This window comes from Salmo salar, chromosome ssa18, assembly GCF_905237065.1.
Source record: "Salmo salar chromosome ssa18, Ssal_v3.1, whole genome shotgun sequence".
Lineage (NCBI taxonomy): Eukaryota > Metazoa > Chordata > Actinopteri > Salmoniformes > Salmonidae > Salmo > Salmo salar.
The window spans coordinates 44426775-44498863 of NC_059459.1; the positions used below are offsets into that span (position 1 = coordinate 44426775).

Genomic DNA, 72089 nt, shown 5'->3' on the forward strand with positions numbered 1-72089 from the left:
ATTGATTAAGACTAGGTGTAATGGTATGATTGATTAAGGTTAGGTGTAATGGTATGATTGATTAAGGTTAGGTGTAATGGTATGATTGATTAAGGTTAGGTGTAATGGTATGATTAAGGTCAGGTGTAATGGTATGATTGATTAAGGTTAGGTGTAATGGTATGATTAAGGTCAGGTGTAATGGTATGATTGATTAAGGTTAGGTGTAATGGTATGATTGATTAAGGCTAGGTGTAATGGTATGATTGATTAAGACTAGGTGTAATGGTATGATTGATTAAGGTTAGGTGTAATGGTATGATTGATTAAGGCTAGGTGTAATGGTATGATTGAGTAAGGTTAGGTGTAATGGTATGATTGATTAAGGCTAGGTGTAATGGTATGATTGATTAAGTTTAGGTGTAATGGTATGATTGATTAAGGTTAGGTGTAATGGTATGATTGATTAAGGCTAGGTGTAATGGTATGATTGATTAAGGCTAGGTGTAATGGTATGATTTATTAAGGCTAGGTGTAATGGTATGATTGATTAAGACTAGGTGTAATGGTATGATTGATTAAGGTTAGGTGTAATGGTATGATTGATTAAGACTAGGTGTAATGGTATGATTGATTAAGGTTAGGTGTAATTGTATGATTGATTAAGTTCAGGTGTAATGGTATGATTGATTAAGGCTAGGTGTAATGGTATGATTGATTAAGGCTAGGTGTAATGGTTTGATTTATTAAGACTAGGTGTAATGGTATGATTAAGGCTAGGTGTAATGGTATGATTGATTAAGGCTAGGTGTAATGGTATGATTGATTAAGGCTAGGTGTAATGGTTTGATTGATTAAGACTAGGTGTAATGGTATGATTAAGGCTAGGTGTAATGGTATGATTGATTAAGGCTAGGTGTAATGGTATGATTGATTAAGGCTAGGTGTAATGGTATGATTGATTAAGGTTAGGTGTAATGGTATTATTGATTAAGGCTAGGTGTAACGGTATGATTGATTAAGGTTAGGTGTAACGGTATGATTGATTAACGTTAGGTGTAATGGTATGATTGATTAAGGTGTAATGGTATGAATGATTAAGGTTAGGTGTAATGGTATGATTGATTAAGGCTAGGTGTAATGGTATGATTGATTATGGCTAGGTGTAATGGTATGATTGATTAAGGCTAGGTGTAACGGTATGATTGATTAAGGTTAGGTGTAACGGTATGATTGATTAACGTTAGGTGTAATGGTATGATTGATTAAGGTGTAATGGTATGAATGATTAAGGTTAGGTGTAATGGTATGATTGATTAAGGCTAGGTGTAATGGTATGATTGATTATGGCTAGGTGTAATGGTATGATTGATTAAGGCTAGGTGTAATGGTATGATTGATTAAGGTTAGGTGTACTGGTATGATTGATTAAGGTTAGGTGTAACGGTATGATTGATTAAGACTAGGTGTAATGGTATGATTGATTAAGGTGTAATGGTATGATTGATTAAGGTTAGGTGTAATGGTATGATTGATTAAGTTCAGGTGTAATGATATGATTGATTAAGGCTAGGTGTAATGGTAAGATTGATTATGGCTAGGTGTAATGGTATGATTGATTAAGGCTAGGTGTAATGGTATGATTGATTAAGGCTAGGTGTAATGGTATGATTGATTAAGACTAGGTGTAATGGTATGATTGATTAAGGTTAGGTGTAATGGTATGATTGATTAAGGTTAGGTGTAATGGTATGATTGATTAAGGTTAGGTGTAATGGTATGATTGATTAAGTTCAGGTGTAATGGTATGATTGATTAAGGCTAGGTGTAATGGTATGATTGATTAAGGCTAGGTGTAATGGTTTGATTGATTAAGACTAGGTGTAATGGTATGATTAAGGCTAGGTGTAATGGTATGACTGATTAAGGCTAGGTGTAATGGTATGATTGATTAATGTTAGGTGTAATGGTATGATTGATTAAGGTTAGGTGTAATGGTATAATTAAGGTTAGGAGTAATGGTATGATTGATTAAGGCTAGGTGTAATGGTATGATTGATTAAGGTTAGGTGTAATGGTATTGATCATCTCTAGGTTTGCAGTAAAGAGAGGTGAAGTTTCAGTGGGACCCAGGACTACAACAGCCTTCACCTACAAAGCAGCTTCTTCATATCCTCAAGACAGATTTGGAATCTACCCGTAACCGATTCTAATGAAGCACGAGGAACCACATTGGAAAGACTTGAAAGACGGTCACACGTGATTCAGATTCCAACTGAAAAGAAGGCAGAAGAAGCGTATTAACAAAAAATAAATAAAAAATGAACGCGGCTCTTCAAAACGCCAAGTCATTTCATTTGCAAGTTCTAATACAAAGAGGACTGATAAGCGTCGACCAAGAGATGACGGATATGATCGGATACGTATTATGAGGTGATTGGAGACCATATTAAACGACACAAAGAAAGCTTTTGTTGGAAAATTCCTGTTGCAGTTCAGCCAATATTGCCTCTTGCTTTAATTTGATTTTTTATTTATTTTTACCTCCCATTGTTGGGATTTTTATTGAGGTTGTGCCTGGCTGCGTTAGTTATCGGGCCCATCTCTACTCCAAGTGAAGGTCATGAGAGACTACGACAGGCAGAGTGCCTCGGTTTATTGGCTTTCATTGAGTCCCCTTATATGAAGCTTATTTGACTATCTGCCTTTAAGATACTGAGCTCTTTCATGGCGTTTGGTGGCGTTGCTATCCGGATATTGTTTATCACTGTTTTGAGATATTCCTAGTGTATTTACACTTGTGGTTGAATTAAATATTCTTCATCACTTTTGTAATATCCTCTTTTTTATGCCTATGTGGTCTCTCTCGCTGTGTGTGTGTGTGTGTGTGTGTGTGTGTGTGTGTGTGTGTGTGTGTGTGTGTGTGTGTGTGTGTGTGTGTGTGTCAGGGTGTATCAGTGTGTGTGTCTGTGTGTGTGTCTGTGTGCGTATGTGGTGTGTGTATCAGTGCGTGTGTCAGTGTGCCTGTGTGTGTGTGTGTGTGTGTGTATCAGTGTGTGTGCGTGTGTGTGTGTGTGTGTGTGTGTGTGTGTGTGTGTGTGTGTGTGTCAGTGTGCCAGTGTGTGTGTGTGTGTGGTTGGGTGTGTTGGTGTGTGTATGTTGTGTGTGTGTGTGTGTGTGTGTGTGTGTGTGTGTGTGTGTGTGTGGTGTGTGTGTGTGTGTGTGTGTGTGTGTGTGTGTGTGTGTGTGTGTGTGTGTGTGTCGGTGTGGTTGTGTGTGTCAGTGTATCAGTGTGTATCAGTATGCAGCTGTAGCTCTTTGTGTATCTTATGTCCCCCCCAAAAAAGCATTGCCCCCCCTGAAAAAGCATTGCCCCTCCCAAAAAGCATTGCCCCCCCAAAAAAGCATTGCCCCCCAAAAAGCATTGCCCCCAGAAAAAGCATTGCCCCCCTGAAAAAGCATTGCCCCCCCGAAAAAGCATTGCCCCCCTGAAAAACATTGCCCCCCCTGAAAAAGCATTGCCCCCCAAAAAGCATTGCCCCCCAAAAAGCATTGCCCCCCAAAAGCATTGCCCCCTGAAAAAGCATTGCCCCGCTGAAAAAGCATTGCCCCCCCAAAAAATATTGCCCCCCTGTAAAAGCATTGCCCCCCTTGAAAAAGCATTGCCCCCCTGAAAAAGCATTGCCCCCCCAAAAAAATATTGCCCCCCACAAAAAAAAGCATTGAATAGTCTTGCATCTGATGGCTTGCAGATCATTTAGTGATCTACGGTACTTTAAGAACACTAGAAATGCCCATAGCATTATGCAATAACACCTCAGTATGATACGTTAAATAACACACAGGGGGGGAAAAAAAAAGGTTTCTCCACTTGAAACTGGGCAGCTCATTAAACCACACAATGCTGAGCTATTGGTACAAAAGGCCCTCTTCCCTTACCTTCTCTGTACTTTAGGTGAAATTACCCTCGGCTATCCTTCCTCCTGCTCCATGAGGACACTTGACACATTCTGCCTCGCTGACAAAGGCAGAGGCTGAACATTCTAATTAACGTTTATAGAGAAAATCCAGGCTTTCTGATCTTCATTTCACATTTGTGCTTCTGTACAACAGTCTTCTTTTTATAAGACAGTCTTCCATATGACAGTCTTCCATATGACAGTCTTCTATATGAAAGTCTTCTATATGACAGTCTTCTGTATGACAGTCTTCTTTTTCTATGACAGTCTTCCGTATGACAGTCTTCTGTATGACAGTCTTCTTGCTGTATGACAGTCTTCTATATGAGTCTTCTATATGACAGTCATCCGTACGACAGTCTTCTGTATGACAGTCGTCTATATGACAGTCTTCTATATGACAGTCTTCTGTATGACAGTCTTCCGTACGACAGTCTTCTGTATGACAGTCTTCTTGCTGTATGACAGTCTTCTATATGACAGTCATCCGTACGACAGTCTTCTATATGACAGTCTTCTATATGACAGTCTTCTGTATGACAGTCTTCGGTACGACAGTCTTCCGTACGACAGTCTTCTGTATGACAGTCTTCCAAATGACAGTCTTCTGTATGACAGTCTTCTGTATGACAGTCTTCCGTATGACAGTCTTCCGTATGACAGTCTTCTATATGACAGTCTTCTATATGACAGACTTCTATACGACAGTCTTCCGTATGACAGTCTTCTATATGACAGTCTTCTATATGACAGACTTCTATACGACAGTCTTCTGTATGACAGTCTTCCGTATGACAATCTTCCGTATGACAGTCTTCTGTATGACATTCTTCTGTATGACAGTCTTCCGTATGACAGTCTTCTATATGACAGTCTTCTATATGACAGTCTTCTGTATGCCAGTCTTCCGTATGACAGTCTTCCGTATGACAGTCTTCCGTATGACAGTCTTCCGTATGACAGTCTTCTATATGACAGTCTTCTATATGACAGTCTTCTGTATGCCAGTCTTCCGTATGACAGTCTTCCGTATGACAGTCTTCCGTATGACAGTCTTCTATATGACAGTCTTCTGTATGACAGTCTTCTGTATGACAGTCTTCCGTATGACAGTCTTCCGTATGACAGTCTTTTATCTGAGAGTCTTCTGTATGACAGTCTTCTGTATGACGGTCTTCTGTATGACAGTCTTTTATCTGACAGTCTTATGTGTGACAGTCTTCTATATGACAGTCTTCCGTATGACAGTCTTCTGTATGACAGTCTTCCGTATGACAGTCTTTTATCTGACAGTCTTCTATATGACAGTCTTCCGTATGACAGTCTTTTATCTGACAGTCTTCTATATGACAGTCTTCTATATGACAGTCTTCTGTATGACGGTCTTCTGTATGACAGTCTTTTATCTGACAGTCTTCTGTGTGACAGTCTTCCGTATGACAGTCTTCTGTATGACAGTCTTCCGTATGACAGTCTTCCGTATGACAGTCTTCTGTATGACAGTCTTTTATCTGACAGTCTTCTATATGACAGTCTTCTGTATGACAGTCTTCTGTATGACAGTCTTTTATCTGACAGTCTTCTATATGACAGTCTTCTGTATGACAGTCTTCTGTATGACAGTCTTCTGTATGACAGTCTTTTATCTGACAGTCTTCTGTATGACAGTCTTCTGTATGACAGTCTTCTGTATGACAGTCTTCCATATGCCAGTCTTCCGTATGACAGTCTTCCGTATGACAGTCTTCTGTATGACAGTCTTCTACATGACAGTCTTCTGTATGACAGTCTTCTGTATGACAGTATTCCGTATGACAGTCTTTTATCTGACAGTCTTCTGTATGACAGTCTTCTGTATGACGGTCTTCTGTATGACAGTCTTTTATCTGACAGTCTTCTGTGTGACAGTCTTCCAAATGACAGTCTTCTGTATGACAGTCTTCCGTATGACAGTCTTCCGTATGACAGTCTTCCGTATGACAGTCTTCTATATGACAGTCTTCTATATGACAGTCTTCTATATGACAGACTTCTATACGACAGTCTTCTGTATGACAGTCTTCCGTATGACAGTCTTCCGTATGACAGTCTTCCGTATGACAGTCTTCTGTATGACAGTCTTCTGTATGACAGTCTTCCGTATGACAGTCTTCCGTATGACAGTCTTTTATCTGAGAGTCTTCTGTATGACAGTCTTCTGTATGACGGTCTTCTGTATGACAGTCTTCTGTGTGACAGTCTTCTGTATGACAGTCTTCTGTATGACAGTCTTCCGTATGACAGTCTTCCGTATGAAAGTCTTCTATATGACAGTCTTCTATATGACAGTCTTCTGTATGACAGTCTTCTTTTTCTATGACAGTCTTCCGTATGACAGTCTTCTGTATGACAGTCTTCTTGCTGTATGACAGTCTTCTATATGAGTCTTCTATATGACAGTCATCCGTACGACAGTCTTCTGTATGACAGTCTTCTATATGACAGTCTTCTATATGACAGTCTTCTGTATGACAGTCTTCCGTACGACAGTCTTCTGTATGACAGTCTTCTTGCTGTATGACAGTCTTCTATATGAGTCTTCTATATGACAGTCATCCGTACGACAGTCTTCTGTATGACAGTCTTCTATATGACAGTCTTCTATATGACAGTCTTCTGTATGACAGTCTTCCGTATGACAGTCTTCCGTATGACAGTCTTTTATCTGACAGTCTTCTATATGACAGTCTTCTGTACAACAGTCTTCTTTTTATAAGACAGTCTTCCATATGACAGTCTTCCATATGACAGTCTTCTATATGAAAGTCTTCTATATGACAGTCTTCTGTATGACAGTCTTCTTTTTCTATGACAGTCTTCCGTATGACAGTCTTCTGTATGACAGTCTTCTTGCTGTATGACAGTCTTCTATATGAGTCTTCTATATGACAGTCATCCGTACGACAGTCTTCTGTATGACAGTCGTCTATATGACAGTCTTCTATATGACAGTCTTCTGTATGACAGTCTTCCGTACGACAGTCTTCTGTATGACAGTCTTCTTGCTGTATGACAGTCTTCTATATGACAGTCATCCGTACGACAGTCTTCTATATGACAGTCTTCTATATGACAGTCTTCTGTATGACAGTCTTCGGTACGACAGTCTTCCGTACGACAGTCTTCCGTATGACAGTCTTCCGTATGACAGTCTTCTATATGACAGTCTTCTATATGACAGACTTCTACACGACAGTCTTCTGTATGACAGTCTTCCGTATGACAATCTTCCGTATGACAGTCTTCTGTATGACATTCTTCTGTATGACAGTCTTCCGTATGACAGTCTTCTATATGACAGTCTTCTATATGACAGTCTTCTGTATGCCAGTCTTCCGTATGACAGTCTTCCGTATGACAGTCTTCCGTATGACAGTCTTCCGTATGACAGTCTTCCGTATGACAGTCTTCTATATGACAGTCTTCTATATGACAGTCTTCTGTATGCCAGTCTTCCGTATGACAGTCTTCCGTATGACAGTCTTCCGTATGACAGTCTTCTATATGACAGTCTTCCGTATGACAGTCTTCTGTATGACAGTCTTCCGTATGACAGTCTTCCGTATGACAGTCTTTTATCTGAGAGTCTTCTGTATGACAGTCTTCTGTATGACGGTCTTCTGTATGACAGTCTTTTATCTGACAGTCTTATGTGTGACAGTCTTCTGTGTGACAGTCTTCCGTATGACAGTCTTCTGTATGACAGTCTTCTGTATGACAGTCTTTTATCTGACAGTCTTCTATATGACAGTCTTCCGTATGACAGTCTTTTATCTGACAGTCTTCTATATGACAGTCTTCTATATGACAGTCTTCTATATGACAGTCTTCTGTATGACGGTCTTCTGTATGACAGTCTTTTATCTGACAGTCTTCTGTGTGACAGTCTTCCGTATGACAGTCTTCCGTATGACAGTCTTCCGTATGACAGTCTTCCGTATGACAGTCTTCTGTATGACAGTCTTCTGTATGACAGTCTTTTATCTGACAGTCTTCTATATGACAGTCTTCTGTATGACAGTCTTCTGTATGACAGTCTTTTATCTGACAGTCATCTATATGACAGTCTTCTGTATGACAGTCTTCTGTATGACAGTCTTCTGTATGACAGTCTTTTATCTGACAGTCTTCTGTATGACAGTCTTCTGTATGACAGTCTTCTGTATGACAGTCTTCCATATGCCAGTCTTCCGTATGACAGTCTTCCGTATGACAGTCTTCTGTATGACAGTCTTCTACATGACAGTCTTCTGTATGACAGTCTTCTGTATGACAGTATTCCGTATGACAGTCTTTTATCTGACAGTCTTCTGTATGACAGTCTTCTGTATGACGGTCTTCTGTATGACAGTCTTCTGTGTGACAGTCTTCTGTGCGACAGTCTTCCATATGACAGTCTTCTGTATGACAGTCTTCCGTACGACAGTCTTCTGTATGACAGTCTTCCAAATGACAGTCTTCTGTATGACAGTCTTCCGTATGACAGTCTTCCGTATGACAGTCTTCCGTATGACAGTCTTCTATATGACAGTCTTCTATATGACAGTCTTCTATATGACAGACTTCTATACGACAGTCTTCTGTATGACAGTCTTCCGTATGACAGTCTTCCGTATGACAGTCTTCCGTATGACAGTCTTCTGTATGACAGTCTTCTGTATGACAGTCTTCCGTATGACAGTCTTCCGTATGACAGTCTTTTATCTGAGAGTCTTATGTATGACAGTCTTCTGTATGACGGTCTTCTGTATGACAGTCTTCTATGTGACAGTCTTCTGTATGACAGTCTTCTGTATGACAGTCTTCCGTATGACAGTCTTCCGTATGAAAGTCTTCTATATGACAGTCTTCTATATGACAGTCTTCTGTATGACAGTCTTCCGTACGACAGTCTTCCGTACGACAGTCTTCTGTATGACAGTCTTCCAAATGACAGTCTTCCAAATGACAGTCTTCCGTATGACAGTCTTCCGTATGACAGTCTTCCGTATGAAAGTCTTCCGTATGACAGTCTTCTATATGACAGTCTTCTATATGACAGACTTCTATACGACAGTCTTCTGTATGACAGTCTTCCATATGACGATCTTCCGTATGACAGTCTTCTGTATGACATTCTTCTATATGACAGTCTTCCGTATGACAGTCTTCTATATGACAGTCTTCTATATGACAGTCTTCTGTATGACAGTCTTCCGTATGACAGTCTTCCGTATGACAGTCTTCCGTATGACAGACTTCCGTATGACAGTCTTCTATATGACAGTCTTCTATATGACAGTCTTCTGTATGCCAGTCTTCCGTATGACAGTCTTCCGTATGACAGTCTTCCGTATGACAGTCTTCTGTATGACAGTCTTCTGTATGACAGTCTTCCGTATGACAGTCTTCCGTATGACAGTCTTTTATCTGAGAGTCTTATGTATGACAGTCTTCTGTATGACAGTCTTCTGTATGACAGTCTTTTATCTGACAGTCTTCTATATGACAGTCTTCTGTATGACAGTCTTCTGTATGACAGTCTTTTATCTGACAGTCTTCTGTATGACAGTCTTCTGTATGACAGTCTTCCGTATGCCAGTCTTCCGTATGACAGTCTTCCGTATGACAGTCTTCTGTATGACAGTCTTCTACATGACAGTCTTCTGTATGACAGTCTTCTGTATGACAGTATTCCGTATGACAGTCTTTTATCTGACAGTCTTCTGTATGACAGTCTTCTGTATGACAGTCTTCTGTATGACAGTCTTCCATATGCCAGTCTTCCGTATGACAGTCTTCCGTATGACAGTCTTCTGTATGACAGTCTTCTACATGACAGTCTTCTGTATGACAGTCTTCTGTATGACAGTATTCCGTATGACAGTCTTTTATCTGACAGTCTTCTGTATGACAGTCTTCTGTATGACGGTCTTCTGTATGACAGTCTTTTATCTGACAGTCTTCTGTGTGACAGTCTTCCATATGACAGTCTTCTGTATGACAGTCTTCCGTACGACAGTCTTCTGTATGACAGTCTTCTTGCTGTATGACAGTCTTCTATATGACAGTCATCCGTACGACAGTCTTCTATATGACAGTCTTCTATATGACAGTCTTCTGTACGACAGTCTTCCGTACGACAGTCTTCCGTACGACAGTCTTCTGTATGACAGTCTTCCAAATGACAGTCTTCCAAATGACAGTCTTCCGTATGACAGTCTTCCGTATGACAGTCTTCCGTATGACAGTCTTCTATATGACAGTCTTCTATATGACAGACTTCTATACGACAGTCTTCTGTATGACAGTCTTCCATATGACGATCTTCCGTATGACAGTCTTCTGTATGACATTCTTCTATATGACAGTCTTCCGTATGACAGTCTTCTATATGACAGTCTTCTATATGACAGTCTTCTGTATGACAGTCTTCCGTATGACAGTCTTCCGTATGACAGTCTTCCGTATGACAGTCTTCCATATGACAGTCTTCTATATGACAGTCTTCTGTATGCCAGTCTTCCGTATGACAGTCTTCCGTATGACAGTCTTCCGTATGACAGTCTTCCGTATGACAGTCTTCTATATGACAGTCTTCTGTATGACAGTCTTCTGTATGACAGTCTTCCGTATGACAGTCTTCCGTATGACAGTCTTTTATCTGACAGTCTTCTATATGACAGTCTTCTGTATGACAGACTTCTGTATGACAGTCTTTTATCTGACAGTCTTCTATATGACAGTCTTCTGTATGACAGTCTTCTGTATGACAGTCTTTTATCTGACAGTCTTCTGTATGACAGTCTTCTGTATGACAGTCTTCCGTATGCCAGTCTTCCGTATGACAGTCTTCCGTATGACAGTCTTCTGTATGACAGTCTTCTACATGACAGTCTTCTGTATGACAGTCTTCTGTATGACAGTATTCCGTATGACAGTCTTTTATCTGACAGTCTTCTGTATGACAGTCTTCTGTATGACGGTCTTCTGTATGACAGTCTTTTATCTGACAGTCTTCTGTGTGACAGTCTTCCGTATGACAGTCTTCTGTATGACAGTCTTCCGTACGACAGTCTTCTGTATGACAGTCTTCTGTATGACAGTCTTCTGTATGACAGTCTTCCGTATGACAGTCTTCCGTATGACAGTCTTCCGTATGACAGTCTTCTATATGACAGTCTTCTATATGACAGTCTTCTATATGACAGACTTCTATACGACAGTCTTCTGTATGACAGTCTTCCGTATGACGGTCTTCCGTATGACAGTCTTCTGTATGACATTCTTCTGTATGACAGTCTTCCGTATGACAGTCTTCTATATGACAGTCTTCTATATGACAGTCTTCTGTATGCCAGTCTTCCGTATGACAGTCTTCCGTATGAAAGTCTTCCGTATGACAGTCTTCCATATGACAGTCTTCTATATGACAGTCTTCTGTATGCCAGTCTTCCGTATGACAGTCTTCTGTATGACAGTCTTTTGTATGACAGTCTTCCGTATGACAGTCTTCCGTATGACAGTCTTTTATCTGAGAGTCTTCTGTATGACAGTCTTCTGTATGACGGTCTTCTGTATGACAGTCTTTTATCTGACAGTCTTCTGTATGACAGTCTTCTGTATGACAGTCTTCCGTATGACAGTCTTCTGTATGACAGTCTTCTATATGACAGTCTTCCGTATGACAGTCTTTTATCTGACAGTCTTCTATATGACAGTCTTCTATATGACAGTCTTCTGTATGACGGTCTTCTGTATGACAGTCTTTTATCTGACAGTCTTCTATATGACAGTCTTCCGTATGACAGTCTTCTGTATGACAGTCTTTCGTATGACAGTCTTCCGTATGACAGTCTTCCGTATGACAGTCTTTTATCTGACTGTCTTCTATATGACAGTCTTCTGTATGACAGTCTTCCGTATGACAGTCTTCCGTATGACAGTCTTCCGTATGACAGTCTTCTGTATGACAGTCTTTTATCTGACAGTCTTCTATATGACAGTCTTCCGTATGACAGTCTTTTATCTGACAGTCTTTTATCTGACAGTCTTCTATATGACAGTCTTCTGTATGACAGTCTTCTGTATGACAGTCTTTTATCTGACTGTCTTCTATATGACAGTCTTCTGTATGACAGTCTTCCTTATGACAGTCTTCCGTATGACAGTCTTTTATCTGACAGTCTTCTGTATGACAGTCTTCTGTATGACAGTCTTCCATATGCCAGTCTTCCGTATGACAGTCTTCCGTATGACAGTCTTCTGTATGACAGTCTTCTGTATGACAGTCTTCCCTATGACAGTCTTTTATCTGACAGTCTTCTGTATGACAGTCTTCCGTATGACAGTCTTTTATCTGACAGTCTTCTGTATGACAGTCTTCTGTATGACGGTCTTCTGTATGACAGTCTTTTATCTGACAGTCTTCTGTGTGACAGTCTTCCGTATGACAGTCTTCTGTATGACAGTCTTCTGTATGACAGTCTTTTATCTGACAGTCTTCTATATGACAGTCTTCTGTATGACAGTCTTCTGTATGACAGTCTTCCGTATGACAGTCTTCCGTATGACAGTCTTCCGTATGACAGTCTTTTATCTGACAGTCTTCTGTATGACAGTCTTCTGTATGACAGTCTTCTGTATGACGGTCTTCTGTATGACAGTCTTTTATCTGACAGTCTTCTGTATGACAGTCTTCTGTATGACAGTCTTTTATCTGACAGTCTTCTGTATGACAGTCTTCTGTATGATGGTCTTCTGTATGACAGTCTTTTATCTGACAGTCTTCTGTGTGACAGTCTTCCGTATGACAGTCTTCTGTATGACAGTCTTTTATCTGACAGTCTTCTATATGACAGTCTTCTGTATGACAGTCTTCTGTAAGACAGTCTTTTATCTGACAGTTTTCTATATGACAGTCTTCTGTATGACAGTCTTCTGTATGACAGTTTTCTGCATGACAGTCTTCTGTATGACGGTCTTCTGTATTACAGTCTTTTATATGACAGTCTTCTGTATGACAGTCTTCCGTATGACAGTCTTCCGTATGACAGTCTTCTGTATGACAGTCTTCTGTATGACAGTCTTCCGTATGACAGTCTTCTGTATGACAGTCTTCTGTATGACAGTCTTCCGTATGACAGTCTTCCGTATGACAGTCTTTTATCTGAGAGTCTTCTGTATGACAGTCTTCTGTATGACGGTCTTCTGTATGACAGTCTTTTATCTGACAGTCTTCTGTGTGACAGTCTTCTGTGTGACAGTCTTCTGTATGACAGTCTTCTGTATGACAGTCTTCCGTATGACAGTCTTCCGTATGACAGTCTTCTGTATGACAGTCTTCTATATGACAGTCTTCCGTATGACAGTCTTTTATCTGACAGTCTTCTGTATGACGGTCTTCTGTATGACAGTCTTTTATCTGACAGTCTTCTGTGTGACAGTCTTCCGTATGACAGTCTTCTGTATGACAGTCTTTCGTATGACAGTCTTCCGTATGACAGTCTTTTATCTGACTGTCTTCTATATGACAGTCTTCTGTATGACAGTCTTCCGTATGACAGTCTTCCGTATGACAGTCTTCTGTATGACAGTCTTTTATCTGACAGTCTTCTATATGACAGTCTTCCGTATGACAGTCTTTTATCTGACAGTCTTTTATCTGACATTCTTCTATATGACAGTCTTCTGTATGACAGTCTTCTGTATGACAGTCTATTATCTGACTGTCTTCTATATGACAGTCTTCTGTATGACAGTCTTCCTTATGACAGTCTTCCGTATGACAGTCTTTTATCTGACAGTCTTCTGTATGACAGTCTTCTGTATGCCAGTCTTCCGTATGACAGTCTTCCGTATGACAGTCTTCTGTATGACAGTCTTCTATATGACAGTCTTCTGTATGACAGTCTTCTGTATGACAGTCTTCTGTATGACAGTCTTTTATCTGAAAGTCTTCTATATGACAGTCTTCTGTTTGACAGTCTTCTGTAAGACAGTCTTTTATCTGACAGTTTTCTGTATGACAGTCTTCTATATGACAGTCTTCTGTATGACAGTCTTCTGTATGACGGTCTTCTGTATTACAGTCTTTTATATGACAGTCTTCTGTATGACAGTCTTCCGTATGACAGTCTTCCGTATGACAGTCTTCTGTATGACAGTCTTCTGTATGACAGTCTTCCGTATGACAGTCTTCCGTATGACAGTCTTTTATCTGACAGTCTTCTGTATGACAGTCTTCCGTATGACAGTCTTTTATCTGACAGTCTTCTGTATGACAGTCTTCTGTATGACGGTCTTCTGTATGACAGTCTTTTATCTGACAGTGTTCTGTGTGACAGTCTTCCGTATGACAGTCTTCTGTATGACAGTCTTCTGTATGACAGTCTTTTATCTGACAGTCTTCTATATGACAGTGTTCTGTATGACAGTCTTCTGTAAGACAGTCTTTTATCTGATAGTTTTCTGTATGACAGTCTTCTATATGACAGTCTTCTGTATGACAGTCTTCTATATGACAGTCTTCTGTATGACAGTCTTCTGTATGAGAGTCTTCTGTATGACAGACTTCTGTATGACGATCTTCTGTATTACAGTCTTTTATATGACAGTCTTCTGTATGACAGTCTTCCGTATGACAGTCTTCCGTATGACAGTCTTCTGTATGACAGTCTTCTATATGACAGTCTTCTGTATGACAGTCTTCTGTATGACAGTCTTCTGTATGACAGTCTTCTGTATAACAGTCTTTTATCTGACAGTCTTCTATATGACAGTCTTCTGTTTGACAGTCTTCTGTAAGACAGTCTTTTATCTGACAGTTTTCTGTATGACAGTCTTCTATATGACAGTCTTCTGTATGACAGTCTTCTGTATGACGGTCTTCTGTATTACAGTCTTTTATATGACAGTCTTCTGTATGACAGTCTTCCGTATGACAGTCTTCCGTATGACAGTCTTCTGTATGACAGTCTTCTGTATGACAGTCTTCTGTATGACAGTCTTCCGTATGACAGTCTTCTGTATGACAGTCTTCTGTATGACAGTCTTCCGTATGACAGTCTTCCGTATGACAGTCTTTTATCTGAGAGTCTTCTGTATGACAGTCTTCTGTATGACAGTCTTTTATCTGACAGTCTTCTGTGTGACAGTCTTCTGTGTGACAGTCTTCTGTATGACAGTCTTCTGTATGACAGTCTTCCGTATGACAGTCTTCCGTATGACAGTCTTCTGTATGACAGTCTTCTATATGACAGTCTTCCGTATGACAGTCTTTTATCTGACAGTCTTCTGTATGACGGTCTTCTGTATGACAGTCTTTTATCTGACAGTCTTCTGTGTGACAGTCTTCCGTATGACAGTCTTCTGTATGACAGTCTTTCGTATGACAGTCTTCCGTATGACAGTCTTTTATCTGACTGTCTTCTATATGACAGTCTTCTGTATGACAGTCTTCCGTATGACAGTCTTCCGTATGACAGTCTTCTGTATGACAGTCTTTTATCTGACAGTCTTCTATATGACAGTCTTCCGTATGACAGTCTTTTATCTGACAGTCTTTTATCTGACAGTCTTCTATATGACAGTCTTCTGTATGACAGTCTTCTGTATGACAGTCTTTTATCTGACTGTCTTCTATATGACAGTCTTCTGTATGACAGTCTTCCTTATGACAGTCTTCCGTATGACAGTCTTTTATCTGACAGTCTTCTGTATGACAGTCTTCTGTATGCCAGTCTTCCGTATGACAGTCTTCCGTATGACAGTCTTCTGTATGACAGTCTTCTATATGACAGTCTTCTGTATGACAGTCTTCTGTATGACAGTCTTCTGTATAACAGTCTTTTATCTGACAGTCTTCTATATGACAGTCTTCTGTTTGACAGTCTTCTGTAAGACAGTCTTTTATCTGACAGTTTTCTGTATGACAGTCTTCTATATGACAGTCTTCTGTATGACAGTCTTCTGTATGACGGTCTTCTGTATTACAGTCTTTTATATGACAGTCTTCTGTATGACAGTCTTCCGTATGACAGTCTTCCGTATGACAGTCTTCTGTATGACAGTCTTCTGTATGACAGTCTTCCGTATGACAGTCTTTTATCTGACAGTCTTCTGTATGACAGTCTTCCGTATGACAGTCTTTTATCTGACAGTCTTCTGTATGACAGTCTTCTGTATGACGGTCTTCTGTATGACAGTCTTTTATCTGACAGTCTTCTGTGTGACAGTCTTCCGTATGACAGTCTTCTGTATGACAGTCTTCTGTATGACAGTCTTTTATCTGACAGTCTTCTATATGACAGTGTTCTGTATGACAGTCTTCTGTAAGACAGTCTTTTATCTGATAGTTTTCTGTATGACAGTCTTCTATATGACAGTCTTCTGTATGACAGTCTTCTATATGACAGTCTTCTGTATGACAGTCTTCTGTATGAGAGTCTTCTGTATGACAGACTTCTGTATGACGATCTTCTGTATTACAGTCTTTTATATGACAGTCTTCTGTATGACAGTCTTCCGTATGACAGTCTTCCGTATGACAGTCTTCTGTATGACAGTCTTCTGTATGACAGTCTTCCGTATGACAGTCTTTTATCTGACAGTCTTCTGTATGACAGTCTTCTGTATGACAGTCTTCTGTATGACGGTCTTCTGTATGACAGTCTTTTATCTGACAGTCTTCCGTATGACAGTCTTTTATCTGACAGTCTTCTGTATGACAGTCTTCTGTATGACAGTCTTTTATCTGACAGTCTTCTGTATGACAGTCTTCTGTATGACGGTCTTCTGTATGACAGTCTTTTATCTGACAGTCTTCTGTGTGACAGTCTTCCGTATGACAGTCTTCTGTATGACAGTCTTTTATCTGACAGTCTTCTATATGACAGTCTTCTGTATGACAGTCTTCTGTAAGACAGTCTTTTATCTGACAGTTTTCTATATGACAGTCTTCTGTATGACAGTCTTCTGTATGACAGTTTTCTGCATGACAGTCTTCTGTATGACGGTCTTCTGTATTACAGTCTTTTATATGACCGTCTTCTGTATGACAGTCTTCCGTATGACAGTCTTCCGTATGACAGTCTTCTGTATGACAGTCTTCTGTATGACAGTCATGTCCACTACTTTTCAATAACAAGAAATAAAAAAATACCAAGCATTTGCAACAATGCTCAGTTGCACAGTCTTGTCCTGTGTCCCCTGGTTAGAGACGTAACTACATAATTAGAGAGGTCTTGTCCTGTGCCCCCTGGTTAGAGAGGTAACTACATAATTAGAGAGGTCTTGTCCTGTGTCCCCTGGTTAGAGACATAGCTACATAATTAGAGAGGTCTTGTCCTGTGCCCCCTGGTTAGAGACATAGCTACATAATTAGAGAGGTCTTGTCCTGTGCCCCCTGGTTAGAGAGGTAACTACATAATTAGAGAGGTCTTGTCCCGTGTCCCCTGGTTAGAGACATAGCTACATAATTAGAGAGGTCTTGTCCTGTGTCCCCTGGTTAGAGACATAGCTACATAATTAGAGAGGTCTTGTCCTGTGTCCCCTGGTTAGAGAGGTAACTACATAATTAGAGAGGTCTTGTCCTGTGTCCCCTGGTTAGAGACATAACTACATAATTAGAGAGGTCTTGTCCTGTGTCCCCTGGTTAGAGACGTAACTACATAATTAGAGAGGTCTTGTCCTGTGTCCCCTGGTTAGAGAGGTAACTACATAATTAGAGAGGTCTTGTCCTGTGTCCCCTGGTTAGAGACATAGCTACATAATTAGAGGGGAAGGATGTGGAGGGGGAGACAACATGTTCTTCCTGTAATTTAATTAAAGCACACACATACATACCATAAGATCATATGACCTGTTTGTGCTCGCCATATGTCTATGTTCCACTGGTACAGACCGCTGTGCATCTCCCCACAGTCAATGACCACGGCAATGTGAACTGGATCCACTCTGTGAGAGATTGATTTCCATAACCTACTGCGCTCTCGTAACCCGGTGACCAATACTTTTATTTTTTTTAATTGAATGACTGGTTAGTTTGTGTTTCTCCAGTTGAATGTGAAGACGAAAATGTCCAAAATATATTAATTTTTCTGCTCCCAAATAACGTCTATACCGCCGTGAGGTTTTCCTGGTGGAAATCCGAGCCTCCCGGTGGTTTGTTGTTTACGTCTTCCAGGAACGGGACGCCGGAGCCAAGAGAAGAGCGCGGGTTGGGAAACATCACTCCGGGATACAATTTCACTGCAGCGAGTTGGACGGCAGGAAAGTATATCGGCTGCCTCATCTCACAAAGAGGTGCTAGAAAGAGAAAAACGGACTCCAGTTTGCAACTTTCTCTGGTTTTATTAAAGTAAGAGCTCAACGTTTGTCTCCGTCTTTTGTTTCTAACGTTAGTATCTGTCTTGTCTTTGTTTTTCCGCAGGATGTCACCGCTAAGTCAAGTTCATTTTCCGAGTGTTGTTGTTGTTGTTGTTGTCGTGAACAAACAACGTTTGTTGACATTGGCAATATAGAAGTTGTAGCTAAATACAGCGAGATAATGTAACGTAAATGATGTGTTGTCCCAAAAAAATATATATATTTAATTAGTTAGGACACGCTGTGCTTGCTCCCTCCAAATAGCACAGTTAAAAACGGATGGGAATAATGTGGAACAGGAATCTCTTCCAAAAGACTTAGTAAATAACAAGGTTGCCAACAAACAACAGAATAATATTACCAGGTAGGGAGGGAGTGGGTTACGTGGTGAGTTGATGCCTATTCGGCACCTAGTTATCTATGGGAATTGATCATGCTACTTTGTATACGTTGTTTGTTGACATCCTTTTTGTTATTTACCAAGTTTTTTGGAACAGATTCCTGTTGGAACGTAACACAAATTATACCCACCCGTCAAAAACACGTTTTTTAATGTTGTTACTAGCTATATATTCTTGTTGTTTAAAGACGTTGCTGTCTAAATGAGCTTTTACTTTCCTGTAGTGTGATGCTGTTTTATGTCAACATATAGCTACACCCCTCCACTTCTATAGCTACATACACAAAACATTAGGAACACCTTCCTAATATTGAGTTGCTGCACCCCCTTTTGTCCTCAGAACAGCCTCAATTCGTCGGGGCATGGACTCTACAAGGTGTCGAAAGCGTCCCATAGAGATGCTGGCCCATATTGACTCTAATGCTTCCCACAGTTGTGTCAAGTTGGCTGGATGTCGGACCATTCTTGATACACACAGGAAACTGTTGAGCGTGAAAAACCCTGCAGCGTTGCAGTTCTTGACTCAAACCGGTGTACCCGGCACCCACTACCATACCCCCGTTGAAAGGCACTTAAATCTTTTGTCTTTCCCCATTCACCCTCTGAATGAGACACAATACACGTCTCGAGGCTTAAAAATCCTTAATTAATTTGACTCCTCCCCTTCATCTACACTGATTGAAGTGGATTTAACAGGTGACATCAATAAGAGATCATATCTTTCACCTGGTCAGTCTACGTTCCTAATGTTTTATACACTCGGTGTGTGTTGTTCCACTTATTATCAAGTTTGGTTTTGTTGTTTCAGATCCACAAGAAGAATGTTTCAGCTTGGAAGCCAGCTTGCCCAGTTTCACTTCTCCACAAGACCCAGTACTGCTACTGCAGGTGCCCAAGGAGAGACTACACAGCCTGCCCTAACAGTACAGGACTTTATCCAACATGTCAGGTAGGTCTGAATGAATGATTCAACATGTCAGGTAGGTCTAAATGAATGATTCAACATGTCAGGTAGGTCTGAATGGATTGATTGATTCAACATGTCAGGTAGGTCTGAATGGATTGATTCAACATGTCAGGTAGGTCTGAATGGATTGATTCAACATGTCAGGTAGGTCTGAATGGATTGATTCAACATGTCAGGTAGGTCTGAATGGATTGATTCAACATGTCAGGTAGGTCTGAATGGATTGATTCAACATGTCAGGTAGGTCTGAATGGATTGATTCAACATATGGTGAGGTTGTTAGCTAGATGTTCTTGTTTCTCCTCAACAGTGGTAGCTAGCTAGACGACGGTTGTGTGTGTGTGGGGGGGTCAGGTTGTACGTAGTAAAAAAAAGCATAAGGACCTTGGATTTATAGCCCTCTTTCCAATATTGTCTTTAGGAAACTTGGCGGACTGAAAAAAGAATACATTTTCTGCGACCTACGAGTCCCGACCCAGTTTCAAACCACCAAGGCAGACGACATCAACCTTGTCATCCTCACAGGTGCGCAATCAAGTATTTTTAACTAACTAGGTCTATGAACTGTGTAGTTGACTTGACTCCTAACCAATGTTCCCTCATTTTTTGGGGGGGGGGCACTGAGTAAATTTCAGTTGTGCAAACTTAGAAATTTGTGAAAATTCCTGTTGAACTTCCAGCGCGTGTTTACTGTGAACACTGAGGCTGTACTCGCTTTAAGTTACAGTTTTAACAGTGGCCAAGTAGGCTACTGTGGGTATTTGATTATAATGTAGGTCTACCAGAGTGGCCTACCATCAAAAACAATGGAGAAAAATGCATCCCATAACATTTTAACATGGAAATAACTGTTCTATCATTCAGCCTACAGTAGCAGCCAATGTGTGGTGTTCAATGCCTACATTCCATGAGACTTTGGAAGAGAAAAACATGTAGGGATTGACATTAACCTGTTGATCCACTTGTCCTTCAGACAAATGGTGTGGTGTTTCATGCAAGAAACCAAAATACAACACAGCCCCTTCAAGACAGAAAAGTACTTTACCTGACTGGCTTTTCTAGAAATGTACTTTTTTTTTGTGCTCTTGTAGGAAGCAATCACTCCCCCATTGCTGACTACAAATTATTTATATCTGGGCTAATAACTCACTAACTAGCAAAGGATATGAACAGAATGTGCACACATGGCTACATGCAGCTCTCGCTTTCATCGCGACACAAGCTCATCCATTCACGACCGCTCATGCTGTAAACACAGTCCAGTTCAAAGTGAATGGCACAGATCCATATATGGCAATGGTCTATTTGCATATAGGCCTACTGCAGCTCTGATTGTTCCGCACCGATCTGTGTAGAGTATTGGGCTGAGTTGTAGAATCCTACTCTTGTGTCCTGCCTCCAACTAAATCTCTTGCATAGTTCGTTTTTGTTTTGGTATGTTGCTTTGAAAGTGGCTAATATTGCATTGATTTGATCATAATTAAAACAGTAAAGGGAAGTGTTGATAGTGTTAACTTACAGGGAAAACTCTGAGCTTCACTCAGCTTTCTAATCTCCTGCTTCTCTGTGGGCTGATATTTGTTCTGCGTGGCAGTCCCGGGAGCGGTGAGGAAGTCTTGGTGCTACTGCGTAAACGTGCGCAGCTTAGAGTGAACATTGACAGGGATGCTGGCCCATGTTGACTCCAATGCTTCCCACCTGTGTGTCAAGTTCGCTGGATGTCCTTTTGGGTGGTGGACCGTTCTTGATACACATGGGGGGGGGGGGACTGTTAAGTGTGGAAAAACCCAGCAGCATTGCAGTTCTTGACACACACAAACCGGTGCCCCTGGCACCTACTACCATACCCCGTTCAAAGGCACTTAAATCTTTTGTCTTGCCCATTCACTGTCTGAAGGGCAACCATACACAATCCATGTCTCAATTGTCTCCAGGCTTAAAAATCCTTCTATAACCTGTCTCTTCCCCTTCATCTACACTGATTTTTAAGTGGATTTAACAAGTAACATCAATAAGGGATCACAGCTTTCACCTGGTCAGTCTGTCATGGAAAGAGCAGGTGTTCCTAATGTTTTGTACACTGTCTATATGATTGGGTGTATAGATTGAAAGCAGCCATTAAGCTCTATCAGAGGTGCTAATGGACATACTGAGCATAAACTCAATCAAGGCTGTCCAACCCTGTTCCTGTAGGTGTTCACTCCAACCTCTGTTCCTGGAGAGGTACCCTCCTGTAGGTGTTCACTCCAACCCTGTTCCTGGAGAGCCCTCCTGTAGGTGTTCACTCCAACCTCTGTTCCTGGAGAGGTACCCTCCTGTAGGTGTTCACTCCAACCTCTGTTCCTGGAGAGGTACCCTCCTGTAGGTGTTCACTCCAACCCTGTTCCTGGAGAGGTTCACTCCAACCCTGTTCCTGGAGAGAGATACCCCCCTGTAGGTGTTCACTCCAACCCTGTTCCTGGAGAGAGATACCCTCCTGTAGGTGTTCACTCCAACACTAATTAGCTGGTAGATGAGCTGAATCAAGTTAGTTATAACTCAACCTCTTCTATCTGTCTTCTAAGGTCACGGGGTGTTCTGCATCGATGTGAAGCCCTGGAGAGGAACGGTGTCTTCCCAGCAGCAGAACTGGCATGTTCAGCTCAAAGAACAGGACCACGACTTTACCAACACCTCTATAGAACAGGTGGCAGACCCTCTTGAGGCCATCATGGTAAATATGTCAGCATCTTTTCGTTACAAAAAAATATACATCTTGCTAAGTCATTCACATAGACTAGTGGTCCAAAAGCTTACAGTATGAAGACTAGATCAGGGGTTATCAAACCTTTTTTTGGGGGGGGGGGAACAAATTCATCAGCCCCCCCCCCACCCCAATAACTTGACTGAGATTTTTTTTTAAAAAGGGCCCATAGTTTTACTGTGGCAGGGCGTAGTCGGACAAGTCTCAGGCCCTGGGAAGGAATGTTTTTAAAGGCCTACCTCTTTTGCATAACAAAGCAAATTTCCTGCAATTCTACAAATGTATGTTATTTTATGGGGGGCAAAGCAATGTCGTTACAGCTTTAAGTAACTCCACATTTTGCCATGAGAGAACTTTGCAGTTTTAAATCTTAAATTACAGTGCATTTTATGTAAAAAGGGAGAAAAATAAAATTATAATTGTTATATATATATATATATAGCCTACGGTCTTCACCGAGGTCCGGAGGGCCGCACTTAAAATGGATTCTATTTACTCTATCCGTCGCTTTTGGAATTTGCTCCCTGACTGTCTCGCTTGCGTATAGATGACTGTTAGTAAGCCGGACAGGGGAAGACTATAAATGTAGGTCATTATTTCTACAGAGATTCAGTTTGATTTTGGTCATTTTAATGTTGATTGAGATTGTTTCCCCCTCACAGGCCAGATCTGGCCCCCGTATGTTTGACACCCCTGAGGCTCTGATCTACAGTGAATGGAAATGAGTGACTCCTATCCTGCCCTGGTGGACAGGGTGACAGCTGTGTTGAGACACCTGTTTTTCCCCCTCTATAAACATAATTACAGCCGTTAAAATCAAGAGGGCCTACTTTGGGAGGGAATTTACCGAAACCCTGCTTCGCTGTAGTGTTAATCAACTCATTTCCATATAAATGTGCTACTCTGACTCAGTCAAGATCCAGGACAAAGCAGACATTTAGATTAGAATACAAAACAAGTCAGTCAGACTTTTTTTAAAACATTTTTTTAAACTACAGCTTGGTTTAGAAGGATATTTTTATCATCAAATCCTTCCAATGGTGATTTTATTTTTATTTTTTTGGGGGGGGGTAACATTTTCCTAAACTGTGCTTTCCATTTCCATAGTGTGTCAGAAGAACATTACCCACCAAAAACATGCATTATGAGTTATTTGTGGTTGTTAAAATGCTGCTTGATGAAGAATAATATACTATACTTGCTAATGATTAGGTCTCTGATTTATTGACTAATGATTTATCTATACACTTAGATTTTACATTCACTTTTTAGTCATTTAGGGGGTGTAGTTGAGTGTCATCCGCATAGCAGTGATAGGAGAGACCATGTGAGGATATGACAGAGCTGAGTGACTTGGTGTAGAGAGAGAAGAGGGCCTAGAACTGAGCCCTGGGGACCTGAGCCCTGGGGAACGGAGCCCTGGGGAACGGAGCCCTGGGGAACGGAGCCCTGGGGAACGGAGCCCTGGGGAACGGAGCCCTGGGGAACTGAGCCCTGGGGAACTGAGCCCTGGGGAACACCAGTAGTGAGAGTACGTGGTGCAGATACAGATCCTCTCCACGTCACCTGGTAAGAGCGGCCAGCCGGGTAGGATGCAATCAAGAGTGTGTAGAGTCTGAGACGCCCAGCCCTGAGAGGAGGATCTGATGGAGCCTGAGACACCCAGCCCTGAGAGGATGGAGAGGAGGATCTGATGGTTCACGGTGTCAAAGGCAGCAGATAGATCTAGGAGGATGAGAACAGAAGAGAGTCAGCTTTGGCAGTGTGAAGAGCCTCTGACAATAAGAGGAGCAGTCTCAGTTGAGAAACCCGTCTTGAAGCCTGACTGGTTAGGGTCCAGAAAATAATTCTTAGAGTTGGTCAGAGACTCAAGTTTTTTTTTTGAAAGAAAAGAAAGCAGGGATACAGGTCTGTAGTTTCTGAAGTCAGAGGGTTTGAAGACGAGGGGAGCAACTCTGGGCATTTTGAGGTTAGAGGGTCAGCCAAGGGTCAGAGATGAGTTGATGAGGGAAGTGAAGGTCTCCAGTGATGGTCTGGGGATGGGGTTGAGCAGGCAGGTTGTCGGGCAGCCGGACCTCACTAGTTGCTGGATGTCATCTGGAGAGAGAGAGGGGAGAAAGGTCAAGGCGTCTGTTAGTTCTGTGTGAGTGAGACCAGTGGACTCAATAGGTTGAGTGGATGTCGGCAAACTTGGAGGAGGGAGGGGTAGATGGAAAAGTGTTTCCTAGGTTTAGAGGCAGAGCCTTAACATTTACATTGATAGAAAGTGTACCCATACTAGCACACTGTGTACTCATCGTCGCATACTAAACGAGACGTGTTAAATGGTAAAAATGTTGCAGTATGTCACGGCCGCAACGCAAGAGCAGCTCCTGAATAGGTGGGGTTGAGTGCGGGTGCGTTTTATTTCCAAATTCAACAGACGTGCATCGCATTAACCAGTCTGATAATAGATAATTTCCAATACGATCAATTTGTCTAAACTCTGAATATAATATGAATGGGGTTATAGGCCTACTCAGGCTGGTTATATGCGGACTATCACATTCGACTTATACCATAGCCTATTTTTAAGGACTAAAGACAGTTATTTGGTTCCATTTCAACATATTTATTAGTGAAACAAAAGTGTGTACACTTTTTCAAATGTTGAAATCAAAAGACTATTTCACAGAAAAACGTGGCCAGCCGTGGTGCATCGCAAATTCAGAACCGTTGCATAGCAACATAATAAACTATACCACTGATCATTGGAATGAGATCAGAATGACCTACGAAGGCTTGATCCATCAATTCAGTTATTAAATAGGGAGGCCAGCCTACAAAAACGATTTAGCATGACATCAATAACAGCTAAGTCCCCAGTGCTGACACATTCAGAAATCAAAAGATGGTTTGGCATTTAGTTTTTAAACTCTGACGAGAACAAGAAACACTTTTCAATGAGAAAGCAAATCCTCTTTGGTTAAAAAAAAACCAAAAACAAAGTTTTGATAATTTTAAGGAGAACAAAAATTACTTCGCCTACATTTGAGAACCACAGCAGAAAACGTCGCTGTTCGGCATCTTCCCAATTAAGTAGCTTAGTTTTGTTGTTGGGCCCTAGTTGGCTTCAAGTAGCCAATCACTCTCCAATGCATTGTGGAAAAGTGCATCGAATTCTACTAGATGACGAGTCCAAATGAGTAGAACATAATGGCATTTAAAGTATGATTTTTTTCTAAATGTTGTATACTATTTAAATGTGCATACTCAAACGGCCTACTATTTAGGACACAAGGGTATTTGGTCATGGCCATTGGGTTTAGCAGAGGATGCAGATGAAGAGAAGGTATAGAGGAGGATGATAGGTCCTCTGGAAGTTTTGTTTTCCTCCTTTTTCACTCAGCTGCCTGCAGCCCTGTTCTGTAAGCTATACCCCCTCCAGACCAAGACAGCTAACCTGTGAGATAGATGAGCAGAGAGATATATCTATCACTCCAGTGTTAATCTGCTAAATTGTAATTACTTTGCTACTATGGCCTATTTATTGCCTTACCACCTCATGCCACTTGCACACACTGTATAGACTTTCTTTTTTTTTTCTATTGTGTTATTGACTGTACGCTTGTTTACTCCATGTGTAACTCTGTTTCTGTCGCACTGCTTTGCTTTATCTTGGCCAGGTCAAAGTTGTAAATGAGAATTGGTTCTCAACTAGCTTACCTGGTTAAAAAAATCCTCCATACCAAGACGGGTAACTTGTGGTATCTATATATCCTCCAGACCAAGACAGCTAACCTGTGGCAGTACCTGAGGAGGAGCGGCATATCGGTGCGTCAGGAGCTCTTCCTTCCCAGGCTAGTCTTCCTCGCCCCAGACTGCCAGCTGGATGAAGAGTTGAGGAAGAGGAGGGAGCTGGTCTCCCACAGTCAAATAGATGCGTTCCTCCGCTCCTTCAGAGAGGGTTATGTAGCCTGGATATCAGACGCACTGACTCCTGCCTGGCTGTCTGGTGAGTGGAGGAGGCATTGTGTGTTTTTTGGGTCACAAATACCAATTATTTTTTTGATTTTATTTTTTTAAACAAAAATGGATGCCTTGGATAAGAAAATACTATTTTGGGGAAATATGACAGTTTTAAATAGTGAAAGAAGGGAGCTTTTCAATATTTCTAAGCTAATCAATATTTACTACTGTTAGCCTAGTCTGCCGTTCATCACTTGCTGTACTGTTGAAGGTAGACAGAGAAGCACCTTGCTGTACTGTTGACAGTATAGACAGAGATGCACATTTGCATGTGTGTTTAAGCGCTTTATAAATCCTGTATGTTATTGTGTCCTGCAGGTCACCTGTCGTACCGTCAGATAGGGGAGCTGAAACAAGTGGTGAGGAAAATGGGGACCTGGGACCTCGTCAGACTACAGGGAGGAGAGCAGCTCAAGGTGGCTTTAACAACTTGATGGATATTAATATCTGCAATTTCGCAGATGCTTTTATCCTAAACCGCTAACAGTCGTGTGTGTACATTTTAAGTATGGGTGGCCCCGGGAATCGAACCCACAGTCCAAGAGGTACCAGTGCCGTGCTCTACCAACTGAGTTACTCAGGACCCCCATAGCCTTGTATCTGTCTATTTTATTCATAATAATGCTTAGGCCACTACTTTTTCTAGTGCTGTTCTGAAACCAAAAGACACTGTTTATTAATTTTAGTTTTGTTTTACTGTGAAGTGTGTCATGAATTTTTAAATGCGGTTTTAAATCAAGTTTGTCTGTACTTGGTTTGAAGGGAGACTTCCGGAGCTGTCCTTACATCGCTCTAAACCGCCAGGAGACGGACACCATGGAATTCTTTAAGATCAAAACGCTGTCTGCTAATTCACTGTGGGCTCTGCTGGGACACGCCCCTCAGGTTAGTGCGCCCCCCCACCGCCGTCATCGTGACAACCAGCACACCGTATTGAGCTGTGATTGGTTGATGCTGTTGTGCTTCTGCTCACTGACTGAAAGACTCAACACAAGGGCTTAGAAAGAGGAGTGTCTTGGCCCTACAACTCCTTGGGGGCAGAGAAGACTGAAAAGCCTGTGTTAGGGATTGGGGTTTTAGGGCTCCCGAGTGGCTCAGCGGTCTAAGGCACTGCGTATCAGAGCTAGAGGCTTCACTACAGACCCTGGTTCGATCCCGGGTTGTCTCTCAACCGGCCGTGATCGGGAATCCCATAGGGCCGGCGCACAATTGGCCCAGCGTCGTTGGGGGAGGCTATGGCTGGGGTAGGCCGTCACTGTAAAATAAGAATCTGTTCTTAACTGACTTGCCTGGTTTAAATAAAGGTTAAATTAATAAATGTCACTTTCTATAGATACTGTCTCAAAGTTTTTCTCTGAAATTACAAGACACCACTTGAGAATATAATAGGTAAAGATATAACCTTAAGCTGCAAGCAGAGGGCACTGCTACGGCAAAGATCTGCAGAGATGCACTGTATGAGACAAGATTCCCCATTTTTAATTTATTTATTTAACTAGGCAAGTCAGTTAAGAACATTCTTATTTACTACCTGCCCCCCCCCTCTAACCACTAGGCTACCTGCCTCCCCCCCTCTAACCACTAGGCTACCTGCCTCCCCCCCTCTAACCACTAGGCTACCTGCCTCCCCCCTCTAACCACTAGGCTACCTGCCTCCCCCCTCTAACCAACTAGGCTACCTGCCTCCCCCCTCTAACCACTAGGCTACCTGCCTCCCCCTCTAACCACTAGGCTACCTGCCTCCCCCCCTCTAACCACTAGGCTACCTGCCTCCCCCCTCTAACCACTAGGCTACCTGCCTCCCCCCTCTAACCACTAGGCTACCTGCCTCCCCCCTCTAACCACTAGGCTACCTGCCTCCCCCCCTCTAACCACTAGGCTACCTGCCTCCCCCCTCTAACCACTAGGCTACCTGCCTCCCCCCTCTAACCACTAGGCTACCTGCCTCCCCCTCTAACCACTAGGCTACCTGCCTCCCCCCTCTAACCACTAGGCTACCTGCCTCCCCCCCTCTAACCACTAGGCTACCTGCCTCCCCCCCCTCTAACCACTAGGCTACCTGCCTCCCCCCCCTCTAACCACTAGGCTACCTGCCTCCTCCCCCCTCTAACCACTAGGCTACCTGCCTCCCCCCTCTAACCACTAGGCTACCTGCCTCCCCCCCTCTAACCACTAGGCTACCTGCCTCCCCCCCTCTAACCACTAGGCTACCTGCCCCCCCCCTCTAACCACTAGGCTGCCTCCCCCCCTCTAACCACTAGGCTACCTGCCTGCCCCCCTCTAACCACTAGGGCTGCCTGCCCCCCCCCCTAACCACTAGGCTACCTGCCTCCCCCCCTCTAACCACTAGGCTACCTGCATCCCCCCCCCCCCTCTAACCACTAGGCTACCTGCACCCCCCCCTCTAACCACTAGGCTACCTGCCCCCCCCTCTAACCACTAGGGCTGCCTCCCCCCCCCTCTAACCACTAGGCTACCTGCCTGCCCCCCTCTAACCACTAGGCTGCCTGCCTCCCCCCCCTAACCACTAGGCTACCTGCCTCCCCCCCCTCTAACCACTGCATCCCCCCCACCCCCTCTAACCACTAGGGCTACCTGCATCCCCCCACCCCTCTAACCACTAGGCTACCTGCATCCCCCCACCCCTCTAACCACTAGGCTACCTGCCTCCCCCCCCCTAACCACTAGGCTACCTGCCTCTTCCCCCCCTCTAACCACTAGGCTACCTGCCTCCCCCCCCCCTCTAACCACTAGGCTACCTGCCTCCCCCCCCCTCTAACCACTAGGCTACCTGCCTCCCCCCCCTCTAACCACTAGGGCTACCTGCCTCCCCCTCTAACCACTAGGCTACCTGCCTCCCCCCCTAACCACTAGGGCTACCTGCCACCCCCTCTAACCACTAGGCTACCTGCCTCCCCCCCTCTAACCACTAGGCTACCTGCCTCCCCCCCCTCTAACCACTAGGCTGCCTCCCCCCCCGAACCACTAGGGCTACCTGCCTCTCCCCCCTCTAACCACTAGGCTACCTGCCTCCCCCCACCCCCCTCTAACCACTAGGCTACCTGCCTCCCCCCCCCCTCTAACCACTAGGCTACCTGCCTCCCCCCCCCTCTAACCACTAGGCTACCTGCCTCCCCCCTCTAACCACTAGGCTACCTGCCACCCCCTCCTAACCACTAGGCTACCTGCCTCCCCCCCTCTAACCACTAGGCTACCTGCCTCCCCCCCCTCTAACCACTAGGCTACCTGCCTCCCCCCCCTCTAACCACTAGGCTACCTGCCTCCCCCCCCCTCTAACCACTAGGGCTACCTGCCTGCCCCCCCCTCTAATCACTAGGCTACCTGCCTGCCCCCCCCTAACCACTAGGCTACCTGCCTGCCCCCCCTCTAACCACTAGGCTACCTGCCTCCCCCCCTAACCACTAGGGCTACCTGCCTCCCCCCCCCTAACCACTAGGCTACCTGCCTCCCCCCTCTAACCACTAGGGCTACCTGCCTCCCCCCTAACCACTAGGGCTACCTGCCTCCCCCCCTAACCACTAGGGCTACCTGCCTCCCCCTCTAACCACTAGGCTACCTGCCTCCCCCCTAACCACTAGGCTACCTGCCTCCCCCCTAACCACTAGGCTACCTGCCTCCCCCCCCTAACCACTAGGGCTACCTGCCTCCCCCCCTCTAACCACTAGGCTACCTGCCTCCCCCCCCTCTAACCACTAGGCTACCTGCCTCCCCCCTCTAACCACTAGGCTACCTGCCTCCCCCCCCTCTAACCACTAGGCTACCTGCCCCCCCCCTCTAACCACTAGGCTACCTGCCCCCCCTCTAACCACTAGGCTACCTGCCCCCCCCTCTAACCACTAGGCTACCTGCCCCCCCCCCCTCTAACCACTAGGCTACCTGCCCCCCCCTCTAACCACTAGGCTGCCTCCCCCCCCCCTCTAACCACTAGGCTACCTGCCTGCCCCCCCCCCCCCTCTAACCACTAGGGCTACCGCCTGCCCCCCCCCCCCCCTCTAACCACTAGGCTACCTGCCTGCCCCCCTCTAACCACTAGGGCTACCTGCCTGCCCCCCCCTCTAACCACTAGGCTACCTGCCTGCCCCCCCCCTCTAACCACTAGGGCTACCTGCCCCTCCCCCCCTCTAACCACTAGGCTACCTGCCGCCTCCCCCCTCTAACCACTAGGCTACCTGCCCCCCCCCTAACCACTAGGCTACCTGCCCCCCCTCTAACCAATAGGCTGCCTCCCCCCCCTCTAACCACTAGGCTACCTGCCTGCCCCCCCCCCCCCCTCTAACCACTAGGCTACCTGCCTGCCCCCCCCACCCCCCTCCTAACCACTAGGCTACCTGCCTGCCCCCCCCCTTAACCACTAGGCTACCTGCCTGCCCCCCTCTAATCACTAGGCTACCTGCCTGCCCCCCCCCTCTAAGCACTAGGCTACCTGCACCCTCCCCCTCTAACCACTAGGGCTACCTGCCGCCTCCCCCTCTAACCACTAGGCTGCCTCCCCCCCCTCTAACCACTAGGCTACCTGCCTGCCCCCCCCTCTAACCACTAGGCTGCCTGCCTCCCCCCCTAACCACTAGGCTACCTGCCTCCCCCTCTAACCACTAGGCTACCTGCACCCCCCCTCTAACCACTAGGCTACCTGCACCCCCCCTAACCACTAGGCTACCTGCCTCCCCCCTCTAACCACTAGGCTACCTGCCCCCCCTCTAACCACTAGGCTGCCTCCCCCCCTCTAACCACTAGGCTACCTGCCTGCCCCCCCTCTAACCACTAGGCTGCCTGCCCACCCCCCCAACCACTGGCTACCTGCCTCCCCCCCTCTAACCACTGCATCCCCCCCACCCCTCTAACCACTAGGCTACCTGCATCCCCCCACCCCCTCTAACCACTAGGCTACCTGCATCCCCCCCACCCCTCTAACCACTAGGCTACCTGCCTCCCCCCCCCAACCACTAGGCTACCTGCCTTTTCCCCCTCTAACCACTAGGCTACCTGCCTCTCCCCACCCCCTCTAACCACTAGGCTACCTGCCTCTCCCCCCCTCTAACCATTAGGCTACCTGCCTCTCCCCCCCCCCTAACCACTAGGGCTACCTGCCTCCCCCCCTAACCACTAGGCTACCTGCCCCCCCCTAACCACTAGGCTACCTGCCCCCCCTAACCACTAGGCTACCTGCCTCCCCCCCTCACCACTAGGGCTACCTGCCTCTCCCCCCCTCTAACCACTAGGCTACCTGCCTGCCCCCCCCTCTAATCACTAGGGCTACCTGCCTGCCCCCCCTCTAAGCACTAGGCTACCTGCACCCTCCCCCTCTAACCACTAGGCTACCTGCCGCCTCCCCCTCTAACCACTAGGGCTACCTGCCGCCTCCCCCTCTAACCACTAGGCTACCTGCCCCCCCCTCTAACCACTAGGCTGCCTCCCCCCCTCTAACCACTAGGCTACCTGCCTCCCCCTCTAACCACTAGGCTACCTGCACCCCCCTCTAACCACTAGGCTACCTGCACCCCCCCTCTAACCACTAGGCTACCTGCACCCCCCCTCTAACCACTAGGCTACCTGCACCCCCCCTCTAACCACTAGGCTACCTGCCCCCCCTCTAACCACTAGGCTGCCTCCCCCCCTCTAACCACTAGGCTACCTGCCTGCCCCCCCCTCTAACCACTAGGCTGCCTGCCTCCCCCCCTAACCACTAGGGCTACCTGCCTCCCCCCCCTCTAACCACTGCATCCCCCCCACCCCCCTAACCACTAGGCTACCTGCATCCCCCCCACCCCCTCTAACCACTAGGCTACCTGCCTCTCCCCCCCTAACCACTAGGCTACCTGCCTCTTCCCCCCCTCTAACCACTAGGCTACCTGCCTCTCCCCCCCCTCTAACCACTAGGCTACCTGCCTCTCCCCCCCTCTAACCACTAGGCTACCTGCACCCCCTCCTAACCACTAGGCTACCTGCACCCCCCCTCTAACCACTAGGCTACCTGCACCCCCCCCCTCTAACCACTAGGCTACCTGCCCCCCCCTCTAACCACTAGGCTGCCTCCCCCCTCTAACCACTAGGCTACCTGCCTGCCCCCCCTCTAACCACTAGGCTGCCTGCCCCCCCCCCCTAACCACTAGGCTACCTGCCTCCCCCCCCGCTCTAACCACTGCATCCCCCCACCCCCTCTAACCACTAGGCTACCTGCATCCCCCCCACCCCCTCTAACCACTAGGCTACCTGCCTCTCCCCCCCCTAACCACTAGGGCTACCTGCCTCTTCCCCCCCTCTAACCACTAGGCTACCTGCCTCTCACCCACCCCCCTCTAACCACTAGGCTACCTGCCTCTCCCCCCCCTCTAACCATTAGGCTACCTGCCTCTCCCCCCCCTCTAACCACTAGGCTACCTGCCTCCCCCCTAACCACTAGGGCTACCTGCCTCCCCCCCCCTAACCACTTGGGCTACCTGCCTCCCCCCCTAACCACTAGGGCTACCTGCCTCCCCCCCTCACCACTAGGCTACCTGCCTCTCCCCCCCTCTAACCACTAGGGCTACCTGCCTCTTCCCCTCCCCCCCTCTAACCACTAGGCTACCTGCCTCTTCCCCCCCCTCTAACCACTAGGGCTACCTGCCTCCCCCCCTCTAACCACTAGGCTACCTGCCTCTCCCCCCCTCTAACCACTAGGCTACCTGCCTCTCCCCCCCTCTAACCACTAGGGCTACCTGCCTCTCCCCCCCCTCTAACCACTAGGCTACCTGCCTGCCCCCCCTCTAATCACTAGGCTACCTGCCTGCCCCCCCCCATAACCACTAGGCTACCTGCCTCCCCCTAACCACTAGGGCTACCTGCCTCCCCCCTAACCACTAGGCTACCTGCCTCCCCCAACCACTCAGGCTACCTGCCTCCTCCCCCTCTAACCACTAGGCTACCTGCCTCCCCCTCTAACCACTAGGGCTACCTGCCTCCCCCTCTAACCACTAGGGCTACCTGCCTCCCCCTCTAACCACTAGGGCTACCTGCCTCCCCCCTCTAACCACTAGGCTACCTGCCTCCCCCTCTAACCACTAGGCTACCTGCCTGCCCCCCCCCTCTAATCACTAGGCTACCTGCCTGCCCCCCCTCCAACCACTAGGGCTACCCGCCTGCTCCCCCCACCCCCCTCTAACCACTAGGCTACCTGCCTGCCCCCCCCACCCCCCTCTAACCACTAGGCTACCTGCCTGCCCCCCTCTAATCACTAGGCTACCTGCCTCCCCCCCCCTATCCTCTAACCACTAGGCTACCTGCCTCCCCCCCTAACCACTAGGCTACCTGCCTCCCCCCCCCACCTCTAACCACTAGGCTACCTGCCTCCTCCCCTCTAACCACTAGGCTACCTGCCTCCTCCCCCCTCTAACCACTAGGCTACCTGCCTCCTCCCCCTCTAACCACTAGGCTACCTGCCTCCTCCCCCCTCTAACCACTAGGCTACCTGCCTCCTCCCCTCTAACCACTAGGGCTACCTGCCTCCTCCCCCCTCTAACCACTAGGCTACCTGCCTCCCTCCCCCTCTAACCACTAGGCTACCTGCCTCCCCCCCTCTAACCCTCTAGGGCTACCTGCCTCCCCCCCTCTAACCTCTAGGCTACCTGCCCCCCCCTCTAACCACTAGGCTACCTGCCCCCCCCTCTAACCACTAGGCTACCTGCCCCCCCCTCTAACCACTAGGCTACCTGCCTGCCCCCCCACCCCCCTCTAACCACTAGGGCTACCTGCCTGCCCCCCCCACCCCCCTCTAACCACTAGGCTACCTGCCTGCCCCCCCCACCCCCCTTAACCACTAGGGCTACCTGCCTGCCCCCCCCCTAACCACTAGGCTACCTGCCTGCCCCCCCTAACCACTAGGCTACCTGCCTGCCCCCCTCTAACCACTAGGCTACCTGCCTGCCCCCCCTCTAACCACTAGGCTACCTGCCTGCCCCCCTCTAACCACTAGGCTACCTGCCTGCCCCCCCTCTAACCACTAGGGCTACCTGCCTGCCCCCCCCTCTAACCACTAGGCTACCTGCCTGCCCCCCTCTAACCACTAGGGCTACCTGCCTCCCCCCCTCTAACCACTAGGGCTACCTGCCTCCCCCCTAACCACTAGGCTACCCCCCCCCACCCTAACCACTAGGCTACCTCCCCCCCCTCTAACCACTAGGCTACCTGCCTCCCCCCCTCTAACCACTAGGGCTACCTGCCTCCCCCCCTCTAACCACTAGGCTACCTGCCTCCCCCCTCTAACCACTAGGCTACCTGCCTCCCCCCCTCTAACCACTAGGCTACCTGCCTCCCCCCCCTCTAACCACTAGGCTACCTGCCTCCCCCCCTCTAACCACTAGGCTACCTGCCTCCCCCCCTCTAACCACTAGGCTACCTGCCTCCCCCCCTCTAACCACCAGGCTACCTGCCTGCCCCCCCCTCTAACCACTAGGCTACCTGCCTGCCCCCCCCCCTCTAACCACTAGGGCTACCTGCCTGCCCCCCCCTCTAACCACTAGGCTACCTGCCCCCCCCCTCTAACCACTAGGCTACCTGCCTCCCCCCCCTCTAACCACTAGGCTACCTGCATCCCCCCCACCCCCTCTAACCACTAGGGCTACCTGCCTCCCCCCTCTAACCACTAGGCTACCTGCATCCCCCCACCCCCTCTAACCACTAGGCTACCTGCCTCTCCCCCCCTCTAACCACTAGGCTACCTGCCTCTCCCCCCCTCTAACCACTAGGCTACCTGCCTCCCCCCTCTAACCACTAGGCTACCTGCATCCCCCCCCTATCCTCTAACCACTAGGCTACCTGCCCCCCCTCTAACCACTAGGCTACCTGCCCCCCCTCTAACCACTAGGCTGCCTGCCCCCCCCCTCTAACCAATAGGCTGCCTCCCCACCCCCCCCTCTAACCACTAGGCTACCTGCCTGCCCCCCCACCCCCTCTAACCACTAGGCTACCTGCCTGCCCCCCCCACCCCCCTCTAACCACTAGGGCTACCTGCCTGCTCCCCCCCTCTAACCACTAGGGCTACCTGCCTGCCCCCCCTCTAACCACTAGGGCTACCTGCCTGCCCCCCCCCTCTAACCACTAGGCTACCTGCCTGCCCCCCCCCTCTAACCACTAGGCTACCTGCCTCCCCCCTCTAACCACTAGGGCTACCTGCCTCCCCCCTCTAACCACTAGGCTACCTGCATCCCCCCCCCCCTCTAACCACTAGGGCTACCTGCCTGCCCCCCCTCTAACCACTAGGCTACCTGCCTCCCCCCCTAACCACTAGGGCTACCTGCCTCCCCCCTATCCTCTAACCACTAGGCTACCTGCCCCCCCCTCTAACCACTAGGCTGCCTGCCCCCCCCTCTAACCAATAGGCTGCCTCCCCCACCCCCCTCTAACCACTAGGCTACCTGCCTGCCCCCCACCCCCTCTAACCACTAGGCTACCTGCCTGCCCCCCCACCCCCCTCTAACCACTAGGCTACCTGCCTGCTCCCCCCCCTCTAACCACTAGGCTACCTGCCTGCCCCCCCTCTAACCACTAGGCTACCTGCCTGCCCCCCCTCTAACCACTAGGCTACCTGCCTGCCCCCCCCCTCTAACCACTAGGCTACCTGCCTGCCCCCCCCTCTAACCACTAGGGCTACCTGCCTGCCCCCCCCTCTAACCACTAGGCTACCTGCCTGCCCCCCCTCTAACCACTAGGCTACCTGCCTGCCCCCCCCTCTAACCACTAGGCTACCTGCCTTCCCCCCCTCTAACCACTAGGCTACCTGCCTCCCCCCTCTAACCACTAGGCTACCTGCCTCCCCCCCCCCCTCTAACCACTAGGCTACCTGCCTGCCCCCCCCCCCCCCCTAACCACTAGGCTACCTGCCTCCCCCCTATCCTCTAACCACTAGGCTACCTGCCCCCCCCCTCTAACCACTAGGCTACCTGCCCCCCCCCTCTAACCACTAGGCTACCTGCCTGCCCCCCCCTCTAACCACTAGGGCTACCTGCCTCCCCCCCTCTAACCACTAGGCTACCTGCCTCCCCCCCCTCTAACCACTAGGGCTACCTGCCTCCCCCCCCCTCTAACCACTAGGGCTACCTGCCTCCCCCCCCTCTAACCACTAGGGCTACCTGCCTCCCCCCCCTCTAACCACTAGGCTACCTGCCTCCCCCCCCTCTAACCACTAGGGCTACCTGCCTCCCCCCCCTCTAACCACCACCCCCTCTAACCACTAGGCTACCTGCCTCTCCCCCCCTCTAACCACTAGGGCTACCTGCCTCCCCCCTCTAACCACTAGGCTACCTGCCTGCCCCCCCTCTAACCACTAGGCTACCTGCCTGCCCCCCCCTCTAACCACTAGGCTACCTGCCTGCCCCCCCCTCTAACCACTAGGCTACCTGCCTGCCCCCCCCTCTAACCACTAGGCTACCTGCCTGCCCCCCCTCTAACCACTAGGCTACCTGCACCCCTCCCCCCCCTCTAACCACTAGGCTACCTGCACCCCCTCCCCCCTCTAACCACTAGGCTACCTGCCTGCCCCCCCCCTAACCACTAGGCTACCTGCCTGCCCCCCCCCTCTAACCACTAGGCTACCTGCCTGCCCCCCCTCTAACCACTAGGCTACCTGCCTCCCCCCCCTCTAACCACTAGGCTGCCTGCCACCCCCCCCCCCTAACCACTAGGCTACCTGCCTCCCCCCCTCTAACCGCTAGGCTACCGGCCTCCTCCCTCCCCCCCCCAACCGCTAGGCTACCGGCCTGCTCCCACCCCCCCCTCTAACCACTAGGCTACCTGCCTCCCCCCCTAACCACTAGGCTACCTGCCTCCCCCCCTATAACCACTAGGGCTACCTGCCTGCCCCCCCCTCTAACCACTAGGGCTACCTGCCTCCTCCCTCACCCCCCCCTCTAACCACTAGGCTACCTGCCTCCCCCCCCTCTAACCCCTCGGCTACCTCCCCCCCCTAACCACTAGGCTACCTCACTTCTCTCACTCCACTGTATGTAAATAATTTCTCAGATCTCTCCAATTAACATTGGCATGCTGAGTGTTAATTACTCACTTACTGGCCTTTCTCTCTCTCTCTCTCTCTGCTAAGACGCTCATTAACTGAGCACAGTTGGTTGTAGGAGGTAATTGTGGGTAAACGAGGTAATTGTGGGTAAACGCTGCTGTCTAAAAGCTGCATTATAGATTTTTCAGCCCGATTCCTTTAATTTTTTTTATATTAATTGGTTGATTTGTTTCAGGGAAAGGTAATTGATTGATTTGACTAATGAGGTAAATGCATGCATGCATGCATGCATGCATGCATGCATGCATGTTGGCTGTTCCAGTTGGCCTTAGTCCAAACCTGATAGTCACTCTGAGTGCTTAGGAACCCGAACTGCTGTACTGTGATGAAACAGGAATTCAATTACATTTCAACTATGAAATTCACACAAAATATTGCAGTGCTTACTTCATTTTTTTTTATGATATTTGCTCAGTTGGCAATGTTATGTTGCATATTTCTGCTTCTCGATTCAGATTTCTGACTTATACAAACCAACTTTATTGTCCATGTTACAACTAACAGAAATGTATTTTATAGATGACATGGCTGTTTTTGGGGAAGGGTAGAGCTGTGGCGGTAACGAAGTTTCGTCAGACGGTGATTGTCAAGCAAATAACTGTCGGTCTCACGGTAATTGACCGTTAATTAACATAAACCCACTTAACATCTCCTGGCTTCGACACACAGACTACAAACCATTGATTTCAGACCTTTCGGAACATCTACGTTTTAAAGACTAATAAATCCATGTAATATAGCCTACACCTTCACAATAAATCCATTATTTATTTTAGACAGGTCTAAAGAAACATGATATGAAGAAAATGTAGTCTACTTCAGAAGAACAGAATAGCATACTCTGAGTTAGTCCTGATCTGGCTGTGCCAAATGTCTGTGGGCTACGCTAGTTCATTTAGCAGACAAGATTTGCTTAGAATTCTGTGGCATTATTTTTATAGTATGAAGAATACAGTTGAACATAGCTGGATAAAATTATATTTTCTCCAAACGATTTGAGGAAGTGTTCACAAGGCTGTGTTGAGCGTTTGACAAAAATGTGTTCCTATATGCTTCATTTAGAGTTATTAATGTAACTTCAGTTGTTCTACAAACATTGGGCTGATATGTTTTGATGTCTAATACATTGTAAGGCTGCATGAGACTCAAATGATTTGAAAAAAAGATGCTTGAAAGGCATGAGCTCTGCTTTGTTGTTTGCGCAGGCTGTACACACTTCATCAGTCTCTCATTCACAATTTTGACAAGCACTTGATAATGCCTCGAGTTTCACGGCAGCATCCCTTTTGTGTGGCCGTAATGTACCCCCAAAAAAAGAATCCGTGGCCGTTGTGCCCTTCTCCCTGAGTGCTTCGCGTTCTGAAGCACTTCTCGCTCACATGGCTAATGAACAGCAAAAGTACTAGCCTATGTCAATCTACTATCCCCCATAGTACAAAAGTCTACCTATTCTGTGCAATAAATAAATGTGCACATAATCTGGGACTGTTGTGGGATGCGATAGATCCCAAATTAATACAACCACTAGCATTTTTTTGGGGGGGGGGGTTAAACTTTTTTTACCCAATGTGGCTCAAGCAACAGATCAGAACGTTTAGCTTAAAAGGTTGCTAAACTAATAAGCTCCATCTTCACATTATAAACGCAGCAAGGTGCACGTGGCAGTAGGCTATGAGCGCGACTGTTCCATTAGTGGGGTAACACATTATCAAAAGTGACCGCAAATGTGATTTATGTATGTAATGTTTTATTATAAAGGTGCATATTTTTTTTTATGGTGAAACTGATCTCCCTCAAACTTGACACTCGCGTGCTGCTTATGTACGGCAGTTAGGCTTTACATCCCTTGTAAAGCGGATTAATGTGCCTCATTTTAATAAGTTATTTGGACACTTAGTTGTGATACAAACCTTATCAAAACACATAGGCCTATGGGCTAGGCTACATGAGGTGTGCGACTATGATTAAAGAAAGGCTATTGTCACCCATCAGACTATTCTTCATTTAATATTGTCTTTACATATACAGTGGGGGGGGGGAGTATTTGATCCCCTGCTGATTTTGGACGTTTGCCCAGTGACGACAAAATGATCAGTCTATAATTTTAATGGTAGGTTTATTTGAACAGTGAGAGACAGAATAACAACAAAAAAATCCAGAGAAATGCATGTCAAAAATGTTATAAATTAATTTGCATTTTAATGAGGGAAATAAGTATTTGACCCCTCTGCAAAACATGACTTAGTACTTGTTGGCAAAACCCTTGTTAGCAATCAGAGGTCAGATATTTCTTGTAGTTGGCCACCACATCTCAGGAGGGATTTTGTCCCACTCCTCTTTGCAGAATCTTCTCATTGTACTAAATAATATGTCAGTGTGGAATTAGTTTGATTTAGAATGGACCATTTATTATGCACTTGTCTCAGAACCGGGGCAAGGGGAAAAAATACATGTCATCTATGCACTTAAATGAATGGGGGACGCTTTTACCCGTGGTTTATTTTCATCCCAGCCAGGTAGGCTTTTCTCCTGTTTGTTTATATTTACAATGTGCTTAATATTAGGAAAGTTGAGAAATATAGTAGGCCGTATAGAAAGCTGATGGCCTGTACTAAAAAGAGGATCCCATCACTCTATTTTCTCACGCAATTGCATAGCCTATAGAAATGTTGCGCAACATGAGCTCTCATGATGTTTGATTAGATTTTCTGCAACATTTTGCATTGATGTCAGAGATTAGAGAGACAATGGAGTGCTGAGTACCTGGCAGTTAGCAAGTTTGGTAGGCTACTAATGACCATCAGAGCTTGGAGAAGACTAATTACTGTGACTAAACGGACAGGTAATATTTGACTGCCTTGATGACTCGTGACCGCTGGTGTGGCGGTAATAGTCACCGCAACAGTCCTAGTCAAGGGTACACATTGATCATCGGTCCCACCATTCTGGACCCAGTGACATGACATTGATCATAGGTCCCACCATACTGGACCCAGTGACATGACGTTGATCCGGGGTCCCAACATACAGGGTCATGAACTTAATGCTTCCGTTACAGATGTAGCCTACACCTATCTCTAGAGCCACTGACCCGGGGACACACACGCTGTACGAGGCCCTTCCACTCGATACAGTCATCAGTCTCCAGTGGACCCTAGTCCTGCCCAGGGGGCCTCGCTGTGTTACAACGTATTATATTCCCAGCTAAATATCAGTAAATGGAGGCTGAATGGCCCTCATCATAAGGCAACCCACCTTACACACACCATCCATATCTCACAAAGAAACATGACACTCTTATGATGGATAATCCTAGAATGTATGCCGAGAGGAAGGCCTCGTGCCGTGTGTTACGCCTGTCTTGCTTACTGGGCATTGTGAGGTATCGGGGCTTTCTCTGCTCCACTAAGCGACTGGATGACAAGGCACCTCATTGTCACCTTGTTCCTGTCAGACTATACAGCGGTCAGGGTGGGGATCTAGTCCATGATGTTTCGCACAGCTGGTCTTGTTACAGAGAGACTTACTCAATTTCTTGCACGAGTAGAAATTTCCTATTTTGAAAATGTTCCATGATATTTTATTTATATACAGTACCAGTCAAATGTTTGGACACCTACTCATTCAAGGGTTTTTCTTTAGTTTTACTATTTTCTTCAATGTAGAATAATTGTGTGTGTCACACTCTCTCTCTGTCTCTGTGTGTGTATTAGATTTCTATAATATGAATAGCTTTTCCATTTGGAAACCTCCATGCTACCAATTTTAATTATGCAGTCGGTGTGTTCAGGCAGCACAGCTCTTAAATGTGGTTTGGACCAGCTGCTCAGGGTGGATAGAGTGGAAGTGAGAGACCCGGCGTCTCGCCAGACACGGGTGTGGGACCCGGCGTCTCGCCAGACATGGTGTCGGGTCTTTTTGTTACTAGTACTGTAAATACATAGCCATGGGCTCTGATACGACGCAACCTGCCATTTTTTATTTCACTGCTGTTTGGGTAGACGGAATAGATGCCACCAGGTTTGTTTATTAGAGCAGCCCGTAGCAAAACATTTTAAAGACACCTATGTACAACGGAAAACTAAAATACTAGGGAGGGATTATCCCTCCCTGTTTTCAGACGGTTTTCTTTACTCGACAACACTACCACAGTCGGTAAGGGATTCGGTGTATTTTTCTACGGCTCCATCTGTTCTGGTGAGGACATTGGGGAAGGCAGGGATCTATCAGACCCCAGAGGGGAGTATGATGGAGTGCAGCGGGCTGTAATTGATAAATGATGGTCTATATTCCTAGCCCGCTGTTCTCGGGTCGTGTGTGTGTCCTCTCACTCAGATGGCGTGGTACTGTTCGGGCTAGAGTAGAAGAGAGCGTTTTTGAAGGCAGTGCTTGTTGTCTTCACCTCTAGTTAAAAGTATGATGGTGCTGGCAGCTCTGCTTCCAGCTCCGAGGCAACTTTGCAGTATTTTTTTTTTTGTGTGTTTTATTTCTACAAGCGTTTCGCTACACCCGCAATAACATCTGCAAAATGTGTATGTGACAATAACATTTGGTTATGGCACATCTAGGTCTGCAATTAGTCATTTAGCAGACGCTCCGATTCAGAGCCACACAGTAGTTAGTATATTCAGATAGCTAGGTGGGACGACCACATATCACAGTAGTTAGTATATTCAGATAGCTAGGTGGGACGACCACATATCACAGTAGTTAGTATATTCAGATAGCTAGGTGGGACGACCACATATCACAGTAGTTAGTATATTCAGATAGCTAGGTGGGACGACCACATATATCACAGTAGTTAGTATATTCAGATAGCTAGGTGGGACGACCACATATCCTGACCTTGCACTTGAGTTTGTTCTTCACAGGAGACATTGCCTACCTACTCCTCGCTGTCCTTCCATTGGCCAGGTTCTACTGTATTCTCCCATCATGAGCATCCCAATGGGAGACTTTGGCTCAGGGAGCTGCAGACCAGAGAAACAGAGCTCTGTCATAAACCGGTCCTTAGAATCGGTCGGGGTCATGGCCAGTGACGTAGTGGTAGAATCGTCGGGGTCACGGCCAGTGACGTAGCGGTAGAATCTGTCAGGTCCTGGAGATTACAGCTGCCCTCGCTGTGGCGGTTACCTCAGGTTGTCTTCTGTTTTAAGTTTTGATAGCAGCCCAATTTTCTGCACTTTCCTAATTTGGAAAAGTTTTCTGAAGAATGTGTTTTTGTCCAGTAATAAAACGCAAAGCATTTTTCAACAGATGAAAAAATTGTGGTGGAAATTACCATAGTTCAGATTTTTAATTTTTTTTCCCTTCATAATTGGAATATAGCTCTTCAAAGAAAGCCAGCGATTTTAGATAATTATCCCCAGTGTGTATAGAAACCCCTTGCTGCAGAGTGTGTAGGAGTCCTCTGAGCTATGCAATTACACAAGACAAGTGCGGCAAAATCCCAGGTGTCCGTACTACACTATAGCAGTGTAGTACGCCGGCACTATACCCACTCACAGAGCACCAGACCAGTGATGAACGTTACCTTTTTTTTTTTATGTAACGGTGGCTAATTAAACTCTGTCGTTCTATTATCTCTGCTGAGCTCCAAGCCGCAGTGAAGAGTATGGTGGAGAGATCTCATGTCCGTCCGTATGAAGATATAACTCAATAGGCCTAGTGGATGTATTCATCTGTCTACTGTGTATTCAGTCCATCCCCCCTCCTCCTCCTTGTAGTACGATGCCATCATTCTCAAGCCCTCTTTTTGTTCATTGGGTGGAACATTAACATGTGGAAATCCATGTTTTATATTTAACACAATGGTTAGAAGAGGACGTCTACAGTTTTAATCAGAATTGACTAATATATTTGAATACATGTTTAAAAAAAAATAGCCCTCAATTCTCTTTACCTTTTTATTTAACTAGGCAAGTCAGTTAAGAACAAATTCTTGTTTTCAATGACGGCCTACTGGGGAACAGTGGGGTTAACTTCCTTGTTCAGGGGGCAGAATGACAGATTTTTACCTTGTTAGCTCAGGGATTTGATCTTGCATCCTTTCGGTTACTGGCCCAACGCTCTAACCACCTGCCCCCCCCCTCTAACCACTAGGCTACCTGCTGCCGCCCCCCCCCTCTAACCACTAGGCTACCTGCCGCCCCCCCTCTAACCACTAGGCTACCTGCCGCCCCGTTACATTTGTAATATAAAATAACACCAGTTCTTGTATTGGCTACTTTTCCAAGTAGTGTGCATGTATTTCTACCCAGACAACAAGTTCTCAGCTCTAAATGGTGTGTGTTGGTCTGTATCCTAGCCACTGTCCAGTGGCCTCAGGTCTGTATCATATCCTAGCTACTGTCCAGGGGCCACAGGTCTGTATCATATCCTAGCTACTGTCCAGGGGCCACAGGTCTGTGTCATATCCTAGCTACTGTCCAGGGGCCACAGGTCTGTGTCATATCCTAGCTACTGTCCAGGGGCCACAGGTCTGTGTCATATCCTAGCTACTGTCCAGGGGCCACAGGTCTGTATCCACTGTCCAAGGGCCACAGTCACATGGATATTAAAACACTCTGTGTATTGTAACGTTCTGTTATTGCTCTGAGTTGATGATGTCATCCCTGCAGTTGTTTCTCCATTGTCTGTCTATGCTGTCTGTAGTCCTAGGTTATGACTGGCTCCCAAATGGCACCCTATTACTTATGGGTCCGGGGTCAAAAGTAGTGCACTAAATAGGGAATAGGGTGTGGTGTGGGACACACAGCGTAGATTCTAATTCAAAACCCTGTTCCCATCTGTTATGGTTATGTTGAATCCCACATAAACCAGTTAGCAGACACTTTGACCCATTTTATTTTTTGTCTGTTGTCTTGATAATCAGCCTTTGATAATGCTCAGCATCAATATGCTCTTTTAAACCTCCATTTTGCTTTAGTTAATGGAGTCACAGAGGCGGTCAGTGAATGCTCTGGGGGTTAATGACATTAAGACATGTTTGTAAAGGGCTAAATTAAATCAGTCATAGATTGTAGCTCAGTCATGCCAGACAACCAGACAAACCCCATTTTGAAGAGCGAGAGAAGGAGATTCCTATTCTAACCTCCTCACAGCAAATGCACTTATGTTGTAGGGACATAAAGTAAGTGGGTCTGGGATATGAATGGAGCTAAATGGTTATTGGTGCTAGCTGGGGCTCTAATGGCTTCCGGCTAGTCCTGTTAGTTCATCCGTTTACACTGCTGCTACTCTCATATATACTGATGCCTAGTCACCTTACCCCTATACTTATCTACCTCTTATCCCTCCAGTATCCCTGTCACCTTATCCCTCCAGTATCCGTGTGTGTGTCATAAGTTTACGTGCACCTTAGCCAAATACGTTTACACTCAGTTTTTCATAATTTCTGACATTTTTAATCCTAGTAGAAATGCCCTGTCTTAGGTCAGTTAGGATCACCATTTTATTTTAAGAATGTGAGAATAATAGTAGAGAATTATTTATTTCAGCTTTTATTTCTTTCATCACATTCCCAGTGGGTCAGAAGTTTACATACACTCAATTAGTATTTTGTAGCAATGCCTTTAAATTGTTTAACGTGGGTCAAACGTTTCGGGGTGGCCTTCCACCCCGAAACGGGGGGGGGGAAGGGGCCTGTGTGTGAGCCTCCACTGAGAGCACAGAGCCCTGAGGGTAAAGGGTGGGAGTGGAGGGAGTCACACAAAAGAACTAACCATCTCCCTCACGTTATTTTCTGTCATGTTGACTTCATCCAGCCCTTAAGTCCCTCACATTTCAACAAGACAACTCCTTTTCTCTGTTCTTTTATTTACTGTCTGGTATTTCACAAGTCCCACCGTCGGTTCACCCCTTTTCAGAGCTGACCAGACAGCTCACTTTCCTTTGAGGGAAAGGACTTCTGTTGTAAAATGTCTGGCAGTGAACCATCTTCTCTGAATGGAGACTGGTGTCCCTGTGGTCTACCTGTAGGATTCTATAATCTGACCTTTGTTGTTCCTAAATCTATATCAAATGACATTGCTGCTGGGTCTTCTACCGTACTTCCCCTTCTCTTTGCTGAGGATACCAATTTGATTTTAAAATCATAATAATTTTGATTCACTAATTAATGAAGCCAACTCGGGTATGGACACTTTTCTGAATGGTCCAAAATACATTATCTTAAAAAAATTTGTATTCACTAGTAAAAAAATTAGAGCCAGAATCTCAGTTGGTGGGAATGAAATTTAAGATTCCTCAGAGCTGTAATTGATGAAACGTTGTCTAGGAAGGAACGTATTAATTTTGTCTGCAGCAAAGTGGTGAAATCTGTTCGTATCATCAGATGAGTGGTTTGGTTCATCAGGTTTGCTTCTCAACTCTACACTAGAGCTTCATTGACCCATCTCTCATTTTACTGTAATATTGTCTGGGCCAGTACATATGCCTCCTATCTACACAGATTACTCATCGTACAAAAGAAAAATGTGCAAGATTTGACGCCACTAATTACCTGGCGCCATCTGCATCTTTGTTTTCGAAACTCAATCTTGTCTATTTACAACATTAATGTGCACCATTATGTACTTTCATCTACAAATTCTCATATCTCCCAGACAGTTTACCTAAACCCTTCAATGGATTCTTCCAGGTTCATTCTGAAATCCATCTATATAAACACAAGACACGGTTATAACCTTCATCCTCCCCACTACCACACCTCATTATAGTCAATTCTCTATCAGATACAGGAGGTACCATACTCTGGAATTATCTCCACATTGCCAAAACATCATCCCTCAATAACTTTAAGCGAAGACTGGAGGCCAGCCTGATGAACCAAACTACTCAGTGGCTTTCTTGCTGAGCAGCCTTTCAGGTTATGTTGATATAGGACTTGTTTTACTGTGGATATAGATACGTTTGTACCTGTTTCCTCCAGCATCTTCACAAGGTCCTTTACTGTTCTGGGATTGATTTGCACTTTACACACAAGTACGTTCCTTTCTAGGAGACAGCTCGCGTCGTCTTCCTGAGCGGTATGACGGCTGCGTGGTCCCATGGTGTTTATACTTGCGTACTATTGTTTGTACAGATGAATGTGGTACCTTCAGGCATTTGGAAATTGCTCCCAAGGATGAACCAGACTTGTGGAGGTCTCCAATTTTTTTCTGAGGTCTTGGCTGATTTCTTTTGATTTTCCCATGATGTCAAGCAAAGAGGCACCGAGTTTGAAGGTAGGCCTAGAAATGCATCCACGGGGAGCTCCCAATAGGCTAACTGACATCATTTGAGTCAATCAGAAGCTTCTAAAGCCATGACATTTTCTGGAATTTTCCAAGCTGTTTAAAGGCAGTCAACTTGGTGTATGTAAACTTCTGACCCACTGGAATTGTGATGCAGTGAAATAATCTGTCTGTTAACAATTGTTGGAAAATTTGTGTCATGCACAAAGTAGATGTCCTAACCGACTTGCCAAAACTAGAGTTTGTTAACAAGAAATTTGGAACTGTGGAAACGGGAAAGGGTCTTGCCCAAAGTTGGAAGCACAGAATCGTCAAGAATGTCATTGTATGCTGTAGCGTTAAGATTTCTCTTCACTGGAACTAAGGGGCCCGAACCATGAAAAACAGCCCTAGACAATTATTCCTCCTCCTCCAAACTTTACAGTTGGCAATATGCATTGGTGCAGGTAGCGTTCTCCTGGCATCCGCCAAACCCAGATTCATCCGTCGGACTGCCAGATGGTGAAGCGTGACTCATCACTCCAGAGAACGCGTTTCCACTGCTCCAGAGTCCAATGGCGGCGAGCTTTACACCACTCCAGCCGACGCTTGGCGTCGCGCATGGTGATCTTAGGCTTGTGCGGCTGGTCGGCCATGGAAACCCATTTCACGAACGCTTCTTGTACTGGCGTTGCTTCCAGAGGCAGTTTGGAACTCTGTAGTGACTGTTGCAACAAAGGAAAGATTGTATGCACTTCAGCTCTCAGCGGCCCCATTATGTGAACTTGTATGGCCTACCACTTTGTGGTTGAGCCGTTGTTGCTCCTAGACGCTTCCACTTCACAATAACAGCACTTACCGTTGACCGTGGCAGCTCTAGCAGGGGGGGGAATATATATATACACATCACACACACAAATATGCTGATGGCTACGCTGTTCCACCGCCGCCGCATAGAGGGACTCCGTCACAATGGCTGCATACAGTGGGGGGGAAAAGTTTTTGATCCCCTGCTGTTTTTGTACGTTTGCCCACTGACAAATAAATGATCAGTCTATCATTTTAATGGTAGGTTTATTTGAACAGTGAGAGACAGAATAACAACAAAATGCATGTTAAATTATTTGCATTTTAATGAGGGATATAAGTATTTTATTCCTCTGCAAAACATGACTTAGTACTTGGTGGCAAAACCCTTGTTGGCAATCAGAGGTCAGACGTTTCTTGTAGTTGGCCACCAGGTTTGCACACATCTCAGGAGGGATTTTGTCCCACTCCTCTTTGCAGATCTTCTCCAAGTCATTAAGGTTTCGAGGCTGATGTTTGGCAACTCGAACCTTCAGTTCCCTCCACAGATTTTCTATGGGATTAAGGTCTGGAGACTGGCTAGGCCACTCTAGGACCTTAATGTGCTTCTTCTTGAGCCACTCCTTTGTTGCCTTGGCCGTGTGTTTTGGATCATTGTCATGCTGGAATACCCATCCACGACCCATTTTCAATGCCCTGGCTGAGGGAAGGAGGTTCTCACCTAAGATTTGACAGTACATGGCCCCGTCAAATGATGCGGGGAAGTTGTCCTGTCCCCTTAGCAGAAAAACACCCCCAAAGCATAATGTTTCCACCTCCATGTTTGACGGTGGAGATGGTGTTCTTGGGGTCACAGGCAGCATTCCTCCTCCAAACACGGCAAGTTGAGGGCCAGAGTGAACAGAATGCAGTACAACAGGGCTTTGATTCAAACTGATAGCGAGATATGGTCATTTTTCCTGATTGAGCAGTCATATAGAATTTAGTGCGTGAATGGGATCTCCTCCACCAAGGCCTTTTGAAGCCACAATGTCTGTAACCTACCATCTGAGTCCTGGCCCAGTGATTTGTTTCCTCCTTTCCTCTGCTTCCTGCCAGTCCCCTCCCAGACAGGAAGCAACAGCTTGTCAATATAGCTAGAGGTCAGAGGTGTCTGTAGAGGTATAGACCTGAGATCAGTCCCCACTGACCCCAGAGAGAGCGGTTCCAGAAGGTCAGAGACGCCTCCAAGCCAGACTGACCACCATAACTTTTTAAAACAAACAGAACTTTTTTTATATAAGAAATTTATTTAGAAAATTGTATTAGTTTGAAATTAGATGGGGAGCTTTACATGTGGAGGACCACTGTGTTTGTATGTTCCCGCTCAGCCCAGTCAAAACTGTTCGCTGCTCTGGCACCCCAATGGTGGAACAAGCTCCCTCACGACACCAGGACAGCGGAGTCAATCACCACTTTCCGTAGACACCTGAAACCCCACCTCTTTAAGGAATACCTGGGATAGGATATAGTAATCCTTCTAACCCCCCCCAAAAAAAAGCTATAGATGTACTATTGTAAAGTGGTTGTTCCACTGGATATCATAAGGTGAATGCACCAATTTGTAAGTCGCTCTGGATAAGAGCGTCTGCTAAATGACGTAAATGTATGTAAATAAAGATACAATAAATAAGATTTCTCTCCTAACCGAAAGGTGACTACTTATCTCACATCTCCTCTGTCGTCCCCTGTAGGTAACGGTGAAGATGTATCGACGTGGAGCTCCAGGCTGGCTGGGAAAGCCCCTGACGTCCACCAGCACCATCCCTCACAACACGCACGTCATCTTCAGGATCAACGGAGAGGAAACGGATGCCAGGATCCCTGCTAACGCCATCCAAAGCATTACACTCAGCATATGACCTTTTAACCCTGGTTACGGCCCACCAGGTACCCTATATAGTACACTACTTTTAGTGCGCTGGTATATGGAATAGGGTGCCATATTTTGGGATACATCACAGACAGTGGATCTGTATGAGAAACTAGCCTGTTCTCCACAGTCTGCAGGTTTTAGGTGTGTGTGTGTGTGCAGTTTTCTAAACTACCAGGTTGGGTATCTGTTGAATCAGTCACTATTTAAACTAATTTACCCAACTCGTTATTTGGGCCCTTTAAGACCAGAAGGGCAAAAGAAGTCAAGGGGATTGTTGATAACTGAAGGACCCTGTAGTGAGGCTTCAGGGATCTCCTTCTATACTAGCTATCACACAACAATGAAAAAAAAATATATATATATATATCTGCTGTTTTTAGTTATTTATAAGAGTACCTTTTTAGCACATAGATCACTTAGTTGTGCTCCACAGCATCCTGCAGGCTACCAAAACGTCCCTTAACCACAGCTACGCAGCATCCTGCAGGCTACTAAACGTCCCTTAACCACAGCTACAAAGCATCCTGCAGGCTACCAAACGTCCCTTAACCACAGCTACACTTGTCACCCTGTAAGTCAAACCATTGTTATGCTGAAAATCTGTTTCATAATCAGCACTTAGCCTAATGTAAACTCTCCCGTTCGCAAACCGACTCGACTCGCCTTGTTTCATCCGCAGTGGCCTGTCATACTCAACGACAATATTATGTTAATGAAGATGGTTCAGAACAATTAGCCTGATTAACTTCCTGTTTTTGAATGATAATTCTAGTGTTTGGCCCCTGCCACTAACGTAGACATTAACTAGCTGTTATGTCGGTCGGTTTGATTGTCACCACTACATGGTTCAGCTGCGGAGTGTCTACCAAACGTGCTAATTGTTAGTTAAAAACCGCTGGCCCCTTAGTGTTAACGAGGGCTGGGGAAGGTACCTGCATTACTGGCTGTATTGGTTGGATGGCGTGTGATAAGGTCTGTTTTTCCTGAGTTTCTGTACGTTTTTCTTATTAATATCCTCTTCTCTCTGGCAAGATGATCTTCCAAGAGCTCACGTGTTCAGACCAAACCTGGGTTCAAATACTATTTAAAATCATTTTCAATAATTTAGCTGTGCTTTATTGAGCATGCCTGTTTCAATAGAAAAGTCCCAAAAGTACAAACCTGGCACTCCAGGCAGGCTTAAGCAAATGCTTGAAGTATTTGAAAGATTGCATATATATAATACCTACTCTCTATTCTCAGTGAAACCGTGGTTGCCTTGGGGCAGCCATTTTTCCAAGACATTGTTCATTGTTTTTTTTGTTTTTTTTCCTATGGGTGTGCATTCAAAATGGATGTATATGTGTTTATATGTAACTATACCCATGTCTTACGTTCTGAACGTGTTTATATGCAACTATACCCATGTCTTACGTTCTGAACGTGTTTATATGCAACTATACCCATGTCTTACGTTCTGAACGTGTTTATATGCAACTATACCCATGTCTTACGTTCTGAACGTGTCGTTGGACTTGATATGTGCTCTCCTACTCAATGGTTTGTTCTCAGGAAAATGTATCTTTTTGAGACCACTATGCTCCAACTAGTTTTACAAAGACGGTAGGCCTGCTGTGGGACTCTAAAAGTAGATCTACAGTAGGCCTGCTGTGGGACTCTAAAAGTAGATCTACAGTAGGTTTACGGATTATACTGAACATTTTAAAACAAGTCTTGACAATACTACAAGCAACTATACCATTTGTATTCAAAGGCATAATTAAGCCATACTCTGCATGCTTATTTTACCATTTATATATAATTTTTTAATAGAGATCTTTAGTGATTTATTAAATGAGCTATTCAAATGTTTGTACTACTTGATGTTTTTAAAAATAAAATGGTGTCAAAAATCTAATCTTGATAGTGTACTTGTTGTGTATCCTGAAGTCTCTCTCGGTACATGCACATCTCTCTGCACTCATCACAACTACACTGAACAAAATGTATAAAACGCAACATGTAAAGTGTTGGTCCCATGTTTCATGAGCTGAAATAAAAGATCGCAGAAATGTTCCAGATGTACAAAAAGCTTATTTCTCTCAAATGTTCTGCACAAATTTGTTTACGTCCCTGTTAGTGAGCATTTCTCCTTTGCCAAGATAATCCATCCACCTGACAGGTGTGGCATATCAAGAAGCGGATTAAACAGCGTGATCATTATGAAGGTGCACCTTGTGCTGGGGACAATAAAAGGCCACTAAAATGTGTAGTTTTGTCACAAAACATAATGCCACAGATGCCTCAAGTTTAGGGAGCGTGGAATTGGCATGCTGACTGCAGGAATGATCTCCAGAGTTGTTGCCAGAGAATTTAATGTTAATTTCTCAACTAAGCTGCCTCCCAATGTCATTTTAGAGAATTTGGCCTCACAGACCACGTAACCACGCCAGCCCAGGACCTCCACATCCGGCATCATCACCTGCGGGATCGTCTGGGACCAGCTACCCGGACAGCTGGTGAAACTGGGGGTTCGCAGAACTGAAGAATTTCTGCACAAACTGTCAGAAACCGTCTCAGGGAAGCTCCTCTGCATGCTCGTAGTCCTCACCAGGGTCTTAACCTGACTGCAGTCTGGCGCCGTAACTGACTTTTTGAGGGCAAATGCTCACCTGGCATTCTGGAGAAGTGTGCTCTTCATGGATGAATCCCGTTTTCCTTTGTGCCAGGCAGATGGCAGTCATGTGGGTGAGAGGTTTGCTGATGTCAACGTTGTGAACAGAGTGCCCCATGGTGGAGTTGGGGATATGGTATGGGCCCCATGGTGGAGTTGGGGATAAGGTATGGGCCCCATGGTGGCGGTGGGGTTATGGTATGGGCCCCATGGTGGAGGTGGGGTTATGGTATGGGCAGGCATAAGCTACAGACAACGAACACAATTGCATTTTATTGATGGCAATTTGAATGCACAGAGATACTGTGGCGAGATCCTGAGGCCCATCACTCCGTTCCATGACATCTATCACTCCGTTCCATGACATCTATCACTCCGTTCCATGACATCATCCATCACCACGTTCCATGACATCATCCATCACCACGTTCAATGACATCATCCATCACCACGTTCCATGACATCATCCATCCATCACCACGTTCCATGACATCATTCATCCATCACCACGTTCCATGACATCATTCATTCATCACCACGTTCCATGACATCATTCATTCATCACCACGTTCCATGACATCATTCATTCATCACCACGTTCCATGACATCATTCATTCATCACCACGTTCCATGACATCATCCATCACCACGTTCCATGACATCATCCATCACCACTTTCCATGACATCATCCATCACCACTTTGCCACAAGTTTTCATCAAAGTATTTTTGGGGAAATAGTGGATATTTATCCATCAGCAGTAGTCCTTTATTCCCTAGCCTTCAACAGCGTAGGCTGCGTGATGTCTGAACCGTGACGGATCCTAGCCTTCAACGGCGTAGCCTGCGTGATGTCTGAACCATGACCAATCCTAGCCTTCAACAGCGTAGCCTGCGTGATGTCTGAACCATGACCAATCCTAGCCTTCAACAGCGTAGCCTGCGTGATGTCTGAACCATGACGGATCCTAGCCTTCAACAGCGTAGCCTGCGTGATGTCTGAACCATGACGGATCCTAGCCTTCAACGGCGTAGCCTGCGTAATGTCTGAACCATGACCGATCCTAGCCTTCAACAGCGTAGCCTGCGTGATGTCTGAACCATGACGGATCCTAGCCTTCAACAGCGTAGCCTGCGTAATGTCTGAACCATGACCGATCCTAGCCTTCAACAGCGTAGCCTGCGTGATGTCTGAACCATGACGGATCCTAGCCTTCAACGGCGTAGCCTGCGTGATGTCTGAACCATGACGGATCCTAGCCCTTCAACGGCGTAGCCTGCGTGATGTCTGAACCATGACGGATCCTAGCCCTTCAACAGCGTAGCCTGCGTGATGTCTGAACCATGATGGATCCTAGCCTTCAACAGCGTAGCCTGCGTGATGTCTGAACCATGATGGATCCTAGCCTTCAACAGCGTAGCCTGCGTGATGTCTGAACCATGACGGATCCAAGCCCTTCAACAGCGTTGCCTGCGTGATGTCTGAACCATGACAGATGGGCAGGGATTAGGAACGGATGAATGGAAGGCTGGCCACAGGTAGACAATGGGGGGCTCTGTCAGCACTAGTAGTGTGGTAGCCCGTTGGGAGGAGACGGTGTGACGTTCCACACACAGTTGGGAGGGGAAAGGGGGATGTGGTGCAGAACTCTAAGTGGAGACCAGAACACAGGAACACGGTGCAACCTACAAGGTAACAAGGTAACCCGATCCAGGCTGGAATTCCATAGGAACGGCAGCAGATCAATGAGGGTTCTGTTAAAGGGGAAATCGTACAGGATATTGAGCTGAGTGCAGTGAACCCATCAAATTATACATGCATCCTATTGTGACTGTCTCTTTGTAATGGCTGTTTAAATGAGCTGAAGATTTAACAGGATTTACAACTATACCTATCCCTGTTTCATTGTATTTATTTAACAGGATAGTCGACTCAGTAACTATGTATTTATTGAACCAGGATAGTCGACTCAGTAACTATGTATTTATTGAACCAGGATAGTCGACTCAGTAACTATGTATTTTTTGAACCAGGATAGTCGACTCAGTAACTATGTATTTATTGAACCAGGATAGTCGACTCAGTAACTATGTATTTATTGAACCAGGATAGTCGACTCAGTAACTATGTATTTTTTGAACCAGGATAGTCGACTCAGTAACTATGTATTTATTGAACCGGGATAGTCGACTCAGTAACTATGTATTTATTGAACCAGGATAGTCGACTCAGTAACTATGTATTTTTTGAACCAGGATAGTCGACTCAGTAACTATGTATTTTTTGAACCAGGATAGTCGACTCAGTAACTATGTATTTATTGAACCAGGATAGTCGACTCAGTAACTATGTATTTTTTGAACCAGCATAGTCGACTCAGTAACTATGTATTTTTTGAACCAGGATAGTCGACTCAGTAACTATTGCCACTGCTGTCCAGGGAGTCATGGGAGTTTGTGTTCTTTGCTTTACTGAGCTAAAAAGGGAGACTACTTTTAACAATAAAGACGTTTCTTTTATTTAATACCATTTTCCTCCAAGAGTTGCTGAATTTCCCTCTCTGAATTTCCCGCTCTCTACCCATTGATAGACCCAGCCCAGCTATAAGAGGCTAGCTCAGTCACCTGTAACTAATAGCACAACAAGTGGAAGGTTAAAGGTCACAACCTCAACGGTGACGCAAGGCCTCTGACCCTGACCTGTAAGGCTGTGACTATGGAGACCGTCCACTGGGCCTTGACCTGACCCTCTAAGGTGGACATCTGACCTGAGGAGATCTGGACAGACGGGACAAGGGACTCCGGGACAGACCATAGAAATATATTGACTACAATAAAAAAGTAATTCTATGGGACAGAGCCTTGTTAGAGCTGCCGTGTGTGAAAGCGAGAAAGAAAGAGAGAGATACAGAGGGAGTGAGCAGGCTGGACTGCCAGGCTGACCTACTGAACGGAGCAGGCTGGACTGCCAGGCTGACCTACTGAATGGAGCAGGCTGGACTGCCAGGCTGACCTACTGAACGGAGCAGGCTGGACTGCCAGGCTGACCTACTGAATGGAGCAGGCTGGACTGCCAGGCTGACCTACTGAATGGAGCAGCAGGCTGGACTGCCAGGCTGATCTACTGAATGGAGCAGGCTGGACTGCCAGGCTGACCTACTGAATGGAGCAGGCTGGACTGCCAGGCTGACCTACTAAATGTTCTACTGGTCATTCTTTCTCCAGCCACCAGGCTGGAAACCTCTATGACCGTTACAGTGTAATGATGTATGACCCCTGACCCCTGACCGTTACAGTGTAATGATGTCTGACCCCTGACCCCTGACCGTTACAGTGTAATGATGTATGACCCCTGACCCCTGACCGTTACAGTGTAATGATGTATGACCCCTGACCCCTGACCGTTACAGTGTAATGATGTATGACCCCTGACCCCTGACCGTTACAGTGTAATGATGTATGACCCCTGACCCCTGACCGTTACAGTGTAATGATGAATGACCCCTGACCCCTGACCGTTACAGTGTAATGATGTATGACCCCTGACCGTTACAGTGTAATGTCTGACCCCTGACCGTTACAGTGTAATGATGTCTGACCCCTGACCGTTACAGTGTAATGATGTATGACCCCTGACCCCTGACCGTTACAGTGTAAAGATGTCTGACCCCTGACTCCTGACCATTACAGTGTAATGATGTATGACCCCTGACGTTACTGTGTAATGATGTATGACCCCTGACCCCTGACCGTTACAGTGTAATGATGTCTGACCCCTGACCGTTACAGTGTAATGATGAATGACCCCTGACCCCTGACCGTTACAGTGTAATGATGAATGACCCCTGACCCCTGACCGTTACAGTGAAATGGTGTATGACCCCTGACCGTTACAGTGTAATGATGTCTGACCCCTGACCGTTACAGTGTAATGATGTATGACCCCTGACTGTTACAGTGTAATGATGTATGACCCCTGACCCCTGACCGTTACAGTGTAATGATGTATGACCCCTGACCCCTGACCGTTACAGTGTAATGATGTCTCACCCCTGACCGTTACAGTGTAATGATGTATGACCCCTGACCGTTACAGTGTAATGATGTATGACCCCTGACCGTTACAGTGTAATGATGAATGACCCCTGACCGTTACAGTGTAATGATGTATGACCTCTGACCGTTACAGTGTAATGATGTATGGCCCCTGACCGTTACAGTGTAATGATGTATGACCCCTGACCGTTACAGTGTAATGATGTATGACCCCTGACCGTTACAGTGTAATGATGTCTGACCCCTGACCGTTACAGTGTAATGATGTATGGCGCCGGAGAGGATGGCTGATGTTTTACGTGCTCCCAACCAACTGTGTTTATATTATTTGTTTGTTTTTTTGCTTTGTTTGTAACTTATTTTTTTTAAACTTATTTTATACATAAAGTTGCTTCTACCGTCTCTTATGACTGAAAATAACTTCTGGACATCAGAACAGTGATTACTCACCTTGAACTGGAAGAAGCTTTTTCCTTTAACGAATCCGACGAGTCTGACGTGAAAGATTTACTGCTTTCTTGGGAACAGGCCCAAATCCCCGTCATTTGCGTGAAGAAAAGATGGCGAAAAAGGGGGCGGCGGTCGGGCTGCCTTCTGAGAATTCATAGGCGAGCGAGTAAACCCCCACTGCCATCCGTTCTATTGGCCAACGTGCAATCATTGGAAAATACAATCGATGACCTACGATCAAGATTATCCTACCAACGGGACATTAAAAACTGTAATATCTTATGTTTCCCCGAGTCGTTGCTGAACAACGATATGGATAATATAAAGGCTGTCGGGATTTTCCATGCACCGGCAGAACAGAGAAGCTACGTCTGGTAAGACGAGGGGTGGGGGTGTTTGTCTATTTGTCAATAACAGCTGGTACGCGATGTATAATATTAAAGAACCTCGAGGAATTGCTCGCCTAAGGTAGAGTACCTTATGATAAGCTGTAGACTGCACTATCTACCAAGAGAGTTCTAATCTATATTATTCGTAGCCGTCTATTTACCACCACAAACTGATGCTGGCACCAAGACCGCTCTCAACCAGATGTATAAGGCCATAAGCGAACAAGAAAATGCTCATCCAGAAGTGGCGCTCCTGGTGGCCGGGGACTTTAATGCAGGCAAACATTCATTTTACTTAATTTCTACCAGCATGTCACATGTGCAACCAGAGGAAAAAAACTCTAGACCACCTTTACTCCACACACAGAGATGCAAACAAATCTCACCATAATTCTATCCTCCTGGTTCCTGCTTACAAGCAAAAACTAAAGCAGGAAGTACCAGTGACTCGCTCAATACGGAAGTGGTCAGATGACGCGGATTCTACGCTACAGGACTGTTTTGCTAGCACAGACTGGAATATGTTCCGGGATTCATCCAATGGCATTGAGGAGTATACCACCTCAGTCATCGGCTTCATCAATAAGTGCATCGACGACGTCGTCCCCACAGTGACCATACGTACATATCCCAACCAGAAGCCATGGATTACAGGCAACATCCACATCAAGCTAAAGGCTAGAGCTGCTGCTTTCAAGCAGCAGGACACTAATCCAGACACTTATAAGAAATCCCGCTATGCCCTCAGACAAACCATCAAACAAGCAAAGCGTCAATACAGGATTAAGATTGAATCCTACTACACCGGCTCTGATGCTCGTCGGATGTGGCAGGGCTTCAAAACTATTACGGACTACAAAGAGAAACCCAGACGGATTACCAGAGCTACCGAGTGACGCGAGCCTACCAGATGAGCTAAATGTCTTTTATGCTCGCTTCAAGGCAAGCAACACTGAAGCATGCACGAGAGCACCAGCTGTTCTGGACGACTGTGTGAAAATGCTCTCGGTAGCCGATGTGAACAAGACCTTTAAACAGGTCAACATTCACAAAGCCACGGGGCCAGACGGATTACCAGGACAGACGGATTACCAGGACAGACGGATTACTAGGACGCGTACTCAAAGCATGTGTGAACCAACTGGCAAGTGTCTTCACTGACATTTTCAACTTCTTCCTGACCGAGTCTGTAATACCAACATGTTTCAAGCAGACCACCATAGTCCTTGTGCCCAAGAACACTAAGGTAACCTGCCTAAATGAATACCGCCCCGTAGCACTCACATCAGTAACAATGAAGTGCTTTGAAAAGGCTAGTCATGGCTCACATCAACAGCATCATCCCGGATACCCTAGACCCACTCTAATTCACATACCGCCCCAAAAGATCCACAGATGACGCAATCTCAATCGCACTCCACACTGCCCTTTCCCACCTGGACAAAAGGAACACCTATGTGAGAATGCTGTTCATTGACTACAGCTCAGCATTCAACACCATAGTGCCCACAAAGCTCATCATTAAGCTAAGGACCCTGGGACTAAACACCTCCCTCTGCAACTGGATCCTGGACTTCCTGACGGGCCGCACCCAAGTGGTAAGGGTAGGCAACAACACGTCTGCCACGCTGATCCTCAACACTGGAGCCCCTCAGGGGTGTGTACTTAGTCCTCTGCAGTACTCACTGTTCACCCACGACTGCGTGGCCAAACACGACTCCAACACCATCATTAAGTTTGCTGACGACACAACAGTGGTAGGCCTGATCACTGACAACGATGAGACAGCCTATAGGGAGGAGGTCAGAGACCTGGCAGTGAGGTGACAGGACAACAACCTCTCCCTCAATGTGAGCAAGACAAAGGAGCTGATCATGGACTACAGGAAAAGGCGGGCCAAACAGGCCCCCATTAACATCGACGGGGCTGTAGTGGAACGGGTCAAGAGTTTCATGTTCCCTCACCAACGAATTATCATGGTCCAAACACACCAGGACCGTCGTTAAGAGGGCATGACAACATCTTCCCCCCCTCAGGAGACTGAAAATATTTGTCTTCGGTCCCCAGATCCTCACAAAGTTATACAGCTGCACCACTGAGAGCATCCTGACCGGTTGCATCACCGCCTGGTATGGCAACTGCTCGACATCTGACCGCATGGCGCTACAGAGGGTAGTGAGTACAGCCCAGTACGTCACTGGGGCCAAGCTTCCTGCCATCCAGGACCTATATACTAGGCGGTGTCAGAGGAAAGGCCAAAAAATTGTCAGAGACTCCAGTCACCCAAGTCATAGACTGTTTTCTCTGCTACCGCACGGAAAGCGGTACCAGAGCGCCAAGTCTAGAACCAAAAGGCTCCTTAACAGCTTCTACCTCCAAGCCATAATACTGCTGAACAATTAATCAAATGGCCACCGGACTATTTACATTGACCCCCCTCCATTTGTTTTGTAGACTGCTGCTACTTGCTGTTTATTATCTTTGCATAGTCACTTCACCTCCACCTACATGTACTAATTACCTCGACTAACCTGTACCCCCGCACAATGACTCAGTACCGGTACCCCCTGTATATAGCCTCGTTATTGTTATTTTATTGTTACTTTTTGTAATTTTGTACTTTCGTTTATTTGTTAAATATTTTCTTAACTCTTTCTTGAACTGCTCTGTTGGTTAAGGGCTTGTAAGTAAGCATTTCACAGTAATATCTACACTTGTATTCGGCGGCATGTGACAAATAAAGTTTGATTTTCATTTGATGTATGAGCCTTGGCCTAGATGTCCTTCTGTCTCAGGTAGATCTTTACAGAGATATATTTGTTTGTGTTTTAAGAAGTTTTCCTGGACTTTCCGTTTCCACGGTTTCCACGGTAACAGGCTGTCAGCTGACAGTTTCCTGTTCTATACCAGCCTGGAAATCCTTCCCTGTGGCTCAGTTGGTAGAGCATGGTGTTTGCAACACCAGCATGGTGTGTGCAACGCCAGGGTTGTGGGTTCGATTCCCACGGGGTGCCAGTACAAAAAAAAAAAAAAAGAAATGTATGCAAATAAGTCGCTCTGGATAAGAGCATCTGCTAAATGACTAAAATGTAAATGTAAATGTGTAGATTCAATCCGGACCGCAGGAAGGTCTGTGTTATAGTGTGATTGACATTCAAAAGTTGTTTCCAAGTCGAGCCGACCAAAAGCAGCTTTAACTGTGAATGCGGTCTTCGCGAACGCAGAAACATTGCCTTTAAAAGGTGCATAGTCGAAAAGAGGCAATAGGATTGAATCTAGCACCTTAGTTTGGACAAGATGATTCGGTAATGCTGAGTTTGCTGCTGTCTGAAAAGTAAGCTAGACAGGAAGAGTGGTTTGACCTTTGACCCCATCCAGCTCAGCCAGCTCCTGTAGATGTACCACTGTAGTTATGACAGGGTACACAGGGTAACACCAGAGAGAGTTCAACACACTCTAAACTAGAATATTTTCTGAGCAGCAGGCCTGTTTGGCTTGGTAAGGGCCCTAGACAGTGAATTGTGTTGTTTCTGAGAGTCTAACCTCACAGTGAACATTCTGTTTACTCTAACTGGTGAAGCAGACAGAGCTTCAGGAAGAGCATCGGAAGGACTTCTACTGTGATTACTGAGCATGTGTACACACACACACACACACGCACACGCCATTACGGGGCACTGAAGTTGTCAGTACATTTATTTCTGGTATTTGATACAACTGGAAAGAGTGGAAATAGGTGTGACTCATTAGGACTGTACTGAAATAGCTGTGACTCGTTAGGACTGTAGTGATATAGCTGTGACTCGTTAGGACTGTAGTGATATAGCTGGGACTCGTTAGGACTGTAGTGATATAGCTGTGACTCATTAGGTCTGTAGTGAAATAGCTGTGACTCATTAGGACTGTAGTGAAATAGCTGTGACTCGTTAGGTCTGTAGTGAAATCGCTGTGACTCGTTAGGACTGTAGTGATATAGCTGTGACTCGTTAGGACTGTAGCGATATAGCTGTGACTCATTAGGTCTGTAGTGAAATAGCTGTGACTCATTAGGACTGTAGTGAAATAGCTGTGACTCGTTAGGTCTGTAGTGAAATAGCTGTGACTCGTTAGGTCTGTAGTGAAATAGCTGTGACTCGTTAGGACTGTAGTGAAATAGCTGTGACTCATTAGGACTGTAGTGGAATAGCTGTGACTCGTTAGGACTGTAGTGAAATAGCTGTGACTCATTAGGTCTGTAGTGAAATAGCTGTGACTCATTAGGACGCCAGGAGAACGCTACTTGCCCCAATGCAATATTTTACAATCCAGATGTACAAAAAGCTCTTAGACACTTACCCAGAAAGACACAGCTGTAATTGCTGCCAAAGGTGATTCTAACATGTATTGAGTCAGGGGTGTGAAGACTAATAAAAATTATATATTTCTGTATTTCATTTTCAATAAATTTGCAAACATTTCTAAAAACATGTTTTTACTTTTCCATTATGGGCTATTGTGATGTCATTATGGGGTATTGTGTGTGTAGATGGGTGAGGGGGGAAAAAAACCCATTTAATCTATTTTGATTTCAGGCTGTAACACAACAAAATGTGGAATAAGTCAAAGGGGTATGAATACTTTCTGAAGGCACTGATTGATTGTTTTGAAATTATTAGATAATTAAATGTAGTAAAGTGCATCATCTGGAGAAAACATTTACATTAAAAAAAATTATCCAGGATAAAATCACAATAAAGGCTGAAGGTTCCGTGTTCCGGGTTCCGTGTTAGAACATGGAACTGTCCACTACAATGACACTAGCTTTTGTTACCTGCACTGTTCTGTTCATCCAAAATTGGGTTTTGTTCCGCAAGAGGTTAAGAGTACTTATGGACAAAGCAGTAATGCATTACTGTAATGCTTTTCTTTGTCAAAGCGAAGCATCTTTTGATATATTTTTCTATGGTGATGATAAAGGAGTCATTATATTTGGGAAAATGTAATAATGTGCAGTCCCATTTCACCGGCTTCCTTAGATGATGAAAGGCCACGTACGGTCCAATTTCACAGGCTTTTACATGATGCCTGCCCCTTCCCTTTTCTCAGACACCCAGAGCTCTCTCTGGTCCATGACTATGGCATTATAAGGCAACAAAGCATTTCAAGGTTGTTGTTTTGATCCAAAAGCCACCATGTGTTTTTTCTCACTTCTTATGTTGTGTATATATATTGTTTATCGAGTCATTGAATGTGTGGAATAGATTTAATAGTGGACTACTCTGAGACCTTATCTATAAAATATTTAATGGGTACTTTGTATAGAGACTAGTGTGTGGACTACAATTTGTAATGGGTACTTTGTATAGAGACTAGTGTGTAGATGACAAAAAGACAGTCTCTTTCTGAAATGGCACCCTATTCCCTACATAGTGCACTACTTTTGACCAGAGAAAAACATATCCATAATGTTGCATTAAGGGGTTAACAGGGACAAGAGCTGGGGGACTGACTCAGCGACTCAGACAATGACCAGTACTCCAACCTCTAGTAAAAGCATGTTAACAGGGACAAGAGCTGGAGGGACTGACTCAGCGACTCAGACAATGACCAGTATTCCAACCTCGAGTAAAAGCATGTTAACAGGGACAAGAGCTGGGAGGACTGACCCAGCGACTCAGACAATGACCAGCACTCCAACCTCTAGTAAAAGCATCAGGGACAAGAGCTGGGGGACTGACTCAGCAACTCAGACAATGACCAGTATTCCAACCTCTAGTAAAAGCATCAGGGACAAGAGCTGGGAGGACTGACTCAGTGACTCAATGACCAGCACTCCAACCTCTAGTAAAAGCATGTTAACAGCGACAAGAGCTGGAGGACTGACTCAGCGACTCAGACAATGACCAGTATTCCAACCTCTAGTAACAGCACCATACTACCTGCAGACTAATAAAAGAAATTTGATTAAATTAATATTTCCTACCAATTACTGAGGAGAAGGGTGCTCTGGCCTGACTGGATGTGTTTGAGGGGACCAGGAGAAGGGTGCTCTGGCCTGACTGGATGTGTTTGAGGGGACCAGGTTAAGGGTGCTCTGGCCTGACTGGATGTGTTTGAGGGGACCAGGTTAAGGGTGCTCTGGCCTGACTGGATGTGTTTGAGGGGACCAGGAGAAGGGTGCTCTAGCCTGACTGGATGTGTTTGAGGGGACCAGGTTAAGGGTGCTCTGGCCTGACTGGATGTGTTTGAGGGGACCAGGTTAAGGGTGCTCTGGCCTGACTGGATGTGTTTGAGGGGACCAGGTTAAGGGTGCTCTGGCCTGACTGGATGTGTTTGAGGGGACCAGGTTAAGGGTGCTCTGGCCTGACTGGATGTGTTTGAGGGGACCAGGTTAAGGGTGCTCTGGCCTGACTGGATGTGTTTGAGGGGACCAGGTTAAGGGTGCTCTGGCCTGACTGGATGTGTTTGAGGGGACCAGGAGAAGGGTGCTCTGGCCTGACTGGATGTGTTTGAGGGGACCAGGAGAAGGGTGCTCTGGCCTTGTATTTTTCGAACCCTCCAGGTCACCATCTGCTGCAGCGTGACGTCCTTTATACCAGGACTCCAGGTCACCATCTGCTGCAGCGTGACGTCCTTTATACCAGGACTCCAGGTCACCATCTGCTGCAGCGTGACGTCCTTTATACCAGGACTCCAGGTCACCATCTGCTGCAGCATGACTTCCTTTATGCCAGCACAGATGATCAATAGTAACACCATTATACATCGGCCTGAATGTATTCTAAAGGACCCTCTCTGCACTGTCATTAATAATGTAAAATCACACGGGCCCGATTCAGACTTAGGACATTTACGCCTTTCTTACGCACACCTTTCTTACGTACTTCTCGATAGTTGGTATTCAGACTTACCTTATGAAGGTGCATGACAGGCTTTGCTGGCGTGGTTCCTTTGCTGAATAAATGTAATTCTACCGGTGAAAACCCTCCTACTTGCTGGCCAACAGATTTGCTCCTGGAGTTTTCATTTAATCACGTTTTCAGTACATTTATCTAAAGCCATCCCTTTAAATATGGTGTACCTTTTAGTTAGCATTTTGTCGACACTCACTAGTTTATATGGAGAGAAAGGGTTCAGAATATTAGAAATCAATGAATGAAAGCCATCTAAATATATGCATTTTCATCACCATTTCAGAACCAATTGGTAGATTAAAAAAAATACTCTGATCTTGTAGATTATTTACAGTTAGGAAACTATTTATGAATAATACTTTAAAACATTTGAGAGCCTTTACGCACAAGATATATTGGTGAATCAAAAATACAGAGGTTTGATTCATCCTGAAAGTTGCCAAATTCAATTGTTCAACCCATGAAATATTTGAAGGTGAGAAAAGTGTTCAATAGGGGTTGACCGGTAGTCCTATAAATCTACCCTAATAATCCTCACTAATCATGGAACTGTGATGACAATGGTCCAGTCGTCGTGAACCATGCGTCAGGCTCCAAGTTGGTCCAGTGGTCGTGAACCGTGCGTCAGGCTCCAGGTTGGTCCAGTCGTCGTGAACCATGCGTCAGGCTCCAAGTTGGTCCAGTGGTCGTGAACCGTGCGTCAGGCTCCAAGTTGGTCCAGTGGTCGTGAACCGTGCATCAGGCTCCAGGTTGGTCCAGTGGTCGTGAATCGTGCGTCAGGCTCCAGTCGTCGTGAACCGTGCGTCAGGCTCCAAGTTGGTCCAGTGGTCGTGAACCGTGCGTCAGGCTCCAGGTTGGTCCAGTGGTCGTGAACCGTGCGTCAGGCTCCAGGTTGCTCCAGTCGTCGTGAACCGTGCGTCAGGCTCCAGTCGTCGTGAACCATGCGTCAGGCTCCAAGTTGGTCCAGTGGTCGTGAACCGTGCGTCAGGCTCCAGGTTGGTCCAGTGGTCGTGACCCGTGCGTCAGGCTCCAGTCGTCGTGACCCAGGCTTCAGGTTGCTCCAGTCGTCGTGACCCGTGCATCAGGCTCCAGGTTGGTCCAGTGGTTGTGAACCGTGCGTCAGGCTCCAAGTTGCTCCAGTCGTTGTGACCCGTGCGTCAGGCTCCATGTTTAAACTGCTACGTATGGTCTGCGTTCCATAACGATTCCAATAGGCTACATGTTCCAAATTATTTCACAACTTGTAATACGTTAGCCTAATATGATCCACTATTGCTAGCGTCCCTCAGGAACTTTTTTATTTTTTTATTTCACCTTTATTTAACCAGGTAGGCTAATTGAGAACAAGTTCTCATTTGCAACTGTGACCTGGCCAAGATAAAGCAAAGCAGTTCAACACATACAACAACAACAGAGTTACACATGGAATAAACAAACATACAATCAATAATACAATAGAAAAGTCTGTATACAGTGAGTGCAAATGAGGTAGGATAAGAGAGGTAAGGCAATAAATAGGCCATGGTGGCAAAGTAATTACAATATAGCAATTAAACACTGGAATGGTAGGATGTGCAGAAGATGAATGTGCAATTTGAGATACTGGGGTGCAAAGGAGCGTAATAAATAAATACAGTATGGGGATGAGGTAGTTGGATGGGCTATTTACAGATGGGCTATGTACAGGTGCAGTGATCTGTGAGCTGCTCTGACAGCTGGTGCTTAAAGCTAGTGAGGGAGGTAAGAGTCTCCAGCTTCAGTGATTTTTGCAGTTCGTTCCAGTCATTGGCAGCAGAGAACTGGAAGGAAAGGCGGCCAAAGGAAGAATTGGCTTTGGGGGTGACCAGTGAGATATATCTGCTGGAGCGCGTGCTACGGGTGGGTGCTGCTATGGTGACAAGTGAGCTGAGATAAGGCGGGGCTTTACCTAGCAGAGACACTAATGTGACAGATGGAAGAAAGGTAAACTAACTATGTAATGGAGTGATACAAAATGTAAGGAAACTAACAGTAAAGGGACAGTTATTAATGTATGTGGGTATAACTAACAGTAAAGTGACAGTTATTAATGTATGTGGGTATAACTGACAGTTATTAATGTACGTGGGTATAACTGACAGTAAAGGGACAGTTATTAATGTATGTGGGTATAACTGACAGTAAAGTGACAGTTATTAATGTACGTGGGTATAACTGACAGTTATTAATGTACGTGGGTATAACTGACAGTAAAGTGACAGTTATTAATGTACGTGGGTATAACTGACAGTTATTAATGTATGTGGGTATAACTGACAGTAAAGTGACAGTTATAAATGTATGTGGGTATAACTGACGGTGGCTACTGATAGTGGCTAATATTTAACACGATATCAATTATTTAAAAAATAAAGTGAAAAGTCTGGACGTATAATGAGAACATTCTAGAAATCACAAATCAACTCGGTAGGTTTGGTGCTGTACTGTCATTTCGGCATGGCTACAGAAGCCTATAGCCGGGCTCTCCACATTTCATTCCCGCCAGGTTACACTGAGTGTAGAAAATATTAAGAACACCTTCCTAATATTGAGTTGCTCCCCTCCTTGTGCACTCAGAACAGCCTCAATTCGTCAGGGCATTGACTGTAAAATGTGCCAAAAGCGTTTCACAGGGGATGCTGGTCCATGTTGGCTACACTGCTTCCCACACTTGTGTCAAGTTGGCTGGATGTCCTGGTAGACCATTCTTGATACACACGGAAAACTGTTGAGAGTGAAAAACCCAGCAGCATTGCAATTCTTGACACAAACCGGTGAGCCTGGCACCTACTACCATACCTCTTTCAAAGGCACTTAAATCTTTTGTCTTGACCATTCACCCTCTGAATGGCATATGTACGCAATCCATTTCTCAATTGTTTTAAGGCTTAGAAATCCTTATTTAACCCGTCTCCTCCCCTTCTTCTACACTGGTTGAAGTGGATTTAACAACTGACATCAATAAGGGATTGTATCTTTCACCTGGATTCACCTGGTCAGTCTGTCATTGAAAGAGCAGGTGTTCTTAATGTTTTGTACACTCGGTATAGAATTGATGGAACTAGAATGCTGCTGGCGTGGTTCTAGAATGTCAAATCAACCTTCCATCCATTCCACCGTGCTGCTGTGGTCTGGTCTGTCATTACACATCAGCTAATAAATGGACTGGCTAGACTGGCCCAAGGCCAGGCTCCATCAATAATACACTAATAACATAACAACGTGTGGATAATGATGAATTAGGTCCTGGCTAAGGCTTTTAAATGGACCAGAGAACTGGGTGGATGGATGCATTGCCGCTCTAAAACACCAAGCCATTGTGACTAGGATAAACACATTACGCTATGGGATATTCACATTAGTTTACTGCTATATGTCTGGGTTCGGTGCGACCTCTAAATAGGCTGTTACTGCTATATATCTGTCTGGGTTCGGTGCGACCTCTAAATAGGCTGTTACTACTATATATCTGTCTGGGTTCGGTGCGACCTCTAAATAGGCTGTTACTGCTATATGTCTGTCTGGGTTCGGTGCGACCTCTAAATAGGCTGTTACTACTATATATCTGTCTGGGTTCGGTGCGACCTCTAAATAGGCTGTTACTGCTATATGTCTGTCTGGGTTCGGTGCGACCTCTAAATAGGCTGTTACTGCTATATGTCTGTCTGGGTTCGGTGCGACCTCTAAATAGGCTATTACTGCTATATGTCTGTCTGGGTTCGGTGCGACCTCTAAATAGGCTGTTACTGCTATATATCTGTCTGGGTTCGGTGCGACCTCTAAATAGGCTGTTACTGCTATATGTCTGTCTGGGTTCGGTGCGACCTCTAAATAGGCTGTTACTGCTATATGTCTGTCTGGGTTCGGTGCAACCTCTAAATAGCCTGTTACTGCTATATGTCTGTCTGGGTTCCGTGCGACCTCTAAATAGGCTGTTACTGACAGAGGAAAGCAGTGGACAACATCTGTTCTGCTTCGTTGACTTGTTACGTTAATGTTAATCACGTCCAATAATCAAAAGTACTGTTTATAAAGTACCTCTTGTATCTGTCATTGATTTCTCTCTCTAAACCCAGCCATAGTAATGCACTCACAGTTTGCGTAATTATTCAGGACATAATGCACTTTGTCAATAACAACAAAAAAACCTACCCTAGATTTCATGAGACAGTTATACATATTTGTAACCTAGATTGTTGCTCAACAGCACATCGTGTTGAGTTAAGGTAGTTGTCGAGTTTAAAAAAAAACAGTATGGAAAGCAAGCATCAAATCCTTATAGGTCTGAGTTTCAGAACACAATGCCTTCAACCTTAGATCAGTGAGGACAATGTACACACAACAAATGATGCTCTCTTCCAAAGAGGTATAGCTCTGAAGTGATAGGTATCAGGGATCCTATCCTGTAGGTATTAGTGGTCCTGTAGGTATTAGTGGTCCTGTAGGTATTAGTGGTCCTGTCCTGTAGGTATTAGTGGGCCTGTCCTGTAGGTATTAGTGGTCCTGTCCTGTAGGTATTAGTGGTCCTGTCCTGTAGGTATCAGTGGTCCTGTAGGTATTAGTGGTCCTGTCCTGTAGGTATTAGTGGTCCTGTCCTGTAGGTATTAGTGGTCCTGTCCTGTAGGTATTAGTGGTCCTGTAGGTATTAGTGGTCCTGTCCTGTAGGTATTAGTGGTCCTGTCCTGTAGGTATTAGTGGTCCTGTCCTGTAGGTATTAGTGGTCCTGTCCTGTAGGTATTAGTGATCCTGTCCTGTAGGTATTAGTGATCCTGTCCTGTAGGTATTAGTGGTCCTGTCCTGTAGGTATTAGTGGTCCTGTCCTGTAGGTATTAGTGGTCCTGTCCTGTAGGTATTAGTGATCCTGTCCTGTAGGTATTAGTGATCCTGTCCTGTAGGTATTAGTGGTCCTGTCCTGTAGGTATCAGGGGTCCTGTAGGTATTAGTGGTCCTGTCCTGTAGGTATTAGTGATCCTGTCCTTTAGGTATTAGTGATCCTGTCCTGTAGGTATTAGTGGTCCTGTCCTGTAGGTATCAGGGGTCCTGTAGGTATTAGTGGTCCTGTCCTGTAGGTATTAGTGGTCCTGTAGGTATTAGTGGTCCTGTCCTGTAGGTATTAGGGATCCTGTCCTGTAGGTATTAGTGGTCCTGTCCTGTAGGTATTAGTGGTCCTGTCCTGTAGGTATTAGTGGTCCTGTCCTGTAGGTGTTAGTGGTCCTGTCCTGTAGGTGTTAGTGGTCCTGTCCTGTAGGTATTAGTGATCCTGTCCTGTAGGTATTAGTGGTCCTGTCCTGTAGGCATTAGTGGTCCTGTCCTGTAGGTATTAGTGGTCCTGTCCTGTAGGTATTAGTGATCCTGTCCTGTAGGTATCAGTGATCCTGTCCTGTAGGTATCAGTGGTCCTGTCCTGTAGGTATTACTGGTCCTGTCCTGTAGGTATCAGTGGCCTGTCCTGTAGGTATTAGTGGTCCTGTCCTGTAGGTATCAGTGGTCCTGTCCTGTAGGTATCAGTGGTCCTGTCCTGTAGGTATCAGTGGTCCTGTCCTGTAGGTATTAGTGGTCCTGTCCTGTAGGTATCAGTGGTCCTGTCCTGTAGGTATTAGTGGTCCTCTCCTGTAGGTATCAGTGGTCCTGTCCTGTAGGTATCAGTGGTCCTGTCCTGTAGGTATCAGTGGTCCTGTCCTGTAGGTATCAGTGGTCCTGTCCTGTAGGTATCAGTGGTCCTGTCCTGTAGGTATTAGTGGTCCTGTCCTGTAGGTATTAGTGGTCCTGTCCTGTAGGTATCAGTGGTCCTGTCCTGTAGGTATTAGTGGTCCTGTCCTGTAGGTATTAGTGGTCCTGTCCTGTAGGTATCAGTGGTCCTGTCCTGTAGGTATCAGTGGTCCTGTCCTGTAGGTATTAGTGGTCCTGTCCTGTAGGTATTAGTGGTCCTGTCCTGTAGGATTCAGTGTCCAGCTCCCTCATAATGAATCATACACATCATTGTAAGGAATACATTTGGACACATATATATATATATAATTCTGTTTATATATTAATATATTATATTTGTTTATTATTATATATGTTTGGACACACCTACTGATTCAAGGGTTTTCTTTATTTTTACTATTTTCTGCATTGTAGAATAATAGTGAAGACATCAAAACTACGAAATAACACATATGGAATCATGTAGTAACCAACATAAAAGTGTTAAACAAATCAAAATATATTTTATATTTGAGATTCTTCAAAGTAGCCACCATAACAGCTTGACTGTGGTTGTTGCTACAGTAACTGCCATGTGGTGGCTCAATAGACTACACAACAGTGTGAGGACTGCTCCGAGACAGTACTTAAGGTGATGGTACTGTCACTGAAGACCCATGAGATCAGCCAGGACGACGCCGGGCCAAATGTGCTTCGACGCCGGGCTACCGGTCTTCCGGTAGCGGGACAGGCTACGACACAGCCCTGGGGATTGAACCCGGGGTCTGTAGTGCGACGCAGTTACTTAGACCGCTGCGTCACTCGGGAGGCTGCTTCCTGAAAGATACCATGATGTCATACTGCCTTGACTCAAACGCCACAAGAATGCGCTGGAGAATAGATCCACAGAATTAAAAACTCAAAAAATAAAAACCAGAACACATTTTCCATTACTTTAACTCCTCTGTGTAACAGAATTTAGGGGAATGAATGAAAAGCACACTAACATTGTCTGAAAGATGGACGGAAATGGCCGTCGTATTCACATTGATCTGTGGTTTTAGTAATAATGTAATGGTGGCCAGTGCCACAGGGTATGTTGTAGGGACTGATGCCATTCATTGACTGTTCATTCTCATGTGCCAATATTTGAGTACCCTCAAACTCAACTCTGGACCTCGAAGCCAGTTCCACTGCTTTTTTCTTCTTCTATTGTTCCCCTCTGATCAGGGCCTGATTTAGACCTGGGACACCAGGTGGGTGATATTAATAATCAGGGACTGATTTAGACCTGGGACACCAGGTGGGTGATATTAATGACCAGGGCCTGATTTAGACCTGGGACACCAGGTGGGTGATATTAATGATCAGGGCCTGATTTAGACCTGGGACGCCAGGTGGGTGATATTAATGATCAGGTAAAACATAGGAAACCAGAAGTAGCCCAGACCTTGTAGGGTCAGAGTTCAATACCTCTGTTTTTAGCACTTCCATCATCCCTCCCTTGTCATGTGGATATATTTAGAGTTACCTCAAGTACCAGACGCAGGTTGGACTGTTTTTTTCCTCCCCTTCTACAACAGCCACAATGTGACACCGACTGACACGTAACAGAGTTAATACCAGTGAACGGATTGCTGTTAAATGGTATATTCTTAAGGGGATATGGTCCCAAAAAAACTGTTTCTAAAGTCAAGCTGTAATGGATAGATATAAGTTTAGGTTGTAATCTGGCCTACAGCTGCTGTGGAGAGGTGAAATCTGAGCCTCAAAGTTGTGGTCCATTAGTTCAGCTAAGCTTACCGTGAACGCTAATAGCAGGGAGGACAAGCAGTAGCCCTTGCCCTGTGGTCATGATCTCATTAAATAAACACTGAAATGGAGTTTCATAGTGTCATTGCCGTAGACCACAATGCAAAGAGGTTTTGCCCTGAAAGACTCCGACCTGGAAATCTGATTTGGGTTTAAATGGGGATAACAATTAGCTGATTTAAACAGAAAGTCCCCTGTGCTGGTGGAGTGATCTCTCTCCTCTCTCCTCCCCTCCCCCCCATGCATCTTTGGGTGACAGGATGACAGTATATAGAAAACGGCCTGTCACTCAAAGGCCTACCGCAAATCATCGACACAATGCAACTGGCTCCATTGTTTTTATCAATTGGAATGTGTTTTGTCAAGCGCAGGAGGGTAGCAGGAATTGCCTCTGGTTCTCATGAACCCTACCTGACAGGTTGCTCTGGGTGGAACATGTCTGTTAGAGAGACCTGTAAGGCTTATATGACAAGTGGTTTCACCCCTGTAGGAAGTTTAGTGAATCCCCTCACTGTACAGAGCTGTCATGGGATTCGTAGAAGGGACAACCTTTTTTTGGATTCCTCCAAGCTGATTGTCAAAGTCGAAAGTGATTTTCATTTCAACATTGTCACTCAAAGTTCACAGATACCACCAGATCTATAATGTCTCACAAGTAAAATAATAAATATATTTCCTTCCT

General features: G+C 45.8%; 1 protein-coding gene across 1 annotated transcript; it reads left to right on the forward strand.

Annotated features, from left to right (window-relative positions):
- The first annotated feature begins 19729 nt into the window (after positions 1–19729).
- si:zfos-911d5.4 (uncharacterized) lies at positions 19730–51346 on the forward strand. Its single transcript, XM_045701181.1, has 7 exons — positions 19730–19734; positions 20112–20215; positions 22255–22403; positions 26199–26427; positions 26760–26857; positions 27204–27326; positions 49268–51346. Exons 3-7 carry the CDS (start codon positions 22401–22403, stop codon positions 49433–49435), a joined length of 621 nt encoding a protein of 206 aa, XP_045557137.1. The 5' UTR covers positions 19730–19734; positions 20112–20215; positions 22255–22400; the 3' UTR covers positions 49436–51346.
- Positions 51347–72089: the final 20743 nt, after the last annotated feature.

Coding starts and splice junctions, on each gene's coding strand:
- si:zfos-911d5.4 (XM_045701181.1), top strand. Junction 26,428..26,759: donor GACTCCTGCCTGGCTGTCTG/GTGAGTGGAGGA, acceptor TGTGTCCTGCAG/GTCACCTGTCGTACCGTCAG. Junction 27,327..49,267: donor TGCTGGGACACGCCCCTCAG/GTTAGTGCGCCC, acceptor CGTCCCCTGTAG/GTAACGGTGAAGATGTATCG.